General features: G+C 37.8%; 1 protein-coding gene and 2 pseudogenes across 1 annotated transcript; 2 read left to right on the top strand and 1 right to left on the bottom strand.

Moving 5' to 3' along the window:
* Positions 1-49,805: 49,805 nt before the first annotated feature.
* On the top strand, positions 49,806-52,837 carry LOC147504287 (ruBisCO large subunit-binding protein subunit alpha-like; annotated as a pseudogene).
* Positions 52,838-58,607: 5,770 nt separating this feature from the next.
* On the bottom strand, positions 58,608-59,090 carry LOC147504286 (uncharacterized). Its single transcript, XM_086605129.1, has one exon. It carries the CDS (start codon positions 59,088-59,090, stop codon positions 58,608-58,610), a length of 483 nt encoding a protein of 160 aa, XP_086461255.1.
* Positions 59,091-61,971: 2,881 nt separating this feature from the next.
* Positions 61,972-63,390, top strand: LOC147504285 (glutamate dehydrogenase-like; annotated as a pseudogene).
* The last annotated feature ends 8,699 nt before the right edge of the window (positions 63,391-72,089 follow it).

Genomic DNA, 72,089 nt, shown 5'->3' with positions numbered 1-72,089 from the left:
TATGTTTATGCTATTAATATCTTATTTCCTTTTATGTAAGCTCGAGCAGCCATTCAATGTATTGCCGAGAGCAACATCAAGGAGTACTTCCTAATAGGGTGGCCATTCAATGAATCACCACTTAAGCCAAACACAAAGAATACTTCCCCTAGGCATCCACGCCCTGAGCTACCCCTTCTAAGGCAACACAAAGAATACTTCCCTAACTCTAAAAAACTATACAACTAGAAGAAAAGTAAAGAACACTAGCATGATATTAATATTGCAAAACATAAACCATATTCTATACTTCCATACCCTGGTGTGGGCAATGGAACTAATAACTGAAAACATAAAGAACTAACCTGATTGAAGAACACCATGAACCAGAAGAATCATTAAACTTTAAGCACCGGTTTCATCTCCTCCCTTGAAGGAGAAGATTATCCTTCCATGAAGAAGGAAGAAAATGAAGAACGAGAAGAAGAAGAGTCGAAGAACATAAGACTAGAAAAACTAACTTATTAAGACTCAACTAGTTAAAACCGAATCTTTTATTATTAATCTCTCTGCGCTTAAGTTCGGAGACAAGAATATAAGTGAATCCATGAAGTTACATGAGGCACTTAGGTCCTCTATTTATAGGGGTTACAATGAGTTCTAGAAGCATTCCAAACCGCCATTTGTTTCCTAATACAAATCAACTTCTTTCAGAGTCCAACTTCGTCTCCAAAACTGAGAAGGAAGTGGCTACAGTGTCAGTTCATGCGTCTGGACACACTATCCTTGCGTCTCAAATGTGAGCATTGCATCTGGACTCACGATCATTGTGTCTTAGATGCGACCATTGCGTCTGGACGCACGATCCTTGCGTCCCAGATGCGGAAGTCTATTTTCCCTCTTTTGCTCTATCCTTCTATCCTCTTTTGCGGGCTTTGGTCCAAGCAACAAATCCTTTTCCCTTGGGCTTCAAAATATGTCCAAGTCGCATCTTTAATAGCTTCAATTCCTTGGCCTTCTCTATGATTGTCCACAGGCTTCCCATGTGATCCTTAATGCTCCGAATTGCTCCATTTTACCCCTTTTCCTCTAATATTCCCCAAAACTCTCTTTTTCACCTGTAGAATCATAAAACATAACTTACAAACACTATTAGTCCACTAAGATGGCTAAACAAGAGGCATAATCGAGGGTTAAAATGCACTTTTTGAGCACTTATCATATGTTGCACATAAGTGTTCAGCAAAACCTAAGTATCGATACGAAACATTCTGAGGTAATGGAGGTAGATACGCTGGGGTGCGTCATGGTTAAGCAGCTATGTTTTATTTTTGTCTAAAGGTGAATTGCCAGAAGATAAAAATGAGGCTAGAAGGGTAAAAGCAGGAGCTGAAAGATGTCTGCTTATTGACGATCAGTTATATCGAAAAAATCCAGGAGGTCCACATTAAAAATGTATATCGACGGCTAAGGCTATCCAAATTATTGCGGGGATGCATGAAGGGGAATGTGGAAATCATTCAGCTGGAAGATCATTGACTAATAAGATAGCAAGGCAAGGGTACTTTCGGCCACAAATGGGAAGAGATTGTCTTCGATATGCAAAAAAGTGTATCCAGTGTTAGAAGCATGGACATGCCATTCATGTTCCAGCCGGAGAACTACACTATGTGTCGAACCCATGGCCATTTGCTTTATGGGGGATGGACATTGTCGTCCTACTAATACCTGGGAAAGCTAAGAAAAGATTCATGTTTGCTGTAACTTACTACTTCACTAAATGGGTAGAGGCTATAACTTTGCAACATATCAAAGAACAAGATATCATCAATTTTTTGTTTGAAAGAGTGGTTTGTCGATATGGGTTACCATATGCCATCATATTGGATAATGGTCCGCAATTCATCGGACGCAAAGTGAAAGAGTTTCTAGAATCATACAAGATCAAGCACTTCACATCGGCACCTTATTATGCTCAACGAAATGGGCAAGCTGAAGCGATAAATAAGACTATTATGGATAATATCAAAAAGAAGCTAGAGGACAAGAAAGGCTTATGGTCGACGAGCTAAACAGTGTGTTATAGGCATACAAAACAACTCTAAGAGTAGCCACAGGGGAGTCGCCATTTACTCTGGCCTATGGTATAGAAGCAGTTACTCTAGTCGAGATGGTGGTATTGACATCCAGGACAATGCTTGTAGAAAAAGAGTTGAATGACCAAGAGATGCATGTAGAGGTCCTAAACTTGGAAGAAAAAAGAGAACAACCAAGAATAAAGCTTGATTCTTATCATAGACAACTTAGAAAAGCATTTATTAAAAAGGTCAGAGGAAGAAGTTTCCAAGAAGGCGACCTAGTGTTGAAAGAGGTCATTCAAGAGACAAAATGAAAGGGAGCTGGAAAGTTATCGGCAAATTGGGATGGCCCTTACATTATCCATAGGGTGGGAATAAATGGGGCATATTATTTGAAGAAAGTTGATGGAGAGTTACTACCAAAACCTCAGAATGTCAATAATCTGAAGGTTTTCTATCAATAATATATTTTTCAATTTTATTGAGAAATGAGCTATGTAGCAAGAATATTCAACTCAATAAAAAGTTTCAAATTCATAAAGCAATAATGTTATAATATGTGTATAAAGTACTGATATCGACAGAAATGTTGGTATCAGGCATATCGCCAAAAGTCTTGATATCAGCAACAATGGTAGATATCAGGCATAAAAAGTCTTGATACCGATAGAAATGTTGGTATCAAGCATATCGTCAAAAGTCCTGATATCAGACACAGTGGCAGATATCAAGCATAAAAAGTCCTGATATCAACAGAAATGTTGGTATCAGGCATATCACCAAAAGTCATGATATCAGAAACAGTGGCAGATATCAGGCATAAAAAGTCCTTATATCGACAGAAATGTTGGTATCAAGCATATCGTCAAAAGTCCTGATAGCAGAAACTGTGGTAGATATCAGGCATAAAAAGTCCTGGTATCGACAGAAATGTTGGTATCAGGCATATCGCCAAAAGTCCTGGTATCAGAAATAGTGGCAGATACCAGGCATATAAAGTCCTATTATCAACAGACATGTTAATATTAGGCACATAAAGTCCTGTTATCGACAGACGTGTTGGTATCAGGCATATCGCCAAAAACCCTGATATCAGAAATAGTGGCAGATATCAGGCATATAAAGTCCTGGTATCAAAAGTCCTGGTATCAAAAACATTGGCCGATACCAGGCACATAAAGCCATGATAGTGACAGAAATGTTGGTATTAGGCATATCGTCAAAAAGCCTTAGTATCAAGAATAGTGGTAGATATCAGGCACATAAAGCCCTGATACCAGCAAAAGTGTTGGTACCAAGCATATCATCAAAATCATGATATCAAGATCCGATACAAAGAGGAGGAGTAAGAAGTTTGGATATTAAATATATCGTCAAAGCTGAGGTATCAGAGATTGGTAAAGGAGTAAGGTATGTGTTTCAGGTTTTTATTTTTATCAGCGATAGTCGATATGTTTATGGGTATCGAAATTTATCATTATCAGATATATATGTTCCAAGTATAACTGAGATTATGTTTTTTTTAGGGTTTATATTGAAGGATATCTAAAATGTTACTATTTGCAAAATGAAAAATTTGAAATAATAACAAGTTTTATTATTAACGTTCATTTTTCTTTGAAAGCAGCTAAACATAAAATTGGCAAATAGATAACAAAAAGAAGAGGTCAATCTTCATCTTCATCTTCATCTTCATCTTCATCCTCATCGTCATCCTCATATTCATGTTCATCATCACCATCGTCACTATCAGTGGAAGATCCGTCATTGTCTTTTTCATAGCAATAAGGGTCTCGGAGCCACTCATCTTCATACTTTTCTTCTTCGTCATCATCATCAGAGTATTCGATGGTGGGGCAGTCTGACCAGTGGGGCCATTCTGGAAGGACCATAAGGATGGCAAGGATAATAAGAAAGAAGGAAAGTAGAGACATTTTTTTAAGTTTGTCGTTTTTTAGTAAAAAAGGTTTGTAAAAACTAAGATAGATTCAGGATGGTGAAGACTCATTTTTATACAAGTGAGAAATGGTAAAAACGAGGAAAATAAATGATGTTTAGCAGGAAAACAAGAGTGATTGACAAGAAAACGAGGATGATTAATGAAATTAGTTGAAAGAGTAATTTTTTGGTTATCTGTGCAAATGACGTTTCAAAAATAGTAATTTATTTAATGATAATTCAGTAAAATTTAATAAATTGGTATTTCAATGCATGTTGGTTTTTGAGTCAGTTTATGATTTCATTTATTAATAATAACACGAGACTTTATTTTTCAAAGTAGTTGGTACATATTATAAGGATATTATAAGTATTAGTGATACTCTCTGTTGGGTTGAGGGTATCAGAAATTTGGTTTTCCTATAATATGTCTAAGTATCATTGATACTCTCTTTTTGGTTATGGGTATTGAAAATTTCATTTTCTGATAATACAGGTCTAAGTATCAGTAATACTCTCTTTTTGGTTGAGGGTATCGAAAATTTGATTTTTCGATAATATATATAAGTATCATTGATACTCTCTTTTTGGTTGAGGGTATCGGAAAATTTGATTTTTCGATAATATATATAAGTATCATTGATACTCTCTTTTTGGTTGAGGGTATCAAAAATTTGATTTTCCGATAATATATATAAGTATCATTGATACTCTCTTTTTGGTTGAGGGTATCGAAAATTTGATTTTCCGATAATATATATAAGTATCATTAATACTCTCTTTTTGGTTGAGGGTATCAAAAATTTTGTTTTCCGATAATATATATAAGTATCATTGATACTTTCTTTTTGGTTGAGGGTATCGAAAATTTGATTTTTCGATAACATATATAAGTATCATTGATACTCTCCTTTTGGTTGAGGGTATCGAAAATTTGATTTTCCGATAATATTTATAAGTATCAATGATGCTCTCATTTTGGTTGGGGGTATCGAAAATTTGGTTTTTCTATAATATGTCTAAGTATCTTTGATACTATTTTTTTTTGGTTGAGGGTATCGAAAATTTCCTTTTTCTGATAATATATAAGGATAAGATTGGGACATTCAGAAATGTAACTGACAAAAATATGTGATAAAGATGGAAGAAGATTGTATCAATATTACAGAGTTATGAGCAAAAAGTACAAATTTTAAACTAGAGGGGTATTAAGGAAATCATCTACTTCAGTTAGCTCAGCAGCAATATTTTGGGTAGTATCAGTAGAAAGGCGAGAAGTTGTAATAGTTGATGCGGCAGGATTAGAAGGAGTTGCGGTTGGAGGTTCCTCCACATCAACATCATCGGAAGTAAGTCCATGTTCTTCAAGGACAACAAGAGGAACATATTGTTTGAAAGCTTCCAACTGATCACCTAGAAGGTTTAAAGCTGAAACGACCTCATTATATTCAACATCAGAAGCTTCCTTTTCGCTTTTTCTTTAGCAAAGTCTTCCGTAGCTTGCTTCAGAATTTTAGCATGTTCATCAACCTTCTTTTTTACCGTCTTCTCAGCAGTTTTAGCTCTAAGTTTCAAATTGTTATTTAGCTGACTATTTTCTTTCTTTAAGCGAGTCACATCTCGGTTTAATCTATCAATCTCCAGCTGCTGAGCGTCAACTATTTTTTGAAAATGACCGAGATCACGGTCTTGTTTATAATGGAGATCAAACTGGGCCAGGGTAGCCACTTTAGCCTATGAAAACAATGGGAATAGTTAAGCAGATAGAAAGAGGTGAAATCATTAAAAAATGATAGAAGAAGCAAGTACAAATACCTTTTCCATGTAATCACAAAAGTTTGTTAAGCGTTCAGTAGGAGTTACAGTACACATGGCAATCTTATCCTTAGGGAGAACACAATTAGTGGACAGAGTAACACCCAAATCCTTACTAGGGTTATCAGCAAAAAGCGAGGCAGTTAAGGGAATATCGCTTCCATCAATCAAACGGAAGACAGGTTTGAAGATGTGACTAGTATCAGCAGAGGGAATAGATTCAAGAGTTTGTCCTGCAGCAAGCCCATTTTCCCCCCAGGTAGTTTTTTGTTTCTTAGAACTAGAGTGAGTATGGGTTTCTTGGGAAGAAGCAAGATGTGTATCTTTGGGAGGAGCAGGATGTTTGTCCTTAGAAGAAGCAATATGAGTGTCTGAAGGAGGAGCAGGGTGCTTGTCCATCATATTTTCAGTAGCTTTCTATTTTCCCTTATTAGATAATTGGCGACCAATATTTGGGTTCACAGACAGTCGAGTGCCATATCTGTATACAATAAAATATGTTGATCAAATATATTTTGTAAGATTGGATATTGATAAAAGTCAGGAACTTCTTTTTTAATTTGGGGAAAAAGACTTGGAGTCATGATAAGATTGTTATCTAAGTAATCGAAAAAACTTTGGGGAAGACTAGGAGGTAGTTCATGCAAAGCGAAGGAGGACAGGAGATAAGAATGATCATCTAGAGGATTTTCTGAAGGAGACTAAGTTGGAATTGGTGACTGGCCCATTTTTTGAAGTGCTCGACTTTTGATGACATATAGAGGAGCGCGATAATTTTTGATATCTGGAAGCTGAATATCATCCTTGGGATTGCATTCTTTATCAGCTCCAGTTTTAGCACTAATTTCTTCATTAGTTCCTTCCAAAAGCCGGAGTACTATTTTCAAATTTCCACGAGGCTTATCAAAATGAGGGAGGAGAACTGAAAAAGAGATAGATAGGTTTGGGTCAAATTGGAATTCCGATTTATGGATATCAAAAACAAACAAAAGGGGATAGTTATACCTGAAGAATTGAAAACTTGATATTTCAGAAGAGGAACGGTTTCAGTATCAGCACTTTCCTAGTTACCATAAACTATGATAGGATACAAGGTCCATTCTTTGTAGCTTTTACGATTTTTTCGAATGATACCCACAAGGTCTTTTCTTGAATGTTTTTTGGGATAAAAATATCCAAGGTGTTTCTCACATAATTTATAGTGGTTAAGGATATTGGATAATCGGATAATCGGATTCTATAGATGTCATATTTTTCTGGAGAAAGATGGCTATTGTAATAGTAACATATGAATAACAATCTCCAAAAATTACCCATGCCCTGACCAGGGGAAATGTTCAGATGGTTTAAAACTTTGCGGTCGAGATTTGTCAGAGGAAATCTCAATCCTGTGACGATTTGGCCAACAGTAATGATGATGGCTTTCTTAGTACCACTCTGGCATTTGGTAAATTACCGAGTGCCAGCATAATGTTGCAAGTAAAGGGATGAGGGAATTCGATAGAAGGCCTGGACTATATCTAAATTTGGTCGTTTGATAAAGAAGGGGCTGAGACCATGTTTCCATTGACTAGCATCTTCGACAGTCTCGCGTTCAGATTCCGAATCAGTCGTTTCAAAAGGGTGACAAGGAATTCCCTCTACAATATAATCTAGGTCCCAGGAGGTTTGAGGTCGATGGGTTCTAGTAGAAGTAGAAGTAAGATTATGGCTATTACTTCTATCGTCAGAATGAGTCTCTTCACTATTAGTACTAACATCAGAAGGGGTATCTTCACTCGCCATCAAGAGGACTATAAACAAAGAAGTGACGACAAAGGTATTTTTAGTATCGCCGATTTAATATATGTAACACATAGTCAATAGTACAACTTCCATATTGAAAATAACAATATAAGGTTTTCTCATATCGGAAGTAGCGATATGAGGATTTTGCTTATCACTACATCCGACATGACAAACAATAGGTCAATAGATTATATGGTCAGATCATATTATGTATGAGAAGATGCAAACTTTTAAATATTTTAAAAGCATGATATAGTGTTATCTACCATTGTATAAACATGAACACATACAAGTTTAAGGGATTCAAATTTCAAGAGTATTTAAAACCCTAAAACTGTCGTTTTTATTTCTTGCAAAGTAATTATGACAATGCATGTTTTAGAGAAACTAACAAGGTGCAGGAAGTAAGAAGCATACCTTATTGATTGCAAGAGTGAATTTTCTTTTTGGGAAATCGAAAGCAAGATTGCAGTGAATTGAAGACGAAGTGAGTAAATCGTGTTCTAGGTTGTTAGTTAGCGTATGGAAGAAGCTAAAAAGATGAGGGAAAGAAAAACGGTTTATTTTAAATTTTTATATTTAAAAATATGGACCGGGTTGTTATTTGGGCCCAGAGGTTAAAATAATTAATTATGATATAACCGCTTTTCGAAAAGTTGAAATTTGAAGTGAAATTTCAAATTTTTGAGGGGGGCGATGTAGTGCCCAAATATCGTGCCTTTAGATATTTTATCTGATATTTCAAAACTCGAGACATTTACATAAGGGTCAATGTCTCGGTATATTTCGTGGTTATTTCAAACATTTGCAGGTATTGAGCGGGAAAGGAAGGAGGAAGACAATGGAGACATGTCAAGAGTTGATTGGGTCAAAGTTAATTGGAGACACTATATAAAGACTGGATGAAGAAGAAAATGGATTCATTGGATAATTACCACAAAGATTATTAGAAATAGGAGAGAGAAAGAGAGAATCAAAGAGATTATAAACCTCCATTATTGAGAAATAAAGAGTTTGGTTTCATTTCAAATCTATCTCATTCAAACTACTTTTCTACCATTCATCTTCACTAATGATCATTACCTTGTGTGATCTGAGGTCAATCATTTGAAGATTGTTCTTAGACATCACAATAACAGAAGGGAGTACTCGCACATTTTGATCTTGTTTGTCTTTAAGATTAATTCTTACAAAATATTATGCAAAACCAATTAAGAAGCAGATTTTGAGGTTTTCCGCTGTGCAACTGCTTTTTTAGAAGAGCAGGAATTGAGAATTGTACGCATCCAGAGATTATTAGTATCAATTGACCAAATTATAGGACATGAGAATCATCGAACGGATTTCATGGATTGTCTAACAGATTAGCTAATTGTCAAAAATCACTACAAGCTTGCCAATAACTTCAATCAAATTTCACGAGACGATATTTTAGACCAACCTTCTTCGTTACATGTAAGCCTACTGAATTTCTGAGGGTGGGGGAGAGGGAGAAGACAGAGAATAATGTTGAAAAAACATTGAAAGGAATAACCTACTATCACATACTTATTTGATAGATCAAGATGAAAAAACAAAGAATTGAACTACCATATTTAGTCAGAATAAAAAGTTCACAAAGTTACAGGCTAGAAGACCAAATGCTTTTTCTATCCAGAGAAAGACATTCAACAAAGGGGATGGTTAAATGAACTCCACCTTATAGTGACTCCAAAGTTACTCCACTCATAATAGTGGACTTACAAGATGAATTGAGATCTAATTTTTTGTGAGGATATACATCACATGATGGAGAACACCCTACAAAAAATCAACTCAATTGAATACATTTAACATTGTCAAATTGTACCAAAATTAAAAGAGTATGTGTCGTTGGATAACTTCATAACATTATAAACGATTTTTGACGAGATAGTACATCTTTAAATGAATTGATTTTTTGTGAGGATGATCTCTATTGTGTGGAGAACATCTACACAAAAAATTAGCTTCTAATTCAATAAATTTAGTGGTGGAGTTTTTTTGGAGTCATTTTAAGTGGAGTTCATATAACCATCCCCGGGATGGTTATATAAACTCCACCTTATAGTGAATCCAAAGTTACTCCACCCATAATAATGGACTTACAAGATGAATTGAGATCTAATTTTTTGTGAGGATATACATCTCAATTTTGATACTTTGTGCTCTTTGAATGAAGGGACCCAGTCATCTGTGTTCAAAGGCAACCTACATATCCGAAGGTTTACATCACCCAGGCTTGACTGCTTGAATGAGATGCTTGTCACTTTGTCAGAGATGAAAGAAGAAATGGGTCCATGTGATTTTCTTCGCAGAAGTTTCAATCTAGTAAACATAGACCTAAAAACCAAATTTAAATATAGGGTTTGTACATCTCACACATAAAAGTAGTAAAACACATAAAAACACTCAATTACCGAATTACAAACATCATTTAATGTGTTATCATAGAAAATTCTTGCTAGTCAATAAAAACCTGCTTTCATAACTACAAATATATTCCCTCCAAACCCTAAATCAGTTCTAAGATGACCAAAAACTAAAACAACATACAAGATATCTGGGCTGGAACTTAGGACTGCCATTAACATATATACAACATTGATTTTGAGTTCAATCAGGTTCCTCTCCTTGTGGCATGAAATGGGCTCATGTTCAAGCATATCTCATAATATAAATATGTGAATGTATTCCACATTCAAGAATAAATCGATTAGATAGAGATATTTCCAAGCAAATGACTACAAATTTTTACTTGCTGCAAAGAATAATAAGTGCATAGCACATTTTCAGGCTTTGGGATGACTTTACGCCACCTTTGACAACAATCTTCATTGAAAATTGCCGCCTAGGGCGCTGGGGTGCTGCTAATGCCATTATACTCTTGTTTGGTCTTGGATGTTGCTACGCAGGACCAAATACCTAGATACATTTTCCAACTACAGTATGTCCCTAAAAACTTTCATTTTAATAAAGCACAGCGTGAACTACTTGGTTCCTTCACAATTCATTTCTCTTACAATTTTACATGGTTCATATTTGCAAACAAGACTCCTTTTCATTTTGTAGATAGAAAATATATTTAGGTGGTTTTATTGAAATTTCTAGCATGTAGTGTGCTCTAAAATTCAACAAGAGTCTTACGAAGATACAAGAAGGCTAGTATGAAAACCTTTAGTATACAGGCACAATCTTCGTTGCTGTTAATCGAGCATTCAACCACACATCTTGAAGTAGAATTGAATTGTTGTGCGTCTCAGTTAAATCGTGTACAGTGGGCAATGAGTGTATGACCTATAATAGGGATACACCCTCTTAAAATAGTAAATTAATATAAGTTAAAATTATTAGGCCTCCTAATTAAGAGCAAACTACATGATCCTGTATTATTTCAACATTAACCAACTAAAGCATACCTGAAACCATGGGCTGATAGTGTTAGTGATCTTGCCTTATAAACTCCTCCGAGGATTTTCTTCAAAGACATACCAAAGTCAAGGTTGTTCATTGGCTCCATCGCCATTATGTTGGGAAGCTTATCACCATTGGATTAATAATCGTCGTGTCAATCTTTACAGTAACTAAACACGAAAGATTCTCCAAAGTATAATCTCTATACGTGTGTTGCAAGTTTTGGAGCACATATCTTGATCCAACTCGAATGGTTATATAACATTTCATGCAAGTATGCGAACCATCCTATGCATCGGTTTTTTTCAAATCTTTAAACCTGTTGCTCTAACATCTTTAAAAAACAATATAAAAACATTAGGAGGGGTTGATTATAATTTCAGTGACGTGAAGGAGGTTTCTAAATTATTTTAAATAATATGAAAGCTAATTCTATTTTCAGTGAGGTGAGGGAGTTTTTTGTAAATTACTTAAAACAGAGGGAGGTGTTTATAAATTGTAAAACATGAGAGATTTTGAGGAGTGTGGTTTCTCATAACCCGGCTATCATATATTTCATATGTTCGACCAACAAGTACTTCAAATGAGGAGTAGATATCGAAAGGTTTGATTGATGGGGACTGTGGTGGTAGGGTCCAAGACATAAAGGCTCCGAGGTACTGTGGGCCCAAATCGAGCTGTGGTAAGGGAAACCGGGGAGTAGATGATAATACGCGGGATGGGCCTGAAGCACGATAGCCAGAGAACGTGGGAGTACGATATCATGCCGAGGTATCATGGGAGCGCGGCAGAAACCCTACACGTGGAAGAGGGGTGAGCAAAGGATGAGAAGACATGTGGACAACTATGATGAAAGGGGAGGGGGTATAAAAAGAACAGTGAGAGAGAGAAAAGGGGAGAAAAAAAGAAAATCTAGAGTGGCTAAGGCTAGGGAGAGAGAGGAGAACTATAGAGCTCCAACATTTGGCGCGGTTTATAGGGAACAAGATCTAAACAACTGTAGAAATAGCAACAAAAGCGAAGAGAGGAGTAGGAAGGCCAAGGAAGGTGGTAGTTGCAGAGGAGGAAGGGGGAGTCAGTGAGGAATGATAGGGGAGAGCAAGGCAGAGAAGAGACCACTTCATCGGTTTTAGAGGGAACAAGACTGTTACATGAGGAAATAGCGAGATTGAGGGAAGATAACGACGGACTACAGAGGGAGAAAGAGACCATAGAGGAGTCAGATAGAGAGGCATCTGAGGCGGAGAGAGAGGAGGAAGGGAGGCCCGACGTGATGGACAATGTTGTGCCTGGACTCACGAGGGAGCAAGTGAGGGAAATGATTGCTAGTGACCTGAAAGCAAATCTGGAGCAAGCTAGGGGCATAAGTGGAACGGCGAACCAGGTGGTGGCGAGGTTGAACCGCAACCCATTGGCTGATGAAATTTGGAAGTCGGAGGTTCCAAAGAGGTTCAACCAGCCCAGATTTGAGAGATATGACGGGAAAGGAGATCCGGCAGATCACATCCATCACTTTTGACAACAGATGCCGTTGTGGCAAGAACCTCGGTATGATGGACTGCGTTGCATGATGTTCCCCGCAAGCTTGAAGGGGGGAGCTTCTGATTGGTATTATCGGTTGCCATCGAAAAGTATAAACAACTTTCATGATTCAGAACAAGCTTTCGTGGACCACTTCATACACCAGAAAAGGCAGGTAGTAGATATCACAACTCTATTCAATGTAAGACAGAGAACTACTGAGTTAGTGAGAGATTTCTTGTGTAGATTCAAGGTGGAGACGCTGAAGGTGGAAAACTTGGATGAAAGAACCGCCATGATTGCGTTTGAGAGGGGGTTACGCCCAGGAACCAGGGTATATGAGTTCGTGGCCAAGAATGAGATCGCGACATTACAAGACTTATACCCGAGGGTGGAGAAATATATAAGGTATGAGGACACTATGCAGAAAGAGATGAAGAGGTTAAGGAAGGCCGTGCTGTCATTAGAACGAAGCGAGGATCGTGGAAGGTACGAGACATCAGATAGGGGAATCAATGTGTATCGGGGCTACTCTTCGCATCTCGAAAGGGGGAGAAACGAAGTCAGGAGGGAGAATAGGGAGAGAAAACCTTACTGGGAAATGGAATAAACACCGTTGGACTGGCCGCTAAGTGAAATATTGCCACTGATTTAGAATTTGTAGGGCTATGAAGAGGCTGCAGAGCAAACCATATGAAATACTGGGTAAGCCTTATTGTGCCTACCATTAAATACATAACCATGAGATGAATGAATGCTACGCGCTTAAGTGGTTAGTACAAAGGATGATAGGGAAGGGGTTATTGAAGGAGTTTACAATGGGGAAAGGGAAAGAGGAGCAAGTACCAAATTAAGGGAGGATACTGGGGACTATCAATGTCATTTTCAGTGGGGAGATCTTGAGTCACAATGCCCACAGAGATAGGATAAGACAAACTGCTAGCATACAGCAAATCAATGAAGCATCAGGACACTCACGACCAGCACCATGGTCTGCGATGGAAAGGGGAACCATAGTGTTCACTGACGCAGCCTTGAAGGCTGTCGACTCCCCACATGAGGATGCATTGGTAATCACAGTAGCAATGGATAATTACATGGTGAAAATGGTACTAATTGATTGCGACAGTGCTGTGGATTTGTTGTTCAGAGGGACAATGGAAGAGATGAAGATCGACAGGAAACAGTTGAGACCATTGCAGACAAATTTGTACGGGTTCAATGGAAGCATGACTGAACCTTTAGGAGAACTCTTGCTCCCCATGACAACAGGAGCGGTGACAATGTTCTCTCGATTCAAGGTGGTGGACGCCAATTCGCAGTACAATGCCATTCTAGGGAGGTGGTGGATTCACGAGATGAAGGCGGTACCATCCACTTACTACCAGGTGATCCGATTTCCCACCCCAACAGGGATGTATGAGGTTCGTGGCGATAAAGTGACGACAAAAAATAGTAATCAAGGGAAAATGAAGAGGTTGATTTGGGGAGATGAAGGAGAGACATCGAACCCTAGGAAGAGGCAGGCATAACAATTAGAGTGTGCCTCTGCAGAGAGGGAGGCGGAGTCGTTGGCGGTACCAAAGACTATTGATGAGATTGAGATAGTGAATGTGGGGACGGGGGAGAAAGAGAAGTTTACGTCAATAGGGTCTAGTTTGCCTGAAGAGTGGAAGAACAAACTGATACAGTTCCTCTCTGAAAATAAGGATGTCTTTGCTTGGACAATCGAGGAGGTCACTGGATTAGACCCGGGTTCGCATGTCACCGTTTGCACATGAGGGAGGATGCTAAGCCGGTGAGGCAAAGGATGCAAAGTATTAGGCCAAAGTATGTAGAGGGAATTCGCAAGGAGGATGCAAGGTTAAAAGGAGCGGGAATAATATGGGATGTGGAGTTCACGAACTGGTTGTCCAACAATGTTGCGGTACCGAAAAGGAATGGCAAGGTGCGTATGTGTGTCGATTTCACATATGTCAACTCGGAGTGCCCTAAAGACAGTTACCCCATTCGCGAGTGGATGAGCTAGTGGACCGAATGGCGAGATTCAAAATATTTTCATTCATTGATACGTCGATGGGGTATAACCAGGTCGCGATGTATGGACCGGATCAGGAGAAGTCGTCTTTCGTAGTGGAAGGGGGTACATATTGTTATACGAGGATGCCGTTCGGTTTGAAGAATGTCGGAGCCACTTTCCAGCGGTTAGGAGAGAAAATGTTTAAGGGCAAGATCCGAAAGGGAATCGAAATATATATAGATAACATGGTGGAAAAGAGCATGTCGGAGGAAGAACACCTAGAGGGCTTGAGGGAGACATTCAGCATACTGTGGACACACAATTTAAAACTCAACCCAGAGAAGTGCACCTTTGGGGTGACCATAGGGAAGTTTCTGGGATACACTGTGACTCATCGGGGAATAGAGGCCAATCCTGAGCAAATACGAGCACTGATAGAGATGCCTTCGCCTTAAAATATTAGAGAAGTACAACGGTTAGCTGGGAGAGTTACGGCATTGAATAGGTTCATTTTTAAGTCTTCAGACAAGTGTAGACTATATCAACTATTAAGGAGTACTCCAAACTTCGTTTGGACGGCCGAATGTGAGGAAACGTTTCAAGAACTGAAGGGTTATTTGGGCAAGGCACCTTTGCTGTCATGGCCAGAACAGGGAGAGAGGTTGTACGTATACCTGGGGGTCACAGAGTATACAGTAAGTTCAGTCCTCATCCGAGTGGTTGATAAGGTGGAAAAACAGGTGTACTTCTAGAGTAAAACCTTGTTGGATGTGGAGACCAGGTACAGTAGAGTGGAAAAGTATGCTTTGGCATTAATATTCTCAGCATTAAAGTTAAAACCTTACTTCGAAGCACATTCGGTAGTGGTGGTAACAAACCTACCCCTCAAGAAATCGCTGAAGACAAAGAAGTCCGGAAGAATGCTAAAATTGGTGGTGATGCTGAGTTCTTACGAAGTTCAATATCAAATAAGGACCGCGGAAAAAGAACAGGCAGTAACGGAGTTTTTGGCAGAGTTCCCTGTGGAGGATCCTACTTGGGGGGGAAATGGTCATGGAGTTGAACATGAAGGGGAACCGGACTTGTTAAATCCCTGGGATAAGAGGAATGGATGGAGAGTGTTGGCAGACGGGTCTTCCACGGACACGTGCAGTGGGATAGGTGTTGTAGTGGTCACTCCAGATAATAACAGAATAGAGTTATCTATGAAATTGGGGTTCACGGCAACTAATAATGAATCAGAATATGAGGCTGTGATAGCGGGGTTAGGAATGGCAGAGGATTTGGGGGTGGATGAGTTGACAGTGTACTCAGACTCAAACTTGGTGGTGTGCCAGGTAAATGGGTGTTTTGTTGCTAGATGTGCGCGAAATGTCGAGATATTTGGGGATTGTGCACAGTAAAGCAGCGAACTTCAAAAAGGTCAGTTTTATACATTTGGGTCGCGGGGAGAATAGACATGCTGACGCTCTGGCCTACATTGCGGCTGCAAAACCGGGGTTAGAAGAGAGAACCATAAGAGTCAGGAGGTTAGAGAAATCGAGTATCGAGAAGGTGGAAGAAATATGCTAGACCGCGGAAGGGGTAGGAGGATGGATGGACCCAATCAAGCACTTTTTGTTCGGAGGAGAGGTGGGTGATAAGAAAGAGAGGAGAAGGTTGGAATAGACTTCACGGAGGTACACGCTGATAGAAGGGGAGGTGTACTAGAAGAATTTCGATGGACCGCTATTGAGATGCCTGGGGCCAGACCTGGCACAAGAAGTATTGGCAGAATTGCACGCGGGAGATTATGGGACTCATTCTGTGGGAAAAACTACAACACATCGGCTGTTGACTCAGGGTTACTTCTGGCCTCATATGAAAAGGGACACAGTAGAGTTTGCTAAAAAATGTGGAAAATGTCAGAGGTTTTCTCAATTAATATTTGCACCAGCGGAGCCGCTAGACAATGTATCAAGTTCGTGGCCGTTCGACATGTGGGCCATGGATATTGTGGGTCCACTACCTATGGCCAGCGGTAAGAGGAGATTCATGCTATCCGCTACAGACTACTTTACCAAGTGGATAGAGGCCGTGGCATTACAGCAGGTGAAGGAGGAGCAGGTAATTAAATTCTTATGGGAAAACATCATATGCAGGTTTGGGTTACCCCATTCCATCATAGCAGACAATGGAACACAGTTCACGGGGTCAAAGGTAAAAAAGTTTCTGCAGGGTTGTAGTGTGAAACAGGGATTCTCAACTCCGTACAATCCCGAGGGTAATGGACAGGCCGAGTTCTCTAGCAAAACCATAATGAACAACCTCAAGAGAAAATTAGAAGATTGGAAGAGGCATGGGCCGATGAATTGAGTCATGTGGTTTGGGCTTATAGCACTATATTGTGAACCTCCACTAGAGAGAATCTTTTTTCGTTAGCATACGGCATAGAGGCAGTGATCCCATCAAAGATGGTGACATCCACAACACGCACTAAGGCTGTTGAAGAGGGTTTGAACTGGGGTATACTGTCTAGAGACTTGAACTTGGATGAGGAAAGGAGGGACACTGTGCGTGTCAGACTAGAGGAGTACCACAGACGCCAGCAAAGGCATTATAACAAGAGGTTGAATCCACAGCAATTCCAGTAGGAGACTTTGTGCTCTGATAAGCACCCAAAACTGTAATATGAAACCCCATTGAGACATATAAATTTGGTTAATTATGTGTTTAATAATCATGAAATAAATATATTTTCGTACTTTTGCAGGTATTCGCAGTAAACATGAAAATATTGGTTAAACCTGCATTAAAGCACGGGGAACGACGTATATATGAATTATTCTAAATCAGCCATGTAAAGCCCAACAGATTCGCATAGAAGCATCAAACTTCTGAAGCTCTTACCTCTTGAACCAGGACTCCGAATACGACAAGTGAGCTTCTCAGACAATCAGGGTGATGAACTCTAAGTATAGGCGGGAAGTTGTAAAATTGCCAAAAAGACCGGACTGCCACTGGACTGTACGTGGACCCACTATATGGGCCCACAAGATTTGATGAGTCATCAATCATAGAGCATGTCAAGACAAAAATGCCAAATTATTAGTGCAAAGTTGACACCTTGCATGTAATTAATTAGATTAGGTGTTAATAGTGAAAAAAAAGGCAAGGTGTCACTTTGTTTTAATATGGTGGATAAAAATGAAGTAAATGTAGTTTGGTGTTTCATGTGGGAGAAAATGAGATTTCTCTCAAATGGAGAAGAAAACAAAACAAAACAAGGGGGGGGGGGGGGGACAATCCATTTACTCCCTTGACTTCTTTTCCTTTACCATGTATTATTTTAGTTCCTTAGTTTTGGATAGTTTTTTAGTTTTTGGTTTTGGAACAAAAGCTTGTAATAGTTTTAATGGAGGAAACTTTGTTTTCTTCTAGTGGAAATAAAATCTAAATGCAAGTGAGTTTTTATAGTTAGTTTCTTCTTTTTGTTCTCTCTCCCTCTTTTTACATTCTACATTAGTCATCTTTTAGCCCAAGGACCATGAGCTAAACCTCCCCTTTGTGGGGAGTTAATAATACTCATGTGAGGGAAAATCTTTGTTATTTGGTTTAGTGAGTTGTTTAGGAAGAACAACTAGACCTACATCCTATCCCAAAATGATAGTTGGTGTAGTGTCTAGTTAGGGATCAAAGTGATGAGCTTAGAGATAATTCATTGCTTTGGTTCTACATGCTAGCATGTATGAGCTTAGAGATGAGTCATATATGTTAGGGATCAAGTTTTCTTTTATTAGGACTTGTCTAAGAGTTCTAGGAAGATTAGATGCACTTACTAAAATCAAATAACAAAAGTTATCTTCACATGAGGAGAATTAACTCTCTACTTTTGTTTTATTAAAATTTTATCTTGTCTTAGTTGCATGTTTATGTAACTTAATGTTTTAAATTTTTGTGTAGTAAAGAAACCAGGTATTTAGTATTTATAAAATCATAGCTAAACTTACTCACTAGTTTTCTAAAAGAGTAAAACCAAGTTGTAAGTGGTCCTAGAATTTAGGTTGGTTCGAATCCCTACTCCAAACAATATGAACACGAAGATCGTGAGTAAGGAAAAATATCTTTGAATTCGCACTTTGGCCAAAGAAGAGATTCAAATCTCTAATATAGCAAAAAGGTGAATATCAAAATGGCGCTGCTGCATCCTAAAGACCAAAGGATCTTCCCTTACAAGCTGGAATTGCTCCAAGGGGAACCTCCCCCCATCTCTTAACCTTCCATTATTTTGTTTTTGTTCGTTTCGTGTTTTTTTTTCTCGTTTCGCTCTTGATCCATTATCTTGTTTTTGTTTAAACTTTTACGGGATCCAAAAGTTAGGACCTTGAGCCTAATCGACACCCTGACATAAGACTTATGTGAAAATTTTAGCCTGCTTCGAACGATTACTCCGCGTGCGCGATACTTGAGTCGCATCCGCTAGCCAAACCTCGCGCACGCTGGTTGATTTTCTCCGTTCTTGTTCAATTTTTAATAGACACAACTCCTGGACATATACAATACAAAACCGGGCCTAAGTTTCTGAACCTGCAACAACTACTTAAAAATTCCCTTTAGAGATTGGGTACACACGGGTTGGACCGAGCGGTTCTTTATTTTCTAAGGTGGACTAGTGGGAAGCTACAGGTTCCAAATTTTTACTGTTTTTGCATGAACGCCATGTACGTAGTTATTATGTGCTAGTTTATGGATTATTATTTACGTATTAGCCTAGAAATATGCATGAATCATATTTATATACCTGTAAATATTTATATACAATTAACTGGACATGAATTGCATATCAATGTATATATACATATAAATGGTACTGTTTTGCTTGGTTATATGTCTTTCTACGTATAAGTGTCTATTGTTGCATTTTTAGTATTTCTCTACGTATAAGTACACATCTTGTATAATACTTCAATTTTGTCAAGAAAGAGGAGAACATTCCAACAAGGGTTAAAATCTGAGTTGGGTAAGTTGTTTCTAAACCCTACGGGGTGAAGCTACTCTCTATATGACACTCGCAATCTCAATGAGTATTGTCGAAATCGATTTATTATGCAATACAAGAGTCGTATTTTAGTTTATGTATAATACGTTGCATGTTTAGTTTTAGTATTGTCATATTTATATGCGTACGTATACTATATTCGCATGCTACTGTATTTAGATATGTATGAGTGATTAAAATTTGCCTGTTACTGTTGATATACGTCTACGTAATATCGATCTACAAATTAGCGTACATATATATATTACTGATGTATATTTGCCTGTACGTATGGAAGTATTCATCGATGATACAACCTTGCCTATTCGTATAGCTATACATATGAGTAGAGTATCTTCACATGCTATTACATCTAGTATTGTATGAGTAGATTGTATTTGCATGCTTGTAATTTCACCCTTGCATAAATCTTAAAAAAAATAATAATAATTAAGAACGACCTTGCATAAATTTTAATTCCATAAATCTTAATCATTTTCCAACGGTGTCTAGGAAACTTGAAAGATTGAGGTTACTTAATTAGAACTGAGCTTGCACGGAAAGCCTCCCTCATATCTCTCTTGTAACCTAGCCGTTGGTTTATACACACGTATTCCTTGCTTCACTGCTACATTAGCAGCAGTTTAGGCCTACGTTGTTCAACTCCAAAATCTTTAAGAGAATCTTAAAATTAAAGTAATAATAAGTTCCTTCTGTCAATTAGATCTAATTTTATGCTTGCATGAGGTTAAGGTCTGGTTCCACTAAAGAATTTGAACATACCTATCGTTGAAAAAAATATGATAAGCAACTGCGTAAGTTCTCACCTAAAAATTGCTTTCTTCTGTTAATTACCTTCATCAAGTTCCTTCGTCGCCATTAACTTCTGTAGTTATGGCCGACGATCCTCCACCAGCTGAGAAGCCCCTGTCGAACTTCTATACTACATTACAAGAAGGACCTTCTTCCTGCATCAAACTTGAGGACATTGTGGGTGATTTTCGTAACCTGCCAAACAGTTTTTAGTTTGTTACCTGTGTATCATGGTTTGGATCACGAAAAACCATACAAACATCTTTGTAGGCTTCAACAAGTGGCCACAACATTTCACCATCCAGCCGTATCTAAGGAACAACTCTTGCTTCGGCTATTTCCATTCACCTTAGCAGAAAAAGCGTCAATTTGGCTTGTAGGAAAATAGCCACAGTCCATAAACACATGGAATAAACTTGTTCAAGCTTTAATGCTTCAATTTTACACTCAAAAGAAAACTACTGAAATGCTTCAGAAAATTCAATTCTTTTGTCAAAATCCTCATGAATCGTTTACAGAAGCATGAAGTCGCTTTACTGATCTTCTTTTAGAATGTCCTCATCACCAACTAGACAAAGCCGTCCTTGTCCGTTCCTTCTTTAATGAACTTTTTGATTATCAAAAAGAAACTCTTGATATAATGAACGGCGGTTGCTTCATAGACAAAGGAGCTACTGAAGCATATACTTTTCTTGAAAAACAAGCGAAAAAAGGTACACACTGGGGTAACACTGATTCGTCTAGATCATCAAAGGATACTGTAACAAAGGCTACATCTATTTTTGAGGTAAAACCTGATTCCGAATTAAAAAATTTGATAGAATCCCTAACTAAAAAAGTAGATGCCCTTGCAATTCAAGTAAACGATCAACTCCCAAAACAGGTCATGAACGTTGACACATCCCCATGTGTTCTTTGTCTCAGTCTTGACCATCCTGATGCTTATTGTCCCTTGTTATATGCCTCCCCTTCTCAACCATCAGAAGAGGCATGTGCATTCAACATTCCTAATGCACCTTGGCGACAGCATACGAATTTCGCTTGGCGCCAGAATAGCCAACAGCTGGGTCCTCCTCTAGGTTTCGCTAATCCACCTATTCGACCAACCAACAACTTTATTCCATACCGCCAAGAAAATAATCAACAATACCAACAAAGTCAGAATCAATTTCAAAATACTTCGGATGCTAACTATCAAACTAACCGCAGCCTTGTTCCAGCCAATCCAAATCCTAACTATAATCAACAACTTCTCAGCAATAATCGTGATCTAGTACCTGTTGCACAACCTGCGCCACTCGTTATGGATAGGACAAGTGAGACTTTCTTAGCTTACATGAACCAACAATCTCAAATTTTAATGTCTATCCAACAATCACTTCAACAATTGGCGCAAGAAAAGAGTCAAAAAGGCGTCTTTCCTGGACAAGCAGTTCCAAACCCTAAGCCAGCAAACACTGCCTTTGAACTCACCAATGCACCTGGTGCAAGTACTCCCAACCAAGGTGAGGTGCACTCAATCACTACTTTTAGTTCTGGAAAAACTGTAGACAATCAAATACGTATGCCAGATGATCAACCAAAGGAATCCGACGGTTCCAATGAATCTATTTCTAATAATGAACCTACGGAGGTTTCACCAAATACAACAAAGTCAACATCTCAGAATTTAGGAAACAAGCAAGCGGACCCCTTTGCCAAATTCCGCCCTAAGGCACCGTTTCCTGCATGCTTGGCAAAGAATAAACCTGATGAGAATTTTGATGAAATTCGAGAGACTTTTTAGAATTTGACAATCAACTTACCTTTTCTCGATGCCTTAAAGCTATTGCCAAAACATGCAAAATTTCTTAAAGATATGTGCACCACAAAAAGGAGAACTAATGTTCCTCAACAAGCGTTCCTCACCGAATAGTTTCCAACCATCACCGAACACAATGGTATAGTCAAATACAAGGACCCTAGTAGACCAACGGTTCCATGCACCTTAGGTGACAAATATATGGCTACTACGCTACTAGACCTAGTAGCTAGTGTGAACTTACTTCCATATTACTTATTTAAACAACTAGGTCTTCATGAGCTGAAACCTACCACCATGACCCTACAATTAGCCGATCGTTCCATTAAGTATCCAAAAGGAATTGTGGAAAACGTCCTTGTAAAAGTCCAAAACTTTTTCTATCCTGTAGACTTTGTTATTTTGGATACAGAAGTTGCATGTGATTCCATTCCTATCATCTTAGGACGTCCGTTCCTAGCAACTTCTAATGCTCTTATTAATTATAGGGATGGTTCCATGACCATGTCCTTCGGAAATCTTTCGGTCGAGGTAAATGTGTTAAAGATGATGAAACAAATTCCAGAGCCTGACATTGATGGTGAGGTGAACAGGGTTGATAGCATTGTGCACGAGTATTTAACAAACACTTTTCCTGAAGATGAAGTATACCAATTTCTTTCCTTTAGCGATTCTGAATTTGAGGACGATGATTATACACAAGAAGTAAACGAGTTATTAGAGTCAATACCATTATTTGACCCTACGACCGTGATGTCCAGCGATTTGGATGAACATCCATCTGTTTACTCTATGGACGATGAATTTCCTCAAGAATCTTTAATACCCACTCCACCCGCCCCTGACTTAAAACCTCTTCCTTCGGAATTAAAATACGTACATCTTGATCCAGATGGTAGTCATCCAATTATTATATCATCTCAATTGACTGATGATCAAGAATCCCATTTAATAGATGTCATTTAACAACACCGTTCTGCTATTGGATGGTCCTTCGATGACATTAAGGGCATTGACCCTAATGTATGCACCCATCGCATACATCTTGAAGAAAATGCTAAGACGTCGCGTGAACCACAACGTCATCTAAACCCAACCTTAAAAGATGTGGTACAGGAGGAAGTTTTAAGATTACTCGATGCATGTATTATTTACCCTATATCCGATAGTATTTGGGTGAGTCCAGTACACGTTGTTCCAAAGAAAATTGGCATTACAGTTGTGCGCAATGATAAAGATGAACGCATCTCCGCTCGTATTTCAATGAAATGGCGAATATGCATTGACTATCGCAAACTTAATGCAGTCACTCGTAAGGATCACTTTCTACTGCCCTTCATCGATCAGATGCTTGAACGGTTAGCCGGTCATGTGTATTACTGTTTTCTTGATGGTTATTCAGGATATTTTCAGATAGTCATAGATCCTGCTGATCAAGAAAAGACTACGTTCACTGTCCTTTTGGTACATTTGCATATAAGCGAATGCCTTTCGGCCTTTGCAATGCACTGGTACTTTCCAACGCATGCTTCACATTTTTCACGTTTTATGGAAGTATTCATGGACGACTTCTCAATATATGGAGATTCTTTCGATAGCTATCTATCAAATCTTGAAAAGGTCTTTACACGTTGTGAAGAGAAAAACCTTGTTCTTAATTGGGAAAAATGCCATTTTATGGTTAAAAAAAGAATAGTTTTAGGACATATCGTTTCAAAAGACAGAATCGAAGTCGACAAAGCTAAGATAGAAAAAATTGATTCACTTCCTATACCAAAAATAGTTCAGTGACATTCGCGCATTTTTAGGACACGCAGGTTTCAATAGGAGATTTATTCAAGATTTCTCAAAGGTTGCTCGACCTTTAACCAATCTCTTGCTTGAAGATGTCATTTTTTAATTCAGTTTCAATTGCAAACAAGCTTTTGAGACTTTAAAATCTGCCTTAGCTACCGCTCCCATAATTCAACCACCTGATTGGTCTAAACCTTTTGAATTAATGTGTGACGTGAGTGACTATGCTATTGAAGCTGTACTAGGGCAATGCCGAGAAGATAAGCTAATTGTCATTTACTACGCGAGTAAAACCCTTAATGAAGCTCAACGTAACTATACAACCACTGAGAAAGAGTTTCTCACCATTGTATATGCCTTGGATAAGTTTCGTCCTTACCTAGTGGGTTCTTCCACAATTGTCTACACTGACCATGTGGCTCTTCGTTACCTATTAGCGAAAAAAGATGCAAAACAGAGGTTGATCCGCTGGATTCTCCTCTTGCAAGAATTTACTCTAGAAATTAGAGATAAAAAAGGTTGCGAAAATGTGGTTGCAGACCATTTATCAAGACTTGTCAGTGATATTGATACTGATACTGAACCTATCTGTGATTTCTTTCCGGATGAACACTTATATTGCATTTTTTCGTCCCCCTGGTATGCTGACATAGTAAATTACTTAGTTACCGAGGAAGTCCCTTCATCTTGGTCTCGTAATGACCGAAGAAAGTTTTTATCCACTATGAAATTTTATTTCTGGGATGATCCCTACCTCTTCAAGTATTGTTCCGACCAACTAATCCGTCGTTGCATTCCCGACTGGGAACACAATGACGTGTTTTCCTTCTGCCATGAACAATCTTGTGGTGGTCATTTTAGTGGTAAGAAAACAACGGCCAAGGTTCTACAATGTGGATTTTATTGGCCAACACTGTTTAGAGATGCACATGAGCATTGCAAAGCATGCAACATTTGCCAAGACTAGGGACGATTACTCAACACAATATCATGCCCTTAAATCCCATTTTGATTGTGGAAATCTTTGATGTATGGGGCATCGACTTCATGGGTCCCTTTCCAAATTCTCATGGTTTCCTTTACATACTGGTAGCAGTTGACTATGTGCTAAAATGGATTGAGGCATTGGCATGTCGTGCTAATGATCATAAAACTGTCATTTTTTTCATAAAAGAAAATATTTTCTCTCGATTTGGCGTTCCAAAAGCTATTATTAGTGATGGGGTAAAACATTTCTGTAATAAATTTTTTGAATCATTAGTAAAGAAATATGGAGTCACGCACAAAGTGGCAACTCCGTATCATCCTTAAACTAGTGGCCAAGTAGAAGTCTCTAATAGGGAGATCAAATCCATTTTGGAAAAAACTATTAATCCATCTAGAAAAGACTGGTCTCTATGATTATCTGATGCCTTGTGGGGATATATAACAACTTTTAAGACACCTATAGGGATGTCTCCTTATCGCCTCGTTTTTGGAAAACTTTGTCACGTGCCAGTTGAATTTGAGCATCGTGCTTTATGGGCCATCAAAAGCCTCAATTATAATATTAATGCAGCAGGCACAAAGAGAAAATTGTAGTTAAATGAGCTTGAGGAAATTCGGAGTGATGCCTATGATCTCTTGAAATCTTATAAAGGCAACATGAAAAGAGTGCATGACAAGCACATATTGAGAAAAGATTTCAAAGTTGGTCAAAAAGTTTTGTTGTACAACTCAAGATTACACATTTTTCCAGGAAAATTAAAAACTCGATGGTCTGGTCCTTTCATTGTCTCTACTGTCACCCCTTATGGGGTTATATCTTTGAAAAACGTAAATGATGATAGCAAATTTCAAGTAAATGGCCAACGCATTAAATATTATCATGAGTTGTGCTCTCCAGATGTCGAAGAGACTCTTCTCAAAGATCCAGTCTACACAAACTAATAGATTCACTGGTGTACTTCTTTTCATGTGATATAAACAGGGAAAGTATGCCATTAGGGTAGCCGGGCCCTTTTCTATTTTCTTTTCTAAAAATCCCTAGAGTGTGTGGTTGCAAGCGTCGGAACCTTAGTTCACAAAAACTCTACTTTAGAACTGAGTATAAATGTCTTCTGTTAATCGAGCAAACGTGCCTTCTGGTAAACAATGGGTACCAAAAATTTCAACTCCTTCCTTTTCTTCCCTTTTCTATTCTCTACCTCGCGAACTTCAGCTCATCATTTGGTGTAAATCTCACCCATCTCGAATAGGTAATGGTCATAGTACTTTTGCTCAAAAGCGGCGGGCGAAAAGGATGGGGTGGTGTATAAATTGTCAAACACCTTTCTGTCCAGGTCTTGATCTACAATCCGATATGAGCCGGTATAAGGTATATATTATTGTCTGACACCAGCTCAGCAGGATAAACTTCATCGTCGTCCCGTTGCTCCCACAGGTTGGGATTCGTCTTGAGGATCTGACGTTAAAAGACTCACATTCGTCTTGAAGAGCTGACGTTAAAAGACTCACATTCGTCTTGAGGATCTGACGTTAAAAGACTCAACTTGTTTATACTCGTGTATTTTATTTTCACCTTTGCACTAAGTGTTGTGCACAAAGAGAGACGTGATAGGTAGCATTGGATGGTCCCTCGTTCGCACTGGTAATGGATTTCACCAGGCCAACCCCGAATAGTTTTCTATTTGATGATAGTTCGGGGCGGTTTGAGGCTATACCATATGCATTAAGGGTAATATTATTATTAGACCATTGCACATTGGTCAGGGATGGTACCGTTCTGAACCCTAGGCCCCCAAAACATAAAGGTTAAGCTATAGTCTGGCTGGATTGGGTTCGCCCCAGAGCCGACATGACAGTTGCCTGATTTTACAATAATGATTTTCTTCTTGAAATTCAGTGTTGTTAACACGTTCATCTCCCCTTGTACTTTTGTATATAAAATTTGTAAATAAATAAACTTCCTTAAAAAAAAAAAAAAAAAAAGTCGGAGTTTGCGTTCTGTTTTTACAAGATTCAAACCCCGCAAATAAAAATAAAAAGGTTTGAATGTGATTTTGTCATATTCTAGTGGATGGCAATTTTAATGCCGATCGTTTTGATATCTCATTCGTTCAATTTGGAGTTAAAACGAATCGAAATTCCACATTTGAAATTTCGGGACATTTCGGGACATAAGGGGAATTTATGGAAATTAATTGGGCTTGGGCCAAAAATTAGAACCCGACCCAAATCATGAGTCTGGTCACAAAACCCAGCACGCGAGGCATCCCACGTGTCAGCCCCTCACTTTTCTTCCCCCCCCCGAAATCCGGATCTTGGTCCTCCATAGCAATCCTCGCGCACGCGGTACGAATCAAACCAACTACGATCTTGTTCGACCAGAACCATCCCCTCACTCCACACATCCAATATATAACCTCAGAAATTCATCTCGATCTCTCTATGGCTAGACATCGGAGAATCACAGTTGAGAGAAATTTTGCAAATCTCTATAATTCCGGAATGTTTCATCCCTTTTTCGATGGGGAAATTGCTAGTAGAGAGTGGGAATATCGAATTCCAGCTCATTATTCGAAGATTTAGTGTTGAAGTTCTATAACAATGGAAGTTTTCGGGGGAATGAGTTTTGGATTACGGCGGATGGGTTGGAACGTGAACTCACGTTAGAATTGATTTCGACAACGATGAATATTCCAATCAACTCCGATAGTGCGACATTGCTGATTTTGGAGTATCCGAATACAATGGAGTTGATATTTAACATGCTTCTCGAAGGCGAATACAATGCTACCTTGAACTGCGTGTACTAGCACTCGCTCAGACGTAACCAACTAGCCGTTACTCAGTGGCTGGCTTACAACGTCATTGGAACTTCAAAGACGTCTGACGTGAACAAGACATTCTTACACCTGGCATGGATCCTCCAGGAGAAGAAGGATACCTTCTGTATGGTCCATTTCTTGGGCAATGTTCTTACGTCTGCATCAACCAGGTCAGCTCCTCTTGCTGTACTTGTTACTCAGCTTATGCGTAACTTAGGGTTCCAGTCAGCTAGTCCTTTAACTCCAACAAGGTCTTTTGAAAATTTTGCAATTTTCGAGACTTGTGTCATGGATCACTGGGACCCTATAGCGAGAGATGATATCGAGCGTGATAACGTACCTCCTCCTCCTCCTTCACCACCCAACTATTTTAATGAGGATACCATCCGCCAAACCAGCACTCCCATGGAAGCTTTGAGACACATGAACACTAGCATGCGTAGGATGTTTCTTTGTCAGGAAGAGATACTTCCCAAAATGACTTCCAGCAAGAAATGCGTAATCGCTAAGGCTGTTTCCAGAGAATGATGATGGCAAATCAACAGCAATTCCAAGATCAACTGCTACAGTCTTTGGGCCACATTCCAGACCAGTCAGCTCAGCCAGGAGTTCATCGTGGCCGATGAAGTAGAAACCCTGGTTCATCCTCTGCTAACCCTGAGGATTCCTAGTAGTTGTTTATTTTCCTTGGTTTAGAAATGACAATGTCATTTATTTCCCTTATGCATTGCATTTTTATTTTTCTAGTGATAAAAAAAAAATTATATATCGTTTGATTTCTCATAATTTTGTATCTCCAAACAGTTTGAATGAGAAATTGTTTATGATATGAAATTATTGTACTTCGTAATATATTAGTTGTTCCTTGATGCACTGGGCCTACTCTCAAAGCCCAACGGTCAAAACCCAACGGACTGATCCAAACGGTCAGATGCCCAATGGTCAGATTTCTAATTATAAATCCAACTCTCCTCTTCCACTTTCACTCATCCCTTTCTCTCACTCTTCACAAATTCCTCTCACAAATTCTCATTTTCTTCAACATAATGAATCAACTTGAACGATGGGAAAAAGAGCAACGCGAATGGGCTGTCACAATATTCGTGATAACTGTGTTTATCATTGTTCTACTGTCGCTCATGCATAACATGCTCCAGCATATCTAGATCTATGTAACAGACATCTTTCTTTCCCTTTGTCGCTTTGTATATTACTATGGTGTGTTAAATAATTCTCCACCATTTGTACGGGTTACGTATTAAATGGAGAAGTTCCGTATTAAATATTTGTGTATATTAGTTGTATTTTTACCTAAAAATAAATAAAAAATAAAAAATAAAAAAAATCAACAACTAAGAAAACCATAACAAAGAAATTACCATCTAAATATCACCAAAATAATTCTATCTCTACTCATGGTATTCAGAGAAGATCACACACGCATAACACTTGTCACACACGCAGCTTGATTATTCTATCCATATTCTATTATTGAGGTATGATCATATATTCTTAAATTATGGGTAGGTCTAACTGCCATGTGAAACCTTCCCCCATACTTTCTATCATTTTAACATCTCATTAATTGTTTGTGGAAATCTGACATGAAAAGAGTTACTATGGATACCCATTGTTGCTGTTCATAAAAGGTCGGTGTCACAACAACACATGAGTCACTTGTGTTTTCATATATTAATTTTGGATTTAACTAAACTTGGAATCCTGTTTGGTACAGACTCATAGATTGCCTATAAATCTTTTCTTTTTAGCCATTCTCTTTCAAGCATTCTTCACGATACTTCCCTCCGTAATACTTCCAAATGGATCAACCAAGAAAAATAATGCCTGAGAAAGACTACCTGAATTTTTTTGAAGATGGCCGGTTTTCTCCTTATTTTGACACTGAAATTGTACGTCGAGGATGGACGCCTCTTCTATATCATTCAGCAGCTGGTTATTCCCAAGAATTGGTTATGATGTTCTACCAATTTAGTGGAACTGAAAATGGAAAATGCTATTTCAATGCCTATGGACGACGATTGGAATTAACTAGGGAAATTATCTCCGACATACTTCAAATCCTAATGAATACCCAGGAGTTCCTTTTTCCAGAGTCATCATTTGATTCCGTTAAAACTTTACTACGAGCTACCGTATCTCATGGCGAAGTCAGAAATAGACATCACGTTGTTCTTCAACGCCCTTTGAAACAGAATCAACGAGTTGTGCTCCACTGGTTGGGACACAATGTGGTAGGTACATCACACTAATCAGAAGTCATAAAGTCTCAACTTCACCTACTTTGGGTTTTGCAGACTCAAAGGGATGATTTTTGTCTAATCCAACACATCTGGAACGCAATCACCAGGAAAACAAAAAGGTCAGCACCTCTACCTACTTTAGTCACGCAGATTATGATGCATTGGGGTTATCCAATAATTTCTCCAGAGACACCCCTTCAAAGAGCAAATATTAGTGTGCTCCAAACAGACTACTCCGTTGGTTTTTGGACTCCTGACACTCTGACAGATGAACAGAACGACCCAAGCTCAAACTCTGAACTTTTCTTTGATGAAAAGGCCATGATAAACATTTTTAATCCCATGGAAGGCATTCAATTTCTTCATCACGGCATGCGGGAACTATACTCTCGTCAGAATATAATCATTACAACTTTTAAGGAATTCCAAGAACGTCAAGCAATGCATGATGTTGAACAGGAGGAAATCTTGCAAAATCATTCTCAGTCTTTGCAAAATCACGCTCTCCTAATGGAGAATCAAACTACACTCTCTGCCAGCCAAAGGGACATTCAGATGCAGCTCAGACAACAAATTGAGGAACTAAACACTATGGTGCATGATATGCGTCTCCAGTAGCATCATACTAATCCATGATTTTCTTATTAAATAAAAATGGAATAATAATACTAAGTCAATAAATAAACAATCGTATATATTATTACGTTTTTCGTCGTATTGTGAATTTTGTTGATATCTTTATGTATTCTATTGAAATGCTTACTAGAATTGTCATCATTTATGTTGTGACTAAAATAATTTTAACATGTGATTTTCAATGTCATTACATGAAGGTTTATTTTCTTCCATACTCATTTATCCATCCAGTTTGCCCATTTCTTTACTTCATCCACCATGGCATCTTCATCAAACATGACACCTCCAAAACTCATTCCTGAGCAATCCTTTCAGTCTATAATGGATTCCAATACTTATGGCCATCTCTTCCATGAATACATCACTAACATTGGGTGGTCTTCCCTAGTTCTTCAACCGGACCAAACTTATTCTCCGAGTTTGGCCGCGTACTTTTATGCTAATATGGAGGACACACCAGCATTCAATCATGCGGATGGCTTTTACTTAGACGGGTTCATAATCCTAGTTGGTGACACACATCATATTTTTTCTAAACAACAACTTGCACTAACCTTGGATCTTCCATATCACGAACCGGCCGCATCATGGCATTACATCTATCATAATTCTTACCGTTCCTTTCAGTGGCAAGTTTTTTGTGAAACTTACGGTGATGGTCTTGAGATTAAACGAGAAGGAGATGGCCATGTACCATGGCGCGACATCACCATTCCCTTAGCAAGCATGGCCATGAACATGGGGACTGCGATGTTGTTTATACTCCTGAACATCATGGGAGATTGGCATTTTTCTACTGCCAATGAGGCTGCCTACGTATTCAGTGCACTGGCTCAATTTCATACATTATTTAACATTTTAGGTTGTGTTATCTCCAACCTAAAACGAGCTCGCACTTTTCAGGATCAGTATATTCTTTTACCTGTAACCGCTTGCCGAATCATGAAGACACATTTCCCACAGTTTGCAGCTACTTTTCATGACTGGGTCAAGGTAGATTCTATGTGCCCAGCAAACAAAATCATTCGTTCATTAAGGTTTAGGCAATGGAAACGTCCCGCTCGGTACCTGAGGCATGTTTGTTGTTACCCGAAGGATGAAAATATAAAGAAACATTTGAACAAATCCAGAGACAAAGAATGGGCAGAAATTTGGCAGACTATTATCTTTTGGCGCGATGCTAAGGAAATGCATTTCCTTATTGAGGACGCCAGACCTACACATCCTGCTGGATTGTAAATTTGAGCTTGCCATTGTACATATATCTAGCTAAAAATTATGTTTCGTGTGTTATTGTCTTTCATTATTTCGTGTGCTATGTTTCGTGTGCTATTGTACATTTCATTGTTCCTTTCTGTATAATATATTATGTTCTCCAACCTTTTGTTCCAGCAATCTAGCCCTAATTTTGCTCACAGTTCTCAGGTAATTTCTCTCTTTATTTATTGATACTTCGAGGACTAAGCATCATTTTGTTTGGGGGTGCTTTTAACCAGTAGAAAAAATTAGGCAACTTGTAGCCTGTATATAGTTTTTATTTTCTGGTTAATAATTGTACTTAGTGACAAAGTCTTGCTTCCTTTTCAATGATGAAAAATGTCTAGAAATCTCACATTAGTATCTGAATTAGGATTCATTTTTAGAAACTTAAGATAATACGTATGCAATAGTTTATACATCTTTTCATGAACATTCATGTATTGAGTATCATCGAGTGTACATAGCATGTTTCTGGAACCAACGGTTAGTTACTTAAACGATCAATCATGTGAGAATCTAACCAAAAAGCCTCGATATGTGTGATATGTGAGTAATGACATAGAGGAGTAGTTTTTCCGATTAGAGAAAATCACGCGTCTACTTACTTGATCACTACCCGAACCCTAGGTGAGAATTTAGGCCTTCTTTGGATCGACATAGCTAAAAAAATTCTTACCTGTTACAAATTTTACCGCTAGTCACTCCACTGAACCTTTCATCAAACCTTTCACTTTCACCAAAAATTCCTTACCCATCTATTAAACCAAATAAAAGAACCTACCTAAGTGATGAGTATGAGAAATAGGATGGAATATGGAAAAATAAAGAGAAAGACTTGTCCCAAATAAAAGTCAGTTACTTGCTTCAGGAAAGAAAAATAGAATCATGTTCTTAAGTTATATATATATAAAATATATAAAAAAAAAAATCATCCAGAGGCTTAAGAACAAGGTTGGAAAATGTAGTTAGAAAAAGGCAAGAAAACAAGGATTTCTCTAGTATAAATATCTTGAATACCCTATTCCCTCATACTCGTAAATTTTGATTATCCATTTCCATTTTCTTCTACACCATCACCTAAGCCCCATAATACCTAATAAAGACCTCTAGCTCATTTAGGAGTAGGAAGGTGTGATAATAAGTAGTAGACGTGATTGATCGACCTCGGCTCCTCTGACTGTCACTGAGATGTGAGGAGACGTGTGCCCACTACACACTGGAGTTAACGAAACCTGAGTGGAAAATTTTTGAGTGAATTTGTGTTTCGACACAGACCAGTGAAAACCCATTTAGGTACGCTCTCCAAAGGATCCAGTAACGACACAGCTAGTACATTTGAATGAAAAGTTCACTGCATGCATGATCATATGTAGATGTTTTAATTATTGAATGCATATTAACTTGAGTTTCAAAGAAACCAATCCTCGTTCCCTGCTAAGGAGATGTATGGATATCTGAGATTAATTTATTAAACGAGTTTTTGTCACTGAGTCGTTGTAGTATAAATGAAGTTTGTGAGTATCTTCTCTGGAAAACTCTCACGAGGCTATAACTCGTCCACTAGGGTATTCCTAGTGGTTTAAGGTCTTGTTGCATATGGTCAATGCAACCGCACTCTGCGAAACGAGAATTAGTTAAGACTACACATTTTTTTGGTCACTTATCTATTTTAATGTCTCTTCTTTGCTTGAGGACAAGCAAAGTGCTATTTGGGGATAGTGTGATAAGCACCCAAAACTGTAATATGAAACCCCATTGAGACATATAAATTTGGTTAATTATGTGTTTAATAATCATGAAATAAATATATTTTTGTACTTTTGCAGGTATTCGCAGTAAACATGAAAATATTGGTTAAACCTGCGTTAAAGCACGGGGAACGACGTATATATGAATTCTTCTAAATCAGCCATGTAAAGCCCAATAAATCCGCACAGAAGCATCAAACTTCTGAAGCTCTTACCTCTTGAACCAGGACTCCGAATGCGACAAGTGAACTGCCCAGACAATCAGGGCGATGAACTTTACGCATAAGTGGGAAGTTGTAAAACTGCCAAAAGACCGGACCGCCACTGGACTACACGTGGACCCACTATATAGGCTTACAAGATTTGATGAGTCATCAATCATGGAGCATGTCAAGACAAAAATGCCAAATGATTAGTGCAAAGTCCACATCTTGCATATAATTAATTAGATTAGGTGTTAATAGTGAAAAAAAAGGCAAGGTGTCACTTTGTTTTAATGTGGTGGATAAAAATGAAGTAAGTGTGGTTTGGTGTTTCATGTGGGAGGAAATGAGATTTCTCTCAAATGGACAAGAAAACAAAACAAGGGGGGGGGACAATCCATTTACTCCCTTGACTTCTTTTCCTTTACCATGTATTATTTTAGTTCCTTAGTTTTGGATAGTTTTTTAGTTTTTTGTTTTGGAACAAAAGCTTGTAATAGTTTTAATGGAGGAAACTTTGTTTTCTTCTAGTGGAAACAAAATCTAAATGCAAGTGAGTTTTTATAGTTAGCTTCTTCTTTTTGTTCTCTCTCCCTCTTTTTACATTCTACATTAGTCATCTTTTAGCCTAAGGATCATGAGCTAACCCTCCCCTTTGTGGGGAGTTAATAATACTCATGTGAGGGAAAATCTTTGTTATTTGGTTTAGTGAGTTGTTTAGGAAGAACAACTAGACCTACATCTTATCCCAAAATGATAGTTAGTGTAATGTCTAGTTAGGGATCAAAGTGATGAGCTTAGAGATAAGTCATTGCATTGGTTCTACATGCTAGCATGTATGAGCTTAGAGATGAGTCATATATGTTAGAGATCAAGTTTTCTTTTATTAGAACTTGTCTAAGAGTTCTAGGAAGATTAGATGCACTTACTAAAATCAAATAACAAAAATTATTTTCACATGAGGAGAATTAACTCTCCACTTTTGTTTTATTAAAATTTTATCTTGTCTTAGTTGCATATTTACGTAACTTAATGTTTTAAATTTTTGTGTAGTAAAGAAACCAAGTATTTAGTATTTATAAAATCATAGCTAAACTTACTCACTAGTTTCCTAAAAGAGTAAAACCAAGTTGTAAGTGGTCCTAGAATTTATGTTGGTTCGAATCCCTACTCAAAACAATATGAACACGAAGATCGTGAGTAAGGAAAAATATCTTTGAATTCGCACTTTGGCCAAAGAAGAGATTCAAATCTCTAATATAGCAAAAAGGTGAATATCATGCTCCGCTGAGTGACTCCAAGTACTAAGAAAGTAAATGACGGGAAGCAGGGACCAAATTGGGAGGGACCTTACACGGTAGTGGATGTCGGAGGGGCTGGCACCTACAAGCTGCAGACCATGGAAGGAAAGTTGATAAAGAGACCTTGGAATGTAAGATTGTTGAAAAGGTTTTATGTTTAAATGTAACACCAATCCGGAGCAAGGGACTTGGGCCATTTGCACATATATAATACAAAGGCACTTTTGAGAAATTGATATGGCTAATGCATAAAGGTAGATCAACCTCAGAGAGACAGCTGGGGGGGGGATGAGCCATTTGCGGACTTCACATCCAAATCAAACTTAAACAAAAGAGAGTTGCACTAAAAGGCTCATCAGCCTTAGTGAGACGTGGGGGATCCTTCACCGATAGCTCGTCCGAATCAAACTTAGGGGCAAGGTGTTGCCTCCAAAGAGCTCACCACCCTCAATGAGACAGCGGGTGGGGAGGAGCCCTTCGCGAGCATAACGTCCGAATCAAACTTAGGGACAAGGTGTTGCCCCCAAAGAAGCTCATCAGCCAGAGAGAGAGGGGGGGAGGAGCTTTTGCGCAAAGACGTCCGAATCAAACTTAAGGGCAAGGTGTTGCTTCAGCAGGCTCACCAGCCTCATTGAAGACAGCGGGGAGGAGCCCTTTGTGGACATCACATCCGAATCAAACTTAGGGGTAAGGTGTTGCCCCCAATAGGCTCATCGGCGGAGAGAAATGGGAGCCCTTCGGACCAAAGTTCCGAATCAAACTTGGGGCAAGGTGAGTTGCCCCCTGCCGGACCTTCAGCCGCCAAGACAGCGAGGGAGAAGAGCCCATCGCGAGACATTGGGTTGTGCAAGAGAGGGGGTCTTACATTATTCGTTAAGTTGCATGTGCTGTTGTGCAAGTAAAATACGAGGGCAAGTGCAAACAGATTTCGAAGAACATCAATACTCGATTAATAAAGTATGCAGTAGCAAAATAGCATGGGTGCATGAAAGAAAACATCCACAATGTCAAACTCCCAGCATGGGGAAGTTTGCACAAAAGATCACACAAAAGTACCATAAACAAGGGTAGTAAATGACAAGCCAATACAAGAGAGCATCGATAAGAGCCTCAAAGGGTTTTAGAAGGCGCTTCAATAGAGGGGGTGTTCGTAGCAGAGAGCTCTTCGGTAGTAGTGATTGCCTCCAGGATGATATCTTTAGTGACGGAGATCGACGCCTTGGTTCCCACTGCAGCTTCAGGGTTCTCGGCAGCGGGCTCCTCAGCGAGGGTGGACAAATTTTTGGGAAGAAAGCGTCCTTCCTTAGAAAGCCGATTGTGCTCCTCTTGAATTTTCCTGGCCACCCTCTTGTCCGCCAGGGCCTTGAAACGGCTGGAGGAGGGTCGTACGTTGATGGCTCAAGCATTCATTGGTAGTGTCCATGTACAGTTGGTGGTTGACTTCCGCGGTGTTCAATTCATCTTGAGCCTTGGTTTTGGTGAGGTCTGTGGCTTCTAGCTCCAGTTGAAGGCGGGCACAAATGGCTTTTAAGCCATTAGGACCGTGGTATTCCTTCTCAAGTGAGTCCACCTTGTTCCGGGCACTAAAGAGACCGCGGATCATGTAGGAAATATCAAGGCTCACCTGAGAGCAGGCAAGACAATAAGTCAGAAAGGAAATGTGAGAGAACAAAGGCTGAGATGAGAGTCAAATACCTTCTCCCAGTTAGTGTACAGGGAGGTCTGATGCTGCTTAAAAGTGCCTCCTTCTGCATAGGCCATATCTTTGGGGAGGTGAGAGCCATAGAAGAGAGACGATGCCACAATAGGGTTTTCAAGGGCTGAATCCGCGATAGTGACCATGCGGTTGCATACCTTGAAAGTGGGAGTGAACTCATTAGGGATAGACTCTTTACTAGGATGATGGATGGGCACAGCAGGGACCGCGGTGTCAAGGGCCAAAGTTGCAGCAGTGGGTTTGTTAGATTCAGAGGTTCTCGGTCTCTTGGCATGAGGCCCTTCCGCGGAAGCTGCCACCTCCGTGGGCGAGACTTCCATCACTTCATCATCATCATCATCATCATCGGCATCACTGTCAAAGAGTTTAATTTTGGTGATATCCATGTCAACAGAGGGAGAGAGTGGAGGAGTATATTGATCTTCCCAGGTGGAAATCGACCTGTGATAAACGTAAAAAAAATAGTTTTACTAATGAATAAAGCGATGAAACTCTAAACGTAAGTAAAACTAAACGATAATTTACGTGCCTAATTTATCAAAGATTTCTACTCTCAATCCTATTGAGATATAGTGGAGTAGATGATTCGTTCCACTCCTAGTTCTTTCACAAAGTAATGTTCTCTACGTATAAATAATCTTACTAAAGTCTAATGAGAGATTTACAAACTATAAACTAGACTACGATGCAACTAGTCAACTAAATAAACAGCTATGGAAATACTACGTCGATTCTATGATAAGGAATTAGGGGGGGATTGATTCCACCTTAACTCAACTTAACTTACTAACGACAAATCGTCGTAATCCGAATTGAACTGCTACGCAGAACAATTGGTTCTTCGTAATCCCTAATTACACATGGCATTTCTACCAATTCATAACTAGCATGTGAACGATTAAACCCATTCTCATGGTGAACTAATCGTTTCTAGAGTGGAATAGAAATTACGACTATCCTACGCTAACACAAATCAAGCTTTCATCAAGGCTTCTCAACCCCCTCTAATAGAGGTTTAGCCGAGAATCATTACGCAATCATTTCTGATTAAATTAAAACTAAACATACTATAAAGAATTGAAATTTACTAATCTAAATTAAACAATAATTAAAATCTAATTAATAATTAAGAAATGATATCAACAAGAATTTAAACTGGATCTATAAATGTAATGACAGAAAATGAATTGAATAATAATAAACTATTTTATTAATATAATCAAATGAATAACAATATTTTAAAGGTTTAATCTAAAACAAGGAATGAAAATGAAACTAAACTTAATTAAAAACAATTAAAACTAGATCTAGAAGCTATTCTAATGCCTACTTTCTATTCTAAGCTACTTTTATTTTCTAACCTAACTATCTATATTTTACAAAGAGTCAAGCTTTTCTTTTTATACTTTCAGATCCAAAAATCGTGCATGGGCTTGGAGCCATGTTTTGGGCCGGAAAATCAGGCCCCAAACCTAATTCTTTCAGTCTGGAAAGGGCTCTTCAGTTGGATTTGGCTTCAATAGACTTTTTGTCCACTTCTACTCCTTTGATTGGGTCAAGGCTTAGACCATTGGAAAGCCCTTTCCGAGACGGTCGTTTTGACATAATGTAGGCCCAAATCCAAGGTCTGAGTCCAAATATACAGTCTTTAGAAGTTCTGCTGACTTTGTGCACTGTTTCTGCCCGCGTGCACTTTGACTTTTCACCTTTTGACCGGGCTTTACAGAGGCTTTGTCTTCTTGAAAATTGGCCTTTAATCATAGAACTCCTTAGCAACCGACCTTTGCTCCTTTATCTCGCTAAAGTGGCACATTTATGCACATAATGGACTTTGAAGCCTGAAATGCATAAAAACACGTAATCAGTATTAACTCTTACTTATTATTCACATAATTGGTCTAAAAGTACGATTGTTAAGGGGTTAAAACTACAGTTTTGGGCTCTTATCAACCTGTAGGAGGGGGGGTTCTCTGGAGCGATGGGTGAAGGGGCCTCACTGGATGCAAGGGTAGTGGGAGAGTGAGAGGAGTTGCGGAGGGGGCGATGGCGGGAAGTATGGTGTTGGGAACGCTTTTTGGGAGGAGGCGAGGCTCGTGGTTTTCTTTCTTTGGGGGGAGGAGGATGGTAAAAGGGAGCGGAAAAGCCCGCGAAGTTGTGAAGTAACGGAGACTCTAGCAGAGGGGTGCCAGTGGTTGGGTGGAGGTTCAAAAGGTTAGCTTGAGATGGACCAAGACTGCGGAGTCTTTCAAAAATGGGACAGATGGTTCCAGAGTATATCCGAGATTTGGAATCAAGCTGCCAACCTACAAGGAAAGACAACTCGAAGAATGTTAGCAGTCTGAACTAAATGCAAGAAAGAACAGAGGCTATAATGAGACTTACCACTGGATTAGAAAACATGGTGGTTAAGTGTCAACCCGGAGGGGAGATTCGCGGGCAAGAAATTCCCGGATACATACAGCGGATAGTGATGCCACCGTTTATCAGTGGTGGTGACACAGAGTACAAAGGATTTCTTTTTTGGGCAGACACAAAAAGATTGATACCCTACACTAATGTCCTTGGTGTTGGTCTTTATGAAATAGTGGGAGACAATATCGCGGTATGTCAGTTTGGGATCACCGAATCTATTGTAATAGTTCGTGGAATACATCAACCTCCAGAAGTTTCCGATGCCTTGGAAGGGAGGGATGTTGAAGTGATTACACACCTCAACGTCTAATAAAGTGAGTGGAAGCCGCAGCCCGGCGACAATCTGGCCTAGAGAGACTACAAGGGACCCCGGCCGCAGGGGAACTAGATGTGGGTAGTGGGTGACAGATGGCACACGCTCTATAATGATGTCAGTAGGGATTCCATAGGCTGCCCTAATCACACCCAAATTAGGTCTACGATATCGGGATGGCGGCGACAACGGATGGATGAATCGTCCAGATGTGGATGGGGCTGCAGCAGCAACCACAAGAGGTGGAGAGGCCACCTCGGTAGACTGGGAGGAGGAGGAGTTCTCAGAGGCCATTGTCGACATCAAGAGGGGAAGATGAACAAATTTGAAGGAAAGAGAAGATTCCAACAGTTACTATGCAATGGGAAGGAAAGAGGTAAAGAAAATCACTAAGACAAAGGGGAGAAAGACAAAGAAAAAAAAACCTGAATCAGAATCCCAGTGTATAAGAGTCAAACCAGAGCTAACGTTAAAAGGACAAGTGGATCGGAGTGAGTGGGAAGGGGAGGAGCTGCTGGTGAGAGAGAGGAGTGTAACTGGAGAGAAATGAAATGAAGAAAATGAGGGAGAAGAAAGAAGCGGGACTTTAAATAGTGCAAGGGCAAGAGAGTAATGTACCAGGTGTAGAAACCGAAGAGACAGCAGGTGGACTAATGGAAGGATGACACATGGAGGCCCAAAACTCAAAGAGGTGTGGAAAAGACCGCGTGATGAGTACTCTGCGGTGCACACGCATACCGATGAAAAATCAGAAGAGAGAGAGAGGGGGTAGCCAAGCAGATATGGGAATTGGGTTCTCGACCTTGGGCCAATTCAAGGCCGTGGAATCGAGAAAGGGCATTTGTGGTGGTAGGGTCCGAGATATAAAGGCTCTGAGGTACTGTGGGCCAGAATTGAGTTGCGGTAAAGGAAGTCGGGGAGTAGAGGATCATACGTGGGATGGGCCCGAAGCACGATAGCCAGAGAAGGTGGGAGTACGATATCATGCTGCGATATCATGGGGAGTGGCAGAAGCTCTACACGTGGAAGAGGGGTGAGCAAAGGATGAGAAGACAGGTGGACGACTACAATGAAAGGGGAGGGGGTATAAAAAGAACAGTGAGAGAGAGAAAAGGGGAGGAAAAAAGAAAAGCTAGAGTGGCTAGGGCTAGGGAGAGAGAGGAGGACTATAAAGCTCTAACAGGGACAATTCAATATACATCAAATTCTTCACAAATGACAATTTCAGCCATTGAGTATACAAGAAAACTGCTGACAATTTTAAAGTATTAACTTGCCCAATTAAATTAACTGTCACTGCTTCTGGGATTTCCCGTCCTCTTAAACAATTTCTTGAGCTTTTCGTTTTACCACACTAGTGAACAACCTATCGATACGCTTTGCTTCTTTGTAACTCAATTGTGAGATGCCGAGCTCAAACTTATTTATGTTAGATCCCTTTCATAAGAGTAAGACCGTATCACCAAAATACCAATTTGGGTGGACTTGTTGTTCTAGTGCCCTTCGACCCTGCTCCCCTTTTTTTGGTTTTCTTTTTGTAAGTAGGCAACCTCCACTCCCCAATCTTTTTTTACCTGACAAGAGAGCATGTCAATCCTTGAAACGCTGCTCGGTGTTGTGAATCTTGTGTCCTGCCTTTCGAACTGCTTCCGTTGTTATTCCAGACTTGAAATGCGTGTTAAGCTAACCTTCCCCTAGGGGCCTCTTCTCTAGCAGAGTATTCCCAGGGTCGGGCACCTGACTCCCACTCTCTGCCAGTGTGACTGAAGACCACATATTGACCAGTTCTCTTGCCTGGAATGAACAAAAAACCATTTTCTTTGCCGAGTAAGAATCATTACTCTGGCTTTTTTTTTGAATCCCATGTGGGTATTGATCATACAATGTATATCGATGTAGCATACCTTATTTACACTTATAGAGTTATAGGAATAGGATTGGATTCTCTTTCAGGTAGGTAGGTTTTTGCCCGAAATAAGGTAGGGGCTTTAGTAGACAAATTGGGAGTGGAAACAAAATGGTACGTCCAGAATTGCCCAGATGATGAAGCTTATCCCCTAACCTCTCATTGGCCGACCTTGACCAGTTGACCCCTCTTATTTTGGGGTCATATCTAATATTCATTGTTTGCCTTGATTTGGTACCCGCTCTCGCGACCCGCACCAAAACAGTGGAGTTCGATTTCGTTCACCAGCACTTTTGCTATAGAATCCACCAGCGCCACAATTGCCCCACGTGTCCAGGCAATTGTTTTAGAGAATACCACCTTAATCGCATTAGAAATGGCCATAGCCTGATCAGTAAAAATGATTTTTGGATGCTTCCCACCCATTGCTTCCAAGAATGTCTCAAACAACTAGATGAATGATTTTGTGGTTTCGTCACTTAATAATCCACACCCAAAAATAAAAGTCTGCCCATGACTATTGATACCCACAAATGGCGCACACATCATATGATAAATATTTGTTTTAAAAGTTGTGTTGAAAGCAATTGCATCACCAAAGTCTCGTCTTGCTTTTGCATCACAAAAAAAAAAAAGTGTTGTTGTTTCATTCTCTTCGTTGTACCGAATAGAATAAGAACAGAATGTCTTCTTTCTTTTTCTCTTTGAAGTAGTTAAGAAGACATTGTGTGTCTCATTTTTTCAGAAACTCTCTCCGCTCTTTCTGTAATAGATTATTCAAATCATTCCAAGTGTAATCTAGATATTTGGCCCCTTTAGCTTTTGCAGAAGCATAAGCATGAATTTGACTTGGTTTTAATCCCGTCGAATGCATTTTCTTCGCCATTTCTTCTTGAGAGCCGTATGATTTGTGAGACGTCAATAAGTTAGAATTCATTGGGGGCATGAGATCGTGACTATGTTCACTAAAAAACTTAGTCAAAACATATTTTTCATTCTTCAGCCTAATCTTGAATTCCGCCAAACATCCAAATCGCCTTTCATCTATTTTTTTTCCAGGCGTTTTTATCTTTTTGTACACCCCTTCGCATGAACAACAAAAACAACATTTTATTATTTTTTTAGAATCCGAGTGACCACTGCTTGATTTTTTTAATCCTTACACTAAACCCAACAACTCTTGAATAAGTTTATAATCTCAAATGTCATTCTAGGTACATGACTCACCTCGTATAATGGTTTATTTGATTTTTCTCGGGTTTCGCTTTCATCAGGTTCCATCTTTAATTACTAACAGAGGAAAAATATAGAAAGGTATAGGAGTGGAGAAGATGAAGAATGAAAGAAGCGTGGGAGAGAGGAAAAATATAGAAAGGTATAGGAGTGGAGAAGATGAAGAATAAAGGAAGGGCGGGAAAGAGAATGGAAGTTGGAGGGAAGTGGGGGAGAGAGAGTACGCAATGATTGGAATATTTTTTTTAGTTTAAAATAAATGGAAAAATAAAAAGTCTTTTATTTGTAACTATTTCCTGGACATGTGGGGCAATTGTGGTGCTGGTGGATTCTACCAACAAAAGTGTTGGTGAACAAATTCGAACTCAAAACAGTGTTTTACCCCTAGATGTCCAGTCAACAGTTGCGGATCTCTTCCTAGCTCAACCCACTCAATATTCGAGAGAAGGTTTTTAGTGGATGAAGACAAGGTGGATAAAGCAGCAATGATACACACTTGTAAATAGGGTAAATTCCTGATTCGGCCACGATAAGTGCACATTGTGCTCCAACTGGCTACGCTCTTTAATTTTGACCCATTCAACAAGTATTTGCCCATTTTGCCCTTCCTTTAAATAAAATAAAAATCTCTCTCCTCATGCAACACTCTCTCCTCTCTCTCCTTTGAAATTGTTGCCCTTTCATGATTTGATGTGCACAACTATATCAAACTCCCGATTTCATAGAGATCGACAATAGTGAGATGAGTAATTGATATTAACTTAATATATATCTTAGTTCTTCTCTCCTATATATATATATATATATATATATATATATATATATTCTGATAAATATTCTGATAAATTACCAATATATTAAATTATTCTGATAAATATTAACAACTATGCTGAGCTATGAGATATGAATATTATATTGATCACCCATCCAAATTTCTTGCAGCGTGAAAATTCCACACTCCGCAAAAACTTTTTTTTTTGTCAATTAATGTAGAAGTTTGATAAAAACTTTTGTGAGAATGCCCAATGAGGCGAGGATTATATTGAAACTACTTGAATAGCAAGACATTCCTAATCATATAAAAAATGATATGATAAACACCATTTTAACTGCAAAACAGTACTTGTTGAGACATTCCCACTCCTATAATATATAACTATGTTTTGAGGTTAGTTCAATGCATTTGCATCCACTTTCTAATTTTCCATTAATTATTCTTTGAGGTTAATTCAATGCAGTTCCATCCAATTTTCGATTTCCCGTTAAATATTCTTTGAGGTTATTTTGATGCATTTGCAACCAATTCCCTATTTTCTGTTAATTTTTATTTGATGTTAGTTCCACGCAGTTGCACCCAGTTTCCGACTTCCCGTTAATTACTCTTTGAGGTTAGTTCAAGATGCACTTGCATATAGTTTTTGATTTCCCGTTATTTATTATTTGTGGTTAGTTAAATGTATTTGCATTCAGTTTTTGATTTCCCGTTAATTATTCTTGGAGGTTAAATCTATATAGCTGCATTCAATTTTTAATTTTTGGATAATTATTCTTTGAGGTTATTTCGATGCATTTGCATCCATTTCCAATTTTCCATTAATTATTCTTTGAGGTTAGTTCCATGCAGTTGCATCCAATTTCTGATTTTATGTTAATTATTATTTGGGGTTAGTTTCTTGCAGTTACATCCAATTTTTGGTTTCCGTTAATAATTCTTTGAGGTTAGTTCAATGTTGTTGTATCCGGTTTCGATTTCTCGTTAATTATATTATGAGGTTAGTTCGATATGATGCAGTTGCATCCACTTATTAATTTTGCGTTAATTATTCTTTGAGGCTAGTTCCATGCATTTGCATATAGTTTCTGATTTCTCGTTATTTATTCTTTGAGGTACAGTTAGTTCAATAGTTTTCGAGTTCTTGTTTATTCTATGAGGTTAGTTCCATGCATTTGCATTATGTTTCTGATTTTTCGTTAATTATTTTTTGAAGTTAGTTTGATTAATGAATTTGCATCCAATTTAAGATTTCACTTTAATTATTCTTTGAGGTGGGCTAGTTCTATGCATTTGCATCCTGCTTTCAATTTCCCGTTAATTATTCTCTGAGGTTATTTCAATGCATTTGCATCTAATTTATGATTTTTCGTTAATTATTCTTTGAGTTTAGTTACATGTAGTTGCATCCAGTTTCCGAGTCCTTTTTATGTTTTATTTTTTTTAGGTTAGTTCAATGCATTTGCATCCAGTTCCCGATTTCCCGTTAATTATTCTTTGAGGTTAGTTACATGTAGTTGCATCTAGTTTCCGAGTCTTTTTTATTTTATATTTTTTTAAAGTTAGTTCAATGCATTTGCATCCAGTTCCCAATTTCCCGTTAATCATTATTTGAGGTTACTTTCACGTAATTGCATCCAGTTTTCGATTTCCTGTTAATTATTCTTTGAGGTTAGTTCAATGTCGTTGCATCCAGTTTCGATATCTCGTTAATTATATTATGAGTTAGTTTGATATAGTTGTATTCAGTTATTGATTTCTCGTTAATTATTCTTTGAGGCTAGTTCTATGCATTTGCATCTAGTTTTCGATTTTTTGTTAATTATTATTTGAGGTTACTTCAATGCAATTGCATCCCTTTTTCGATTTCCCGTTTTAATTCCTTGAGGTTAGTTCAATACATTTGCTTCTAGATTCGATTGTTTCATTTTGCGATTTCCCGTTAATTATTCTTTCAGGTAAGTTTAATGCATTTGTATCTAATTTTGATTTCCCGTTAATTTTCCTTTTAGGTTAATTAGTTTCACGGAGTTGCATCCGTTTTCAATTTCATGTTAATTATTCGATCTCTGATGTTAGTTTCATGTAGTTGCATCTAGATTTTGATTTCTAGTTTCTTTGAGGTTAGCTCGATTTAGTTGTATTCAGTTTCCAATTTTCCATTAATTATTCTTTGAGGTTAGTTCAATGCATTTGCTCTCAGTTTTCGATTTTCCCTTAATTAATTTATGAAGTTAATTAAATGCAGTTGCATCCAATTTTCGATTTTCCGTTAATTATTCTGATGTTAGTTGAATGCAGTTGCATCCAGTTTCTGATTTCTAGTTAAATCTTTTTTAGGTTAGTTCACTGCATTTGCACTGAGTTTCTGATTTCCTGTTAATTATTTTTTTAGGCGAGTTCAATTCATTTACATCCTATTGCCGATTCCCCGCAATTTATTATTCTCTAAGGTTAATTAGTTCAGTGTCGTTGCATCATGTTTCTGATTTCCCATTAATTATTCTTTGAGGTTAGTTCAATGCCAGTTGCCGATTTTGCGTTAATTATTTTTCAAGGTTAGTTTGTTTGGATATATTTACGTCGAGTTTTCAATTTCTCGTTAATTATTCTTTGTGGTTTGGTAAATGCATTTGCATCCAGGCCAGTTTCCGATTGTGCATTAATAATTAGTTCAACATTTGTATCAAGTTTCCGATTTCCCCTTAATTATCTAAGGTTGTGTGTAATACCAATTTCTATTGATTCTTATATAGTGTCTTTACAAACATGACATTCAAAAAATAATAAAAAAAATTAAATTAAATTAAACATGATTCGCTATATGGTAAAAACCCTCCTTATTCAAACTCCTCTCAGAATTCTATTATCTCAAATCAAAACCCCATGCTTAATTGATTCCCCGCATCTACTTATTCATTGTTGATCAACACAAGAATCGAGTCATATGATTTTCTAGGTGAAAAAAATTATTACTATATTTTTATGTAAACTTCTTCACAAACTTCTTCGTATTCTTTATTCCTGATGTAATAATCCTATAATTGGTTTTAATAGATCGCTTTAATCTAATTGATTGCAGGAATGATTTTGGATTGATGGAGAAGCGATTCACAGATAGGTAAGTAATAAGTATGACAAATATCAGTTTTGATTGGTTTGTTGGTTGATTTTTTATTTATTTATTCAAATTTTTTTATGTTTCTTTGATTGTTGTCGAATTGCAATTAAATTTAATTACAATTGGAATAAATTTCTTTGAACCCTAGACGAAACTCTATTATCTCAAATCCAAACCCTACGCTAATTGATTCCCCACCTCAAATCAAAACTCTATTTACTGTTGATCAACACAAGACGTACATTTTTTATCATTAAAAGAGCAAGAAGATGAAAGCCCAATGATTTGTATAAAGTTATTATAAAAATTAATGCACAATGTTATTGAATCATTTCGGCATCCAATGTTGTCGAGGTAAGGAGACGAGATGAGATTAGTGTAGTTTCTTTCTTTAGCTATTCATTTGGAACTGGATACTTTTAAAATTCAACTTTCGGGCTTGGATCAAAAGTATGAAATTTATTTGTTAATCTCACAATATGGCATCTGAGCAACACACTTCACGAAGTCTTTTTGAAAGTCGATTATTGCACCATGGGCACATTAGCATGCGTATCAAATGCTCATAAGTCATCTTAATCTTTTCAGTGTTACTTTCCAATTCGAATGCATCATGTTGTTCCTAGATTCAAGTTTCAAGTTGGGGAACAATATATAACTCAATCTTTGGTTCAAGTTACAATAACTCAGTCTTTGATTCTTCCTATTTTTATGGTCAGTTAGTGAACCAAATTTCCATTTTAAACTTTGTAGCTAAATGTGGACATTTGGGGTTCTAACAATTCCAATTTTGCAGACTCGGGTGTCACTGCAAAACCAATCCCTTGGATAAGGTCCATCTTACTTGCTGAAACAATTCTTTAGATTCTCCTTCTCTGTTGAACATCTTTCATTCTCATTCTCTGTTGAAGTGTGTTAATAGTAGTTATTTGTTGAAATGTAGTCAAGTTCAAATCAATTGCAACTTTCTTTGAGAAACGTTTTGTGTTCTATAGCATATATTTTGAATTTGGTCAAATATTACAGACTTAAGCCTTTGCCTTAAGAACCTAAGAAAATCAGTTGGATTCTTGTAGCTAGAGCTGTCAATGGATCGGTTTTGGTCCGTGATAAGCACCCAAAAGTGTATTATGAAACCCCATTGAGACATATAAATTTGGTTAACTATGTGTTTAATAATCATGAAATAAATATGTTTTCATACTTTTGCAGGTATTCGCAGTAGACATGGAAATATGGTTTAAACCTACGATAAAGCACGAGGAACGACATATATATGAAATCTTCCAAATCCGCACAGAAGCATCAAACTTCCTAAGCTCCTACCTCTTGAACTAGGACTCCGAATGTAACAAGTGAGCTGCTCAGACAATCAGGGCGATGAACTCTACGCATAGGCGGGAAGTTGTAAAATTGCCCAAAGACCGGACCGCCACTGGACTACACATAGGACCCACTATACGGGACAAATTATTAGTGCAAAGTTGACACCTTGCATGTAATTAATTAGATTAGGTGTTAATAGTGAAAAAAAGGCAAGGTGTCACTTTGTTTTAATGTGGTGGATAAAAATGAAGTAAATGTGGTTTGATGTTTTACATGGGAGGAAATGAGATATCTCTCAAATGAAGAAGAAAACAAAACAAGAGAGGGGACACTCCATTTACTCCCTTGACTTCTTTTCCTTACCTTGTATTATTTTAGTTCCTTAGTCATTTTTATTATTTAGTTTTAGTTTTTGTAAGAAAAGCTTGTAATAGTTTTAATGGAGAAAACTTTGGTTTTCTTCTAGAAAATAAATAAAAAGCAAGTGAGTTTAATTAGTTTTTCTTCTTCCTCTTCCTCTCTCTCTTTTTGTTCTTCTAGTTTGTAATCCTTTATCCCAAGGATCATGAGCTAACTTCCCTTTTGGGGAGTTAATCCAACTCATGTGAGGGAATATAATTGTTGTTGGCTTGGTAGGTTGTTAGGAAGAACAACTAGACCTACATCCTATCCCAAAATGATAGTTGGTGTAGTGTCTACACTACTAAAAAAAAGGGTTTTTATCTCGGTTCTAAAATTAGCCTTATCTCGGTTCTGCTGATAAGAGAGATAATATGTCATGTAATTTAGGTACTAACTCTGAGTATAAATCTGTTATCTCGCCTCTTACTTAACCGAGATAAAATATATGGATTTTACCAACGGTGGATAGGAACCCGATATAATAGAAAATTTCATTTATCTCACCATTGTGGAACGGATATAATAGGAAATTTCATTTATTTCACCATTCTAAAACTGATATAATAGGAAATTTAATTTATCTCACATTGATATAATTGATATAATTGATATTAAACCAAATATCTAGGCACTAAAATGATATAATAGCTATTATACCAAATATCTCGGAATAAATTAAAGAAAACAGAAATCTAAAAAAAATAGAAGTCCAAAAAAAAAAAATTGAACTCCCCGCTTCTACAAGACTCTCTATCTCGATCGGGGAATATCATTCACGAACTCACGATAATGGCAACTCGCCATTCTAATCCCAAGTATCTCGCTCTCTGCTATCTCTTCGTTTATTTTTAATCCCAACTATCTCAGTTCGATCTCCACTATATATCTCTTCGTGTATTTTTAATCCAGCTATCTCGCTCTCCACTATCCGTGTATTTTGCCCTCTTCACCTCTCGCACCAACGACTTCGTAAACAATTCAAGTTCCACTACCCATTTCAACTCCACAAAGCAGTTTAACAACTCTTATGGGTTTTCGGTACTAAAATTATCTTAGATTAAGCTAGGAGATTATATAGTGTTCAAAACTAGTCAGATTTTTGAAAATTCATGTATAAATAAGTTAGTGCCTAACCTTTATAAACTGATTTGCAGTTTTTCCATCAGCTATTCATTCCTTGTTAAAACAAATTGGATCCGAGGAGGTTCCGTCAGATCTGCCTCAACTTGATTTGCTTTTGTAAAAAAAAGAAGAAGATGGCGCTGCTAATGCCCTCACCACTTCATCCATCCTCCAATTCCCAACTCGGGGAAGCCTTAGTAATAGGACAAATCGAGGCGAAGCTCAATTGTAGACCATTTATCATGAGAAAAGCAACCGGGTTTGTTTATGCGTGCAAATGCTAAGGAAATTGCTTTTGGTGGGGCTTCAAGGACAGACTCTTGTTTGGAATTGATAAGCTTCTTCGATGCCGTTGGTGTTACCCTTGGTCCTAGAGGTATATCATTTATATCGATTGTTCTGTTTTTATGATAGATATATGCTTAAGAGGTATATAATGAGAACAAGACCTTATAGAAAATGTTTTAGTTTGGTTTGCCTATGTCCACTAAGTTCTATCTGGATATCTGACTTCTTTTAGTAATACCATTCATTGGTCTCAAAATTCTTGTTTACGCTATCTTTCTTGTATATTTTGAAGGAAGGAATGTGGTGTTGGATGAATATGGTAGCCCAAAAGTGGTGAATGGCGGGTAACAATTGCTCGGGCAATTGAACTTGCAGATCCTATGGAAAATTTGGTGCAAACTCTCATAAGGGAGGTAGGATATTCTTTCTTTAGATGCTCGTTTGTTGGCATCATGATTTGTTATGTCTAAATCACCCTCGATTTTCTAGTTGTCTTGTTAAAATCTTCTCTCCTATATTTCCCCCTTTTCCCAAAAATGTACACATAATTATTTTGTTTCAGCATCGCTAGTGGTTGTTATTAGCGCATATATTTTGGCCCTTCTCCTTTCTTTTGATTTTTTTTTGAGTTTTATGCAGGAGGCATTGATGTGTGTAATCAAATTTGTAGAGAAATTATATAGTGTTTCTGCTTTGGACAAATGATTTCATCAAAGATACCACCCTTCGTTTTTTATGAACAGAAAACCATCTTACAGTGATTATGCTCTCCTGCGCTGAAACTTGAAATCATTAGCCATCATTAATATTCTATCCGAAAGTAGAAATGGCTCTTTTCACATTTAAAAAGTTGAAGAAAATGCTTGTTTTGCAGTGCTTGGTTTAAGAGCTGAGTGTGTTTTTGTAGATATAGGATTAAGAGAAAAAACATATAGGTCTGTTCGAGATTTTACTATGAATAGTAACTGAAATTATAATTCCAGGACTTTTTTTCTTTGTTTTTTGTTGAGGAATTGAGATTAAAACTAATATTTAATGAGTTTTACAATTTGGAATTATTGAAAAGTTCCACGTAATTCCAATTTTATGTACTTACTTTGATGGAGTTAGAATTTTCGTGGGAGAGAGAGACTCACTATAACATTTGTATTTTCCGTCTTACGGGTTGTCACCGTTGTCCCCTCTATTTAGGGTGAGCACTTGTCATCATAACGATTCACATTTTTTCGGTAGTCTTGTTGGGCATCTCGGATATATACCAACTTTGCTCCCCTGATCCCTCCCGCTATGTGTGTTGCCCTTTTTAACTTTTCTACTCATTATAGTTTATGATCATGAAAGCACTCGCGATGATCATTGAACACTATATATTTTCTGAACTAATGTTCGTGTTTCTCACTATAGTAGGATGAGCCGATGAGGCATAAGCGATTATGAGCATAATAATGATTTGACTGCTTGGTGTTTGGCTTGTCTGTGATGATCGAACTTTAAAATTTAGTTATTGTGTTCAACGTGTATGCTATATGTATTATTGGTAGTTTTATTTAGCATTGTATGTAACACAACTACTCCTTCGACAAAAGGTTGCAAGTAAAACAAATGACTCTGCTGGTGATGGGACAACGACGAAAGATCCGTTCTTGTAACGAGAAATCATTAAATTAGGGTTGTTGAGTGTTACATCTGGTGCAAATCCCGTCTCGATTAAGAAAGGAATTGATAAAGACTATACAGGGTCTAGTGGCAGAGCTAGAGAAGAAAGCAAGGTCCATCGAAGGTCGTGATGACGTAAAAGCTACTGCCACTATCTCTGCTGGAAATGATGAGGATATTGGTATCATGATTGCCGATGCTATCGATAAGGTTGGGGCTGATGGTGTTTTGTCTATTGAGTCTTCATCATCCTGACAACAATTGATGTCGAAGAAGGAATGGAGATTGACAGAGGGTATATCTCCCCACAATTTGTGACAAATCCAGAGAAGTTGATTCTTTGAGTTTGAAAATGCAAAGGTTTTTGGTGACGGATCAAAAGATTTCATCGATAAAAGATATAATTCCTTTGTTGGAGAAGACAACCCAATTGGCGATCTCCACTACTTATTATTGCTGAAGTTGTCACCGGGAGGCTTTGGTTACCCTTTGTTGTGAACAAGCTTCGAGGTATCATCAATGTAGCCGCAATAAAAGCACCGGTTTTGGTGAGAGGCTTAAAGGCTCTTCTTCAAGATATTGCCATTCTAACAGAGCTGAGTTCCAAGCAGTGATCCGGGCTTGATGATAGAAAATACTGAAGTTGAGCAGCTTGGAATTGCGAGAAAGGTGACCATCGGCAAGGATTCAACCACAATAATTGCAGATCTTTGCGTCAAAAGATGAGATCCACGCTAGAATAGCTCGGATAAAAAGGGAGTTGTCCGAGACAGATTCTCGCGGTATGATTCGAGAAGCCGCCAAGAGAATTGCCAAGTTGTCGGTGGAGTTGCAGTTATAAAGGTGGGTCTTTGCTACGTAAACCGAGCTTGAGGATCGTAAGCTCGGATTGAGGATGCAAAGAATGCAACTTTTTGCGCCATAGAGGAAGGGATCGTTCCCGGTGGTGGTGGTGCATTGGTTCACCTATCAATGTTTGTTCCTGCAATTAAGGAAAAATTTGATGATCGATGAACGGCTAGGTGCGGATATTGTGCAAAAGGCACTTGTAGCTCCCCGCATCTTTAATAGCCCACAATGCCCCTGCGTTGAAGGAGAGGTAGTTGTTGAGAAAATAAAAGCAGGAGAATGGGAGATTGGATATAATGCAAATGATAAGATAAGTCACGAGAACTTAATTTAGTCCGGGGTAATTGACCCAAAGAAAGGTGACAAGGTGTGCTTTGCGAATCGACTTTACGTGGCGGGGATGGTTCGGACTACACAAGCCATTGTGGTTGAGAAGCCCAAGGCAAGGCATCTGCAGCAGCAGCCCCACAAGGGCTTACGGTATGATTCGTGTTTCTTGAAGTGAAGTTACCACCGAGATTCTTATTGTGTTTCGCCAAAGAGGTACCGGTGGTCGCTTTAATCGGGAAAACTGCAGTTGAGATGACTTTTGCACTTGCAGATCATATTACATTGTAGCAAGAGAACTTCATCACGAAAATTATGGTTTTACATTATCATGGTTTTCTTACAACCGTTGACTAACTGTGAATTAAAATCACAAGCCATATACAAGTGGTCAACTATACCGTCTTCAAAGCTCATGGAATGGCCCAAGCGTACATATCCGATTATGCGAGTGAAACATTTTCAGCCATCCGTACAGTAAGTGTCCAAAATACTCCGGCTTGAGTGAGTGGATCTTGAGTAGCCAATTCAATGTACTTTATCAAGGATAAACCGTAATATGTGGATTGGCTTTACGTACTTGTTACGCTTTCGGGTTAGATCCTTTGGTGGTGAAAAGCGTCAAATGTCAACATTCGTAATGTCAGGTAATTTACATTGTCATATGGAGTTGTGGACATGTTGCCTTCTTGTCGGGGAATATGATTGCTCTACCGTAAATACTAGAGTTTTAGTCATGCTATCATTCTATAGACCAAAAGAAATCTTGAAACCTTTGATGGGCTCATTTAAACTTGGTAGATTTTGGCCTACCGGTCGAAGTGACACAAAGCTTGGAATTTTCAGATCCGCAAATGAAGCTGTGACTAGAATTGTAGTTTATGTTTCGTTGTTAACTTTATCTTTGTCTCGGCGGAAGCAAAGTGAAAAGTAAGCATTTCCACGTGATTGTGACCTCTTTTGGAGTATGTTTATTTGGATATGATTCTCAATGTTCAAATGGACAACGTGTCGGACTTTGGTAGTCGATTCTTCTCGATATAGGAAATATGCAACGGCTACCAAAGCTTCGTAAGAGTAATTAATGCTTAATAAAAAAAATGTATTTTATACAAAGAAGATCTTACTAGTTCCATTAAGTACTTTCATATTGTTTTGGTTGGCTTGTTTTGCTCGCATAAGACTTTGATGTTAAATAGCCATGTACTTCTTTTACCAAAAATACTAAAAGAATATTGTCGCAGGGTGAGTTTTCTGCTGGAACAGTGGCTTCTTTTATTGGATACACATTCACACTTACATTTGCTATAAGTCATTTTGGATTTTTCAGCTTATCTAATTGGTTCTTTGTATCTCCTGTCTATATAATATTGGCAATGTTTTAGGTACAAGGGTTGGTCAACACATTTGGGGATCTTCGTGGGACTCTTGCTGCTATTGAGCGGATAAATTTTGTGTTATATGGGACAGATACTGATGATTCTCTTGCTTATGGTTTAGAAAGGTAACTCAATGAAAAGGAAGTTTGCAATGAAAGCCTTAAATTGTTCTACAATGAGGGGTTCACTAAGGAGAATTTTGCTCCCAATAAGCGTTTCATGTCAGCTTTAAAATCAGCTAGTAATGGATGTAGTGTAGTGTGGTCAAAAGTGACATTTGTCTTGAAGGTATTTTTTTTTTATCTCATTATATATACTTTCTATGATAGAGCCTTGGTTACAAATGTCTGATGACATTTATGTTTGATGACATTTGTCTTGTGGTTTTGAGTGTGCACCAAGGATTAACATTTACATGACCTCATTCCTTTGTATATTGTATAATGACGATAACTAGTAGTGTTATGAGTGGATTTGCAGCTTTTTAATATATGCTTTCATTTTTACTTCACATTTTTCTATCTTCTTTTGTAAAGTTGGGTTGTCCACCCCCTCTGATTCTTTTATATGTACCATTTGGAAAAGAGATAAATATGAAAAGGATAGGTCACTGCTGCAACATTTTTCTGGTAAGGTCACTGCTGCAACATTTTTATACTTGTTCAATCCTTCCTTTTTTTGCCCTTCTTATTTTGTTTATATTCTCTCTTATTGTGTGGTTTTATTGCTTAGAAGTAACTTCTAAGCAATGTGAGGACCCTGCATCTATCCAACTAGAGCTTTATTGGGGTGAGATAGCTTCCCACACACATAGTAATTATGTCCTTGAGCAATCAAATAATTCTGTTCAGATAGGGGCCTCCACTAAAGATGCACCTCAAGTTGAGTCCTCGGTTGCCAAGCGTGGAGATATTCTTATTGACATCAATAACCGATTCCCTCGGGATTTCTGTCGGATATATTTTCAAAGGAAAGATTGGATGAAGAGTCCTCTAGCATAAGTCCGTTGTATGCGTGATGGAACTAAACATTGGTCATTCTTTTGAAGTTAGCACATGATGAGTTTGTTAGAAATGATGTTTCTCTTATGGATCGGGGATCATCTTGGATATTCATCTCCACTTACTAAGTTGTGAAGAGAGTCTTGGAGCTTATAATTTTTCACGGTGATGACCGACGTGAATACTTTAGGACTTGTGGATTCTCAAATTTTTTGAGTAGGAAATTTAGCAGAACCATCGTAATAAGGAAATTCAGCAGGAACCATCTGTCTCCTTTCACGAATATATAGAGAAAGGTTAAAAAATATCTTATTATAGTTAGAAGAATAGTAGTTGATACAATATTTGAGTTTCTATATATAATTGATTGATCACTAGTACTCTTTGAAAGTTAAGTTCATGTTCGACATTGTTCTTTCTTCTCTTAATGAAATAAGTTATTCAAAGAATTTACTTATGTTGGGTTGTTTTGTTAATTGGTGTTGATGTTTATGAATGAAAGAAAATGTGGTGGTTTGGGACAGGTTTTTATTTGCTGGTTAATTGTCATGAGCAATACCAACAAAAACTGACATAGGGTGAGATAAAAGGTTGTTCAAGAATCTCTCTTTCCAAAAGAATTTATCATGGTTATTTTTTGATATTATCTCGGTTTCAATAAAAAAACATCTCAGTTTTCTTCTATACTAATTGGTTTCAATCAACAATTTATCTCGATTTTATTCTATATAATATCGGTTTTATTTAGAAAACCGAGATAATATATTTAGATAAGATGTCAGACTTCTAAGATAATTTAGTAGCTTATTATCTCGGTTTTATAAAACTCTATTACCTCAGTGGATTTTACCTCGGTTGTTTTTTCCTAGAAAACCGAGATAAAAACTCTAACATCTCACCTTTTAGCTGAGCTTATAAGCCCTTTTTTTAGTAGTGCTAGTTAGGAATCAAGTAATGAGCTTAGAGATAAGTCATTGCTTGATTCTAATTGCTAACATGTATGAGTTTAGAAATGAGCCATACATGTTAGGGATCAAGTTTTCTTCCATTAGGGCTTGTCTATGAGTCTAGGAAGAATCAAATGAACCTTTTCAAATCAACAACTAAATGTTATTTTTCACATGAGGAGGATTAGCTCTCCACCTTTTCTTTAGTAAATTGTATTTTGTTTTAGTTGCATATTTCGAATCTTAATGTTTTTCTTTAATGTTTGTGTAGGAAAGAAACCTAGTATTAATATAAACTTACTCACTAGTTCCCTAAGAGTAATAACCAAGTTGTAGTTGTCCTAATCTTTAGGTTGGTTCGATCCTTACTTCAACTTTACGAACGCGAAGATCGTGAGTAAGGAACTTTGAATTCGCTCTTTCGCCAAATTAGAGAGTCAAATCTCTAACGTAGTAAAAAGCTAATATCAGTCGGATTCTCAAAAAATCCGAAACCGAACCAAGAAGATAATTGGGTACCCTATACCGAACCGAACCGATAATATTATATTTTTCATCAGAAACCAAACCGAACCGATAAGATATATTACAAACTGAAACCGAACCGAAAACTATAAAATTAATTAAATACTAAATCAAATCAATTAATTTTAGACACACAATTGATAAAATCTATACAAAATTAATCATAAATATTACTAAAATGACATCTTATCGGTTCGGTGGAATGAAATTATGCTACTTTATCTACCATGTTTTTCTATTGAATAGTAGAATAGCATTTTCGATATTAAGTAATTATCAATGAGACTCACAGGACAACATTATAGAAGATATTAAGTAATTATCAATGAGAATCATAGGACAACATTATTGAATACCGAGTATTATCAATGAGATCATAGAACACACCCTATGTGTTTGCTTTCTGTTTAAATGAAGTAGGTTGTCTTTTCAAAAAATTATTTTATACTAATGGAATTTGCTTATGGTATCACAAGTTTTCATAACTTATAATTCTGGGGTAAAGCCACTTATCAAAATCAAAGGATTATTGAATTACTAGAAAGACATATACAAGCCCCTAACATTTGATCTGAACTACACCATTATTCATAGGATAATACTTGGGAAACAATACAGCATCAAGCCCATTTTCTTTCTATACTCTAACAAGATGTCATCTATTGAACCGTGTATAGTTTGCTATACATCTGCTGAACAATGTAGATCAACTCTCAACATTAAAATTTAGTAAGCCATGTCCTGTGTAAACTAATGGATCCAATTTCTATGCATGACATGTTTTTCAGAACAATGACCTTTTCTTTTCTCTTCAGTATATTTAAAATAGAATTCTATTATTACAGCCAAAGTAACCATGTGACCATGGCTGACTTTTTGTCTAAAATATTCAATCAGATAATGTTTTTTTATCATCCATGGTGTATTTAAGTTCCTTATTCATAAGAATATAGCAATTCATTGTTTTTTTTTCTAAACAGGCCATCTCTTATATCTTCACCGTGAGAGATCATGGAAATTGAGAATGATCAAAGCTATATAACAATTTAAAGTAATTTCAGTGCGTCTTTCTTCATTGTCATTGGTCTTGCAAGTTTATTGTCTACTAATATAGACCATGAAAAATATGCAAATAGAGGTTTGATTGAGCATAATGTGTTATGGCCCATTTAAATTTGATCGAGCATGGTTGCATGCTGCTTAGTTTTTTACTAGGTTTTCTTATATATGTTGGAGCCAAAATTTTGTTATTTGAAACTAATATAGACAAACGGACAAACTAAGTGCATATGACCTAATTCGATGAATAGCGGTATCTATTGCAACCTAAAGGAACATCTTGAGACCATAGGTCGTTATATTAGTTGGGCTAGTACAACTTATCAACATATAAATTGCTATGAAAATCTTTTTGGGTATTATATACAATATGGGTATTTTTTACTTTGGGGAATTTTTATGGTTTGTTGTATTGATTGCAGCATATTCAGAATAGACGGGTATTTGGCAGTAAGGTCAAAGACTAGAAAGGCTACTATCACTATAACTAAGTTATGTTAGACCTGCAATGAATTTACAAGTTCCTAAAATGTTTAGGTCATTGGAGTTAAGGTTGGGAAGATATCGGTATTGATGTGGGAGGCTTGGTGGTTTGAGAGCAATATGATTTTTGTCTGAAATGAAAAAAAATGTTAATCTTGAAGATGATATGATCTCAAATACTATGTTTGGTGAAGACTAGGAGACGCTTATTAGATCGCCAAAATATTAAGCCTACTATACGAAGGTGACCAATGAGAGAAAAAATATAAAGAATTGTGTAGCATTCTCGGTAAAATGTCCACGTTTCACCCTTAAAAAAGTTTGGAAAGTAACATGTACCTTTGCACTCATTGGTTTTTGTTTTTTTTTTTAATAATCTAGAGGTTATGGCTGACCTCAACCTGTATTAGGAGAAAAACGAGGATACATAGTGCCTATTCTATCTTCCTCTATGATATGGTGTAACTTCTCATCTAGAGGAAGTGAAAATAAAACAACACCTTCTTCTGGCGATCTATACATTTTTGAAAGGTAGTCGGCTGCTCGATTTCCTTCTCAAAAAATATGACTAAAAGAGCATTTAACAAATGTGCGAGTAAGACCTCTAATACAGGCATCCATATTAGCACCATACCATGGGCAGCGCTCACTCCCGTTCAAAATGTTTATGGCTCCCAGAGAGTCCGTATTGACTTCCAGATTTTCTATACCCATCTCTTGGGCCTGCTTATGCCCAACTGCAATGGCTTGAATTTCCTGATGTATGACTGAATTCCTTGACGAGCAACCTGCATAAGCACGAACAACATTCCCCAAGCCATCTCGTATAGTCCCTCCATACCCACTTCCATCTTGTTGGACCGAACCATCAATATTGAGCATGTAAGCTCCCTGTTCAGCTGACTTCCACCGACACCAAAGAACTTCCTGAGGTTTGAAGTTCATTTGCAGTCCCAACCTATCAGCAAGAGCTCGAAGATAGTAAGAGGCTTTGGCCTCTAACAGGTTTTTCTGAATGTACAGCTTCATTGTGGCCATAATCCTTGAGGTTAGCTATTGGGTCGTCAACAAGATGTTCTTCTTCTTCCGTCTGTTCCTTTCACACCGGATTTCGTGGACAGTAGCTCCAATAAAAGCTTTAAAGATATCGACACAAGTGGTGTTATGCCGACATAACCTGAAAATACTATACCATTCAGAAGAGGAGTCTTTGACAAGCTCCCCTAGTCCAAGGTTGTTTTTCACTGAAGCCCAGACCTGTTTAGAGTAGTGACAGTCGAAGAATAAATGCTTTGAGTGCTCCGAAGATATACCGCAGAGACTGCATTAAGAGAATTGCAATGTCTTCTTCTGTATCAAGCGATCTTGAGTGGGAAGACAATTTGAGAGCAATGGCCACAAAGTAAACGAGAATTTTGGGATAGAGAGCTTCCCCCAGACCACCCTGTACCATTTTACCTTTGGTCTCTCTTTCCGCAGAATTGTATACGCTGATTTTACAGAGAATTCTCCGGTGCTACTGGGTGACCAAATAACCTCGTCTTTGTCTAGATAACAATTCACTTCCGTACCCAAGATGAGATTTTTCAAGGTACTGTCAGAGATAGATGTCACTAGAGAGGACCAGTTACCTTGATACAGAATATCACTCACCTTTGCATCCTTTGGTAGCGCAAATGAGTTTCTCGCAACTATTGATTCCCAAAGCGGTTGACTAGAGCACCGTGGGTCATGCCAGAAGAGGGTGTTAGTCCCATCTGCTATAACATATCTGACATATTTCCTAGCAATGTTCCGATGCTTCAGTATCCCCCTCCATACCCAAGAGCAACTTGCCGGTGGTTTCATAGTCCAAAAGTAGGACTGCTTTATCTGTTGGCTCCATGTCCAGTTAGACCACAGAGATCCATCCTTCTCAACTAATCTGAAAATCAGGCCGCAGTAAGCCGCCTTGTTCCAAGTTCTAGCATCAATCATACCCAGTCCACCTTGCTCCTTAGTATACCTCAGTACTTCATGGCTAGAATGATGCATCTTCCTTGTCATATTGGGGCCAGACCATAAAAAATGGTTGCAAATCTTAGACACATTGTCCAGAACTTTCTTTGGTAAAACAAAGGTTTTTGACCAGTAGACTTGAAAGGATGAGAGAACTGACTAGATAAGTTCAAGTCTACCGGCCCTTGACAAGGATATATTCTTCCAATTAGAGATACGTGAAGTCAATCTCTCCACTAAAGGTAGACAATCTCGTATACCTAGCCTTGATGAAGTAAGAGGTAGACCAAGATATATTAGAGGCAGAGATATAAAGGGAATACCTAAAGCATTAGCCAAGTCCAATCCAGCTTCATGAGACATACAACCAACCAACAAAGATGATTTATCTGAGTTGATATTCAAACCTGTGAAGAGTGAAAACTGTAGGAGAATTTCCTTTATTACAAGAATAGAAGCCATATCTCCTTTGCAAAAAAGCATAGCATCATCCGCAAAAAATAAGTGAGAGATACTCAGCTTCCGTCATTTAGAATGTGGATGAATATGTCCAGCATAGAGAGCTTGATTTAGAAGGCCAGAGAGCACCTCCATCACCAGGACAAATAGATACGGTGAAATTGGGTCGCCCTGCCGAAGTCCTTGTTCACCTTCAAAGAATCCTTCAAAAGTTCCATTGATGTTAATGGAATAAGAAGGGGTGGTGAAGCACATCGATAGCCATTCTATAAAGAGAGGAGGAAACCCAAATCTCTGCAAAATCATACCCATAGCTTCCCAATTGACTGAATCAAAAGCCTTCTTTATGTCTATCTTGATTGCACAGTTCCTAGTGCCATATTTCCTGGTGTAACCTCATATAAGCTCATGTGCAAGTATAATATTATCTTGGATGTTCCTACCTGGTACAAAGGCAGACTGAGCCGAAGAGGTTAAGAGAGGCATATATTCCTTCATCCTGTTTGTTAGAAGCTTGGCCACACATTTGTAAATAGTGTTACAGCAAGCAATGGGCCTGAATTCATCAACCTTTGAAGGTGCATGATTTTTTTGGAATCAAGCTAAGAAGGGTGGAGTTTATACCTCTTGATATGGACTTTTGATTGAACATATGGTGAATTGCAAGAGAGAAGTCTTCACCAACTATATCCCAGGCTTTCTTAAAAAAGAAAGCATTGAAACCATCAGGCCCAAGCATTTTGTTATCTTCCATAGAAAAGAGTGCCTCTTTGATTCCAAGATAGTGAAATCCTTGGTCAATCTATCTGCACTCTCAGGTGGCAACTCCTGAAGATTTAGCTGCTCCAGTAACCGAGGGTTACAAGAGGGTGAAGAAGAAGAACCCAACAGATTTCTATAGAAGGATATAAAAGCCTTAGCAATATTAGCCTGGCCCTCCTGCTGATTTCCTTGAATATCCAAAATAGTCCAAATGTTATTCCTTGTCTTCTTTTCCTTTACAGCATTGTAGAAGAAAGCGTTACCTTTGTCCCCAAAGGATAACCAGTCTGTGTTGGTCTTCTGCATGAGGTCATACTCCTCCATAAGCATAAGATCACAAAGCTCAGTTCTACGGCTTCTTTCTAGATTAGAAAGATGAGAATCAAAAGGGCGCTTCTGCATAAGCAATTGGATGACTTTTAGATTGGCCCTAGCAGCTACCACTTGATTTTGAAGATCTGTGGAGCTAAATCTAGTAACAACAAACACTTGGTCTGATTTAATTCTATTATATTGGAACACATTCCTTATCCGTAGATGATTATATAGTTTAAATTGTATGAGTGATAGGAAACACTTTGAAATAGTCTAACCCAATGAATAAGAATAATAACTATAAGCGTGAAGGTGCATAACAACAAATAGCAGCTGCATGACATTCTTTTGAATTTTGTTTACGAACTTTAAGTGAAAAATAATAATGTCGGTATATAGGTTCCAATTAGAGATGCCAATGCCATTATCTGTAGCAAACCCTGCCATCGGAGGGCAGATAATGTAATTTACTTATTATGTTGATATATTTCTTGACCAATTCGTTTGTGGGATTTCCCCCCTGATTTTGTTATGCAATTAAGAATCTATGGATAACATTACTTTTTGTGGTATTTGATTGTCTGCAATTCTTTACTCTCTTATGTCTTACTTGTAAGATTTCTTTTGCTTCCTCTATTAACCAGTGACTTTCTTCTACCTTTGCTCCAACTCACTGCCCTTTTAACTTGATTTAAGGTAGAATGCACAATACCCAAAGATGATAGTAGTTTGGCATCTTTTGTTGGGTTCAAGATTCAGCATGATAATGCAAGAGGCCCCATTAAGGGAGGAATCAGATATCATCCAGAGGTATAATATTCTTCATTCCTACTATTCATAAGAAACAAAAATGATTTCTAATAGTTAAAATTGCTTTACCAAAGGAAACAATCAATCTCACAAAAAACTTCTCATGGCAGTAAATAATTTTTTGGTAAACTTATCTATGTTTCATCAAAAAGAATTCGAGAAAGTTTGGTTGGCATCTAGATATCGAATGCACCAAGTTTTAGTTATAAGCAACTCAACGGACTATGTAGGTTGACTTTGATGAGGTGAATCCACTAGCACAATTGATGACATGGAAAACAACAATAGCAAATATTGCATATGGTGGAGCTAAAGGAATTGTAGGGTGTGATCCAGGGGAACTAAACATCTCTGAACTTGAGAGACTTACCAGAGATTTTACACAGAAGATACATGATTTAATTGGAGTACATACTGATGTTCAAACACCTGATATGGGAACCAATCCACAGGTTAGTCCAACATAATTAAAATGTTGCTTACTTCTTTGGATTTGGCATATTAGTCTCTGCCTCAGCTTGGCTTGGTAATTATCGTATTTTTGAGGTCTTTGTGCAATGATATACATTCAAAATGGATATCAAAATTTAGTGGTGGACTAATTAATTATATTTTTCATGGATATTGGATATTGGATATTGGATAGCATGGATATTGGATGAGTACTTAAAATTTCATGGCTATTCACCTGATGTAGTGACTGGAAAACCTATTGTAAGTATTTATCAAACTTACAAAAAATCAACAACAAAAGCTTAATTAAGAACTAGGACATCCTATTTATGGGGCTGATGACATCAAATACAATAAGACCTTGGTAGATCCCTGTGAAGAGATGCAGCTATTGGAAGAGGGGTACTCTTTGCAACAGAGGCACTTCTTCAAGAGTATAGAAAGATTATCTCTGGCCAACAATTTGTTGTACAGTAATACAGGTTACATACTTTCTTATCTATTTTGTCTATTTACTTCAAATAATCTAATATCTGTGATTTGTTGTGTTAATGAATAAAAGGTACATTTACAGTTTATATTTTCAAATTACCTCTATATTCAAGTGTGACATAACAAAATTGTATTTCAGAATGTAGAACTGATTGGTGTTCTCCTATTTGGTATCATTTTTGCCTAATTAAATGGGGGATACGAATTATGATATTTTATAGTGACATCACTTTTATGCTTATAGATCTATGATGGTTAAGAAATGTTGTTTAACAGGAAGGGTTAGTGAACAAAGGAATGGTACAAGACTTTAATAAAGAACTATTATGTAGTAGGTGTGTTTTGAATATTATGCTTCGACTTTGTGACTAATAGATTTATAGTCTAAATGTTCATGTAGTCTTCACAAATTGTAAATCCTACCACAGTGTGGGTGTGGAGCTGTTATTCTAAATTGTAACATCTATGACATGCATGCACCCAAAATATTAGGTGCTTCATCAGTTATAATTTACATTCGATATAGGGTCCAGAGGAGTGATGTTAGAATAGAGTAATATTTGATTGTATTAATTGCTTTGTGATCCTCAGGATGTTGCTTGCAAAGTTGTAGGTACAATGGAATTTGATTCAATTGGCCCTTATAAACTATTTACTTTAGTGTGCCTATTTGTAATCAACATTAATAGAACCAACATAAAGTAAACCTTTGTACTGATGCATATTGATTATTCTCTCCAATTACAGTACTGCACCTTTAATTTTTGTGAGATGCACTAACTTGAGTTTAACATCAAGTTTCTTGCAAGTACAAGAGTTGAGGATGAATGGAAAACAATGCTGAAATAGAGAAAAGTTGTAGGTGGAAGTAAATTTGCATTTAGAAATGGCTTAATTACAGAAATATGCAACGTACTTAGGTCCTCTTAACACTTGTATCAACATACTATTTTTTGTAACAAACGTATCAACATACTAATATCTATTTAAAAAAAATAGCAATCCATTAGGATTTGTCAGTTAAGTGATGATGTGTCCATTTTTTTTTTCAATTTCGTTTTATTTGTATTTTACACATGGCAAAATACAAGCAGCTTATGTACGTGGCTTATGTACGTGGCAAGTATTAGGCGATGGGGAAATAACTAATTAAGTTACATAAACTATTTTTATGATCCAGTATTCCATTTTTTTTGTTGCTTTTATTAAATAAAAGTTTGGTGCAATATCCTTATCTTTTAAATCATTGAAATCCCTTCCCTTTCAAGTAAAATCCTCCATTGATTAACAGTGTGAGTTTTGGAAAGTTTAGGGAAAACTCATCTTCTTCATCCTCATGTTTCCTTCATTTTGGGTAAATTCCTACATTGATCTACAGTGTTAGTTCTGAAAAGGAAACAAACTAGAGGAAGCCTCTCTCTGTTGGGAAACCTTGGAGTCTTAGCATCTCTCTCTAGAAGCCACAATTACTAACGTGATTTCTCTTGCTAATTAATATGGCTACTACACCATTTGGTTTGGGAGTAGGACGACACCAAACCTTCTACAACACCCCTAATGTTGCTGAATCTTCAGCCCTAGGAGCACGAAGAAATGTCGCAGTAGGACAAACTCAGGGTACTTATGCAGATAAAGCCAAGTCATGGATGCAGCATACTGTGGATGTCTCCACTTTGCTTATGCCACCAAAAAGAGGAGACCATCCATCCATAAAGATACCTCTAAATGCTGTCGAAAAGGGCAATGAAGCTTGCAAACTCTGTTTAGTGGCTCAACTTAACATGAACCAGTTAAACATTGAGAAAATCAGATCGGTAGTCAGCACTAATTGGGGTTTAATGGGGAAGGTAAAGGTGACACCTTTGGGTAAAGGGTATATCCTTTTTAGATTTGAAGCTGAAGAAGAATATAATAAAGTTTTCTATGGAGGGTCATGGTTTATTGTAGGACATCTCTTGCGATACACAAAATGGACCCCAAATTTCAATATAGACAACCATAGACAAACTACAGCCCTTGTGTGGGTTAAATTTCCAGGCCTTCCTATTGAATACTGGGAAGTTGAAACACTGATGTCGATGGGACGAGGACTTGGTGCCCTATCAGAGTTGATGCTAATTCTCTTGCAAGGGAGAATGGTTATTATGCAAGGGTCTTGATAGATATAGACTTAACAGGACCAATCCCAAACAAAATATCAGTGGAAGTGGAGGAACTTGGTATTGAATTCTGGCAGGAAATACGACTAGGTAAAATTCTAAAATTTTGTAACCATTGCAAAATGGTTGGCCATTTGATTGCTGAATGCAGACGTCTAAGAGCATAAAAAGGGAAAGATCAAGTACCTAAGCAAAAGGCAGAAGCGGTTCCAACTGGCCCTGCACCACTTCTCTCCAAAAGCCAGAAAAAAAAGATTGAAAAGAAGAAACAGACAAGCTGAATGGAGACCAATAAGAAATACAACACAAAGAGAAGGGGAATTACCAACTTCTGAACCACTAGAAGATTTGGAGGAAGTGCCACTTACTAATGAACCTACAAGTGAAGTAGTAGTGAGGAAGGACTCAAATCAGAATGAACAGGAAATAACGGAGACAACTAACACTACAGAGTCTTTACTAATGTTAGTAAGCCTTCCTAACTCAGTTACTGACCTTGTTCCTTTCCTTCCATCCACAGAGGAAGAATGCCTCCATATGGACTTGGATGCAACAGCTCTGGAAGCAGAAACTCTAGCAGAATATTTGGAAGCAGCTGATGAAGCAGAGCTTGAAGGACATCTATCAGAGCAAGAAACTGAATACTTTGAAGAGCACTTGTATCCAGAACTAGAAATTCAAAACCCTATAATTGAAGAGGAAATTCTGGAAACACCAGTGTGATAGACCAATGCTCCCTCAGTCATTACAAGATCAAGATCGAAGAAGTACACTCAATAACAATCGAAGCAAGCTAGTACTTCGAAGAAAAAAGGAAAAAGGAAGACCCAAGGGGTTAGGTGGAAAAAGAAAACATAAAAACTTAAGATAAGTGATCCTATAAGTGACTGGAATGTGAGAGGTATAAATGACTCTCACAAAATGCAAGAAGTTAATAAAATGAGGATAGATAATAAATTGATGATTCTTGGTCTCACAGAAACAAAGGTGAAAAATGAAAATTTTGATTCCACCAGCCAAGCCTACTACCTTGACTAGGAAGTAATTAATAACTATGAGCATGACCCAAATGGCATAATATGGGTTGCTTGGAATCCCTTTGAAGTCCAAGTTCAGAAACTTAAGGAAAGTGATCAATACATTCATGTCAAGGTAACATTACCTTCAAATGTTTCCTTTTATTTTACTATTATATATGCAAGAAATGATAGTAATCGCAGGAAGGAGCTTTAGAATGATATTACTTGCCTAAACCCAAATGCACAGTCCTGGTGCTTGATGGGTGACTTTAACAACATCACGAGATCTGAGGAAATAATAGGGGGAGCCCCAGTCCACCCTCAAGAGACAGAGAATATCATAGATTGTTTTCAAGCAAATGGACTCTCTGATCTTAAGTTTATTGGCCATTTTTACAATTGGTCAAATAAGCAAGAAGGAAAGAACAGATCATGACAAAGATCAACAGATGTATGGTGAACTCCTCTTGGGTCAGTACTCATGCTGACACTGAAGCAGATTTCATCTCTCATACAACCTTTGATCATACTCCAGTCTTGGTCAGATGGCATTGTTTTAAAAAAAGATCAAGCCCTTTTTGGTTCTTTAATGGCTGGGTCTATCATCCTGAATTTATAGAGATTCTTAATGCAACATGGGATATAAGAGCAGATGGAAACCCAATGTACATTTTCCTTCAAAAGCTCAAAGTTCTCAAACTTAGGCTCAAAAGTTGGACCAAGCTGCACTTCTCGAGCCTACAGACCAGAGTAGAAGCTGCAAAGGAAGAGATTCACTATATACATAGGCTTTTACAACTGAATCCACTAAATCAAAACCTTGCAAAAAAGGAGAAAGAAACCATGGAACTTTATGGGGAACTTGCAAGAGCAGCAGATCTAGAAATTAAACTAAAGGCATCACATAATTGGTTCGTTCAGGGTGACAAGGGTACATCTTACTTTCATAATTGCTTGAAAGAAAAGAAACATAGGAGAGCTATCTGGTCCATAACTGACAAGGAAGGCAACACTGTCAACACCCAGACGAAAATCATAAATGTATTCACTGATTTCTACAAAGACATGATAGGTACCAATGCTAGCCTAGATGTACATCCTAACTTCTTCAACAATCTTACAGTCAAGGATTCTCTCACCAATGATCACATCCTAGATGCAGACATTAGTCCTAAAGAAATAAAGCATGTACTATTCTCGATGGATGACACTAAAGCTCCTGGGCCTGATGGCTTTAATTCCTTTTTCTACAAATTTTACTGGAGTACTGTTGGACATGACTTCACAAATGCTGTAACTAATGTCTTCAATGTAGGGAAGATGCCGAGAGGGGTAAACTCAACACTCCTGTGTCTCATTCCAAAGCAACAACATCCTTTCTCAATGACACATTCCAGGCCCATAACATGTTGCACTATTCTTTATAGATGCATCACAAAAGTCATCACCAATAGACTGAAGCCAATCATCTCTGATCTAGTCTCATCTAATCAAACAACTTTTATCCCTGGAAGGAGTATTCAAGACAACTTATTACTTTCTCATGAGCTTATCCGAAGCTATGAAAGGAAAAAGCTGTCACCTAGATGCAAAATCAAGCTTGACATTCATAAAGCTTTTAACATGGTGAGTTGGGATACCATCCATCACATGCTGGTAAAACTCAACTTTCCTAAAAAAATGATAAGTTGGATAGAGCTATGCATCATGAACTCCCATTTCTCTCTTCTCATAAATGGCTCTATTGAAGGCTTTTTCAAAGGAAAGAGATGTTTAAGACAAGGGAATCCACTCTCACCTTACTTGTTTGTAATTGTCATGGAGATTTTGGGGTGTTTACTCACTCAAGGCATGACTATGAACTCCTTTAAATTGAATCCTAAGTGTAAAACGATCAAGCTAACTCACTTATGTTTTGTTGATGATGTTATAATCTTTTGCAAAGGAGATTCTCACTCTGTCATTGCTATCAGAGACATTCTGAACTCCTTTTCAGCTGCCACAGGACTATCTATGAACACTTCAAAAACTTTTTTTTTCAAAAGTTTAGAGGTTATGGCAGACCTCAACCTGTATTAGAAGATATTCTCAAGTACATAGTTCCTTTTCTATCCTCTTCTACAATGTTATGTAACTTAAAATCAAGAGGAGGATAAAAGGAAATGTCAAGATCATCTCAAGATCTGTACAACTTTGAAAGGTAAGCAGCTTCCTGATAACCTTCTCTATGCTTAAAACTACATTTGACAAAGTGTCTTCTAAGAAATTTAATTTGGGCCACAATGTTAGAACAGTACCATGGGCTTTGACCTAGGCCCCGAATGATGTTAATAGCTCCTGAGGAGCCTGAGTTGACTTCAAGATTGGAGATTCCTTGCACTTTCGCGTGCTGAAGGCCATTAGCTATAGCAAGGAGTTCTTGGCAAAGAACTGTGGGTTTATGCAAACTTCCTGCATACACCAGAGTAACATTTCCCAGAGAATCTCTAATGATCCATCCAAATCCATTTCCATTGTCATTAACTGAAATGTCTGTATTTAGCATGTATGAGTCGTCCTCTACTGATGCCCATTTGATCCAGTTGGGAGCTGAGTTTTTGAAGTTTAGCTTCAGTCCCAATCTTGCTGCCAAAATTCTCAGAGATGCAGATTTATTTACATCTGTTAGATTCCTTTGGAAGCATAGCTGCATTTTAGACATAATCTGGTTGCTTAACTACTGCACTCAAACCTTTTGATTCTTTCTCTTCCTTCTGTTTCGCTCACACCAGATTTTGTGTACAGTAGTACCAATGCATGCCTTATAGATATCAACACTAGATGAGTTGATTCTACAAAGTCTAAAGATCTTATACCATTCTTTAGTAGAGCCATTTACATTCCCTCCTATCCCAAGTCTGCTCTGAACATCTTCCCAAACTTTCTTTGAATATTGACAATCAAAGAATAAGTGCTTGGAGTGTTCTGTCAAAGCATTACAGAGACTGCATTCTGAGTGTTGCAAAACTCTCTATTAAATCAATCTGTCTTGTGTAGGAAGGCAGTATGAGAGTAACTGCCATAAAGTGAATGAATGCTTTGGAACAAAGAGCTTCCCCCACACCACTCTATACCATTTTACCTTTGTTCGCATTTTCCTTAGCACTGCATATGCAGATTTCACTGTGAAGTCACCTGTGGTACTAGGAGCCCATACAACTTCATCTTTCTCAAGATATCTATTAACTTAAGTCCCCATAATAGAATTCTTGATGTGTCCATTTAGAAGAGAGGTGATATCTGAAGTTCATTCTCTTTGTTCTAAGACATCACTGACTTTTGCTGCCTCATTAAGATTGAAGAGATTTCTTGCTTCCGGTATCTCCCACAGAGGTTTACTTGTGCACCATAAGTCATGCCAGAACCAAGTATTAGTGCCATCTGCAATAATATACTTAATATGATTTCTAGTTATATCTCTATGCTGTAGTATTCCTCTCCAAACCCAAGAGTACCTGGAAGGAATTTCCATAGTCCAGAAATAATGCTTTTTGATATGCTGGCTCCATGTCCAGTTTGCCCACAAAGAGTCTTCTTTCACTGCAATTCTATAAACTAATCCACAATATGCAGCCTCATTCCATGTTTGTGCATCAGTCATGCTCAAACCACACTACTCCTTTGAGTATCAAAGAACTTCATGACTTGCATGATGCATCTTGTTTGTCATGCTAGGGCCAGACCAAAGAAATCGATTGCAAATCTTGGAGACCATGTCAAGAACTTTCTTAGGAAGTACAAATGTTTTGGACCAATAAACTTGAAAGGAAGACAATATTGACTGAATGAGTTCAAGTCTACCTGCTTTTGACAAAGTTTTATTCTTCCAGTTGAATATTCTGGAAGTTAATCTTTCCACCAATGGGAGACAATCTCTTATTCCAAGTCTTGATGATGTCAAGGGAAGACCAAGATAGAAGATAGGAGGTGATATGAGAGAGATGCCCATAGCATTGGATAAATCCACACTAGCAGCTTGAGACATACAACCAACAAGAAGAGTGGATTTGGCAGAGTTTATATTCAATCCTGTAACTTGTGAGAATTTCAGGAGTATCTCCTTCACAGCTAGAATGGAGTCCATGTCACCTTTGCAAAATAGTAAGGCATCATCCGCAATAAACATATGAGAGATACTTAATTCTTTGCACTTAGAGTGAGGATGGATTTGCCCAGAGATGAGTGCTTGCCTTAGAAGTCCAGATAGAATCTCCATTACAAGAACAAATAGGTATGGCGAGATAGGATCACCTTGTCGCAAACCTTTTTCACCTTCAAAGAAACCTTCAAAAGTGCCATTTATATTAATGGAATATGATGGAGAGCAATAGCACATTGTAAGCCATTCTATGAAGAGAAGGGAGAATCCAAAACTATGTAATATCATTTCCATTGCTTTCCACTTGACTGAATCAAATGCTTTCCTGATATCAATCTTGATAGCACAATTTCTTGATCCATGTTTCCTTGAGTAACCTTGACTAAGTTCATGGGCCAGAATGAGATTATCTTGGATGTTTCTGCCTGGTACAAATGCAGACTGCGCTCCAAAGATTAAGCAAGTGATACAATCATTCATCACACTTGTAAGAATCTTAGTAACACATTTATTAATAGTATTACAACAAGCAATGAGTCTGAATTCATCATCCTTAGTAGGAGCAAGAGTTTTAGGTACTAAGCATAAAAGAGTAGAGTTTGTACCTCTCTGGATGGATTTATGTTAAAACATCTGTGATAAGTGCTCAAAAGTAATGATTTATAACCCCAATTATGTATATGTTAGTCTCTATTTTATATTTAAATATTCTAATATGATGCAATTTGAGTTTTTGTAGGTCAAAGAACCTAAATATGAAATATGGAGGGAAAAGAAGTCAAACAAGTAAAAAGGAGTCTTTGGGAATTCTGACTAAAGGCCTAGGGCAAAAATGTCATATTTGTCTCCATAAGTGCCAAGCCTAATGGGACTCTAAAAGAGGATAATAATTGAGTTAGAAGAGTCTTCAATCTGATCTCAAAGCCTTAATTTTAACTTCATAGGAAGATGAGATCAACATGGAAAAGAAGTCAGAGTTTCACAAGAATTAGGAAACTGAAAGCTGTCGGAAGCTGCAGCTTGGGAAATAGCCTGCAGGACAAAGTGGGCCATGTCCAACTTTGGTCCAACCGAATTTAACTTTTCCAGGATTTCTTCTAGAAATATTACAGAGAGTTTGACACCAAATAAACATAGCATTCATATCTCTATCCAGACGAGCATGTAAGCCAATATATAAGGCACAAAAACCTCAGTTTATATCATCTAGGAAATTTAGTGTTTGCATCTTAGATCTAGAATTAAAAGAGAAGAAAGTTCAGACCTTTTCACCATTAATAGCTATAAAGATTATTCCTTTTCATATTATGTTCATAGCATAGTATGAAGGGCTAATCTCCCTTCTCTTGGGAGGGGAGATGAAGCCTTTTGTATATTTTAGTTTAATTCTTCTTCTATCATGTTTTAGTTTGAATCCCTCATTGAGTTTCTT

This window comes from Coptis chinensis, chromosome 4, assembly GCF_015680905.1.
Source record: "Coptis chinensis isolate HL-2020 chromosome 4, ASM1568090v1, whole genome shotgun sequence".
NCBI lineage: Eukaryota > Viridiplantae > Streptophyta > Magnoliopsida > Ranunculales > Ranunculaceae > Coptis > Coptis chinensis.
The sequence above is the reverse complement of the archived record's forward strand: the minus strand, read 5'-3'. Positions and strand labels throughout refer to the sequence as shown.

Coding starts and splice junctions, on each gene's coding strand:
- LOC147504286 (XM_086605129.1), bottom strand. CDS start 59,090: ATGGCCACAATGAAGCTGTACATTCAGAAAAACCTGTTAGAGGCCAAA.